We start from the raw sequence: 70,211 nt of genomic DNA, 5'->3' as shown, positions 1-70,211 counted from the left end.
AAGGTTGGTTTAAACTGCCTTTGTCCAGTTGTGGTCTCCCCTCTGCTCTGTAGGGATGTCCAGCAGGAGTGTTGAAAAGGCATTCAGAAAGCAAGAAGCTGATGTTTTCTGGAAGAAGGCAGGCTTGTGATAGAAAGACAGTTTAATTACTTCTGTCCTATCAGTAGGCAATTGAAGAAGGGAAATACGTGTATTTCCAGGGAAATTTTATTCCTTGATGCCAGCTTTCACTGTCAGGGACGCGGTAACAACAGAATGGCTTTTTCCTTAGTAATGAAGTTATTATTTTGAAAGACTGAAGTGCTGGAAGATACACCAGAGCTTACTGCTAGAGCAATATGCAATGTGCTGCCAGATCTTCAGCGTGTGCTCATGTGTGAAAGGGTTGCGTAAGTGGCAAATGTGCAGCTCAGGAACGAGAGGGATTGTTGGGATTCTGAAGGCATTGGATGTGGCTTTTAGGAAAACTTAGAGATTGGGGGTTTTTTTTAATTTACTTTTATGATTAGATTTGCTACCAGAAGGTATTTGTAAGCTCCAGATTGATGTTCCCAGCAGAGAAACCATAGAATCTTTTGAGTTGAAAGTGATCTTAAAGGTCAACTGGCCCAACCTTCCTGCAATGAACAGGGGCACCTACAGCTCCATCAGGTGCTCAAGGCCCCGTCCAGCCTGACCTTGGGTGTCTGCAGGGATGGGGCATCTAACACATCAGAAATGAATGGTTTGGATACTGCATGTAGTCCCTATGACTTCTCAAATGTCCCATCCTGCCCTGCTCATCTGTTCTTTCAGAAGTTGTGTTTAAAGACACAGGGATCCCTGAAAGTGAAGAGAAGCATGGAGTAGGATTTTTGTCTTTTTGGACACTGTGCTCTGGATGTCCCTTGAGCAGGAGATGGACTAGATAGACCCAGAGGTGCCTTGCAGGCTCAGGCAAGCTGTGGTTCTATGAAAAGAACTGGGCAGGTGAAAAGTGTGCATTAAAAACTGAAGAACATCAGCAAAAGGCCAGGGAAGCATAAGCTGCTTATATGTACCTTAAAGGTGGATGATGGAAACACCTGAAGAACCTGCATGGAATCAGTAAGGTTGGAAAAGACCACTAGGGTCATCTAATCTGACTGCAGCCAAAATATACTTTCAATTTGAGCTGCAAAGACGCTTCGAATCAGCACGAAGCCTATGGTTGCTGCTGTGCATTGATTGGCCTCTTCTCGAGTCCCTCTGCTGGTCAACATTAAATTGTGCAAACCGATGCTGCAGAAGGGGGAGATGTTTTACCCACCTTCCAGGCCTTACGCTGCCCTGATGGCAGTGTCTGCTACATGGAAATGAGTACACAGAAAACTTTGAACTGGTATAAAAAAACATGAGCAGGACTAGGGAAGTCATCCTGCCCCTGTACTCGGCATTGGTGAGGCCTCATCTTGAGTAACGTATTCAGTTTTGGGCACCTCAGTACAGAAAGGACATGGATGTGCTGGAGCAGGTCCAGAGAAGGGCAATGAGGCTTGTGAAGGGCTTGGAGAATATGCTCTATGAGGAGAGGCTGAGGGAGCTGGGGCTGTTTATTCAAAGGGCTTTCTTGCCGACTCACCAAAACCACACTCCCCATGTAACAACTGCGCTGTTAAATTCACGCTTAGCAGCACCTGTTCTGTCCTCTGCTTCCCCCAAAATGTGATGCCCCTCTTTGCATGTCTCATCTGATACATGAACTGTCAAGACATAAATGGGCAGCGGTGGCTTCTCCGCTGTCTGCTCTGGAATGATAGCATAATCTGTTAGCTCTGCTCATTTCTTTAATTTACATTTTTATTGCTACAATCTAACCCTCTCTTCCTTTCTTTTTTGGCTCACAAATTACAAAAATAGCCTCATCCATTCATCAGTGGCCTCAAAGCGTGTGCGGTGTGTGACGCGTGCTTCGATCCCATTGTTTGATCTTGTTCACACCACATTCATAACCACACATAAAAGATGGGGAGCAACTCCTGATGATATCTTAACATAAATCATGGCTTCCTCTGTCCCAGGTAAGAGCATAGAATCCTGTGTGTTTCACACAAGTGCTTTTCTGGAGTTCAGCCCCAATGGAAACGTCACAGCAGCATTGCATGGCCTCAAGGTCCGCTCATAGGGAACACTGGGCGCTGGGTCCTACTTCAGCACCTTCACAGCACAGTTTAATACTATTCGTAGAATCATAGAATCACAAGATTGGAAAGGACCTACAGGATCATCTCATCCAACTGTCCTCCCTTTACCTTACCTACAGAAAACAGCTAACCCATATCTCCTAGCTCCCTATCCAGACACCTCTTGAATGCTGCCAGGGATGGCGACTCCATCACCTCCCTGGGCAGCCATTCCAGTGCCTGACCACTCTCTGAGAGAAAAAGTTCCTTCTATGTCCAATCTAAACCTCTTCTGATACAACTTGAGGCCATTTCCTTGGGTTCTGTTTGTTGCTTGGAAGAAGAGGCCAAGCCCCTCCTCATCCCAACCTCCCTTCAGGAAGTTGTAGAGTGCAATCCACCATAGTAGAATAAAAAGGTCTGATTTTACATCAAATCGGTGGAGCCTGTAATAAAAACTGCTGCATAGATAATAAATAAGGTGAGAGGGTGGAGAAATTTGGAACTGGAGGGGTTTTTTTTTCCATCTGGCAACAGGCATATATCAGTTCCAGTCTCAGCTTTGCTGTGCACTTCTGGATAGAAAGGAAAAAAACGCAGCTATGGATGGGAGATTCAACTCCAATTTTCACCCATCTAAACCAATGTGAAGTGTGAAGAGAATGACATGATTAAATTGATATACTCCCAAAGTGATACATTCAGTATCTGGAAAGATGTTTCCCTTCCCGGCTTACTTCTGAACCGTAGAAATTGGTTTTCAGCTTTTCAGCAGAGAATAGCAGAGGAGGATTTGCCAGGTGTTGGTTCTGGGGGGTTGAATATTTCGTGTATCTCTAAAAGCACTTAATCGCTGTCATGCTTATTTGTGTATTAAAGAAGGAACAGCTGGAGCTCTCTTAGCTTCTGCCCCTGATGGCTACTGACTCACCTTCCTGTGCTTTTGCCACAGTTTGCACTGGGTGATTGATCTGTATGGTTGCAGAACGGAGCCTTAAGTGGGCAGACACCTGCCCGAAGCTCTCCTGATGGATGTGGCTCTGGGCAGCCTGGTCTGGTGGTTGCTGACCCTGCACATAGCAGGGGGTTGAAACTGGATGATCATTGTGGTCCTTTTCAACCCAGGCCATTCTATGATTCTGAGCACACAGTGGAAGTGTGCCCAGAGCTGGGTACCCCCATGAAGCCGGTGGGCTTGATGTGAACTCATGAGGTGTTCAGCACTGAATGAGATATCTGACCTCAAGACATTGCAATGTACTTTACCATGATACGTTCTGGCACTGTGTCCCATAAAGGGATGGAGAAGAAATCGATGTAAACCTGAACTAAATTGAATTGCTGGGTAATTTTCCCCTCTCCTTTCTGCAAGCCTCAAGTAGCTTTGTGATTCATCACGCACTACTAATCGAGAGCTGGGGAAAATTCTCCAGGCTTAGGAAAGTTAAATTGTACGTAGGTTTTGACCTGGTCAAATGGTGGGCAGAGCAGTGTGTGACCAGCTCATGATGGATGAGCTGTCCCCCAGCCCACACTGTCCCTTGGAGAAAGGACTCATGGAAGCGTCAACCCTGCCCATGATGGGACAGGATGGGCCTTCAGGTCCCTTCCAACACAAGCCATTCTGTATTTCTGTGTCAGTGGGGAGCTGCTTCAAGTAAACACATTAGGAAAAGCCAATAGAAGTCATAGATACAATTATAAATATGTCTTGAAGAATTTTTTAAAGGCCGTTGTAGAGATACAGTTACCTTAAACATGGATTTCTTTCTGTTGCCCCAGAACCCTGCTGGTTAAATGGCTGCCTTCTGCGGGTGGCTTTTTATGAACAGTGCTCCTGCTACAAATCCTGAAGTACAATTTGCATCAGCAATAAAGCCTTTAACAGTTGCTGAAGGGATAAACCAGCTCACTCGAACATACCCCATCTCAGGCCTAGCCTTAGGAAGTCAACTAGCAAACATGTTATTAACCACTGATGAGGAGCTGCTCAGAAGAGATTATTGCTTAATTAATCTTTGTACTGAGCTAATAAGAGTGTTAAATGGGCTTCTCTGTTGCACTGGGTTGTTAATACAGATTGCAAGTTCCCTCAGGGGGAAATCTGGGACCCGTATGACATTAAACTTAGTCAATCCAGCAAAGAAGATATTTTTGGCATTAAAAATAACAAAGCTGAGCATCTTCATTTATAACGTCACAAGATTCAGTGGCTGTGAGTCTACGAGAGAACATAGCGTGTGTTTATGAATTACCGCTTTCCTTCCCCTCCTGGTAAGGAAGCTCCATCAAAAGTCTGATTTAGATTCAGTGCTTTTCATCACTGTTCTGTTGTGGCATCAATTAAAGCTGTCACACATCTACAGTAAGCAGCATCAGGAAGGCAGGAGCTGAGGCAAATGAATGCCGTCTGCTTATCCGAAAGAGACAGACAAGATCAAAAGTCTCTTCATACTAATGAGTCAAATAAACCTTTTACTCTGTACAACCTGAAGCAATGGTAAAAGGCAGTGAACAGATTGCCTCAGTGTGACGTGGCATTCTTAGTAGAGAGAGCTCAGGATTTAGCCATAAGATAGGGCGTCCATAGCTAATACAAAGCCTTTGTTTTGAAAGGCATTATAATCCCAGTATGAGGGATATGAGAAGCTATCTGCTGTCTTCAACTGCCTTTTAACTCATGCATTACATCTGTCAGGAAAAGAGAAAGATTCCATAAAAAGAAAGGTTAGATGGGGATAATTCACCCTTGAGTGTCTGGTGCTGGTAATTCAGGAGGGATATTGGTCCATGTCTCTCCTTGTTCCCCATGACACCAGCTTCCTTCCTCACACCTGACACAGAGGTTTCTACTCTGTGTATCCCATGGTCTGAATATTATACTCAATTTGCGATGGCATTATTTCATTTTAAATGATCTCAAAAAGACCAAACAAAGCATTTAGTACACATTTAGTACCATTAAGTACATGTTAGGGTTTTATCTTGCCTGAATTCTTGCTGGCTTCATGTTTAGTATACTGCAATCCCCTCCTCTCACCAAAGCTTGGGGCTGTCTCAATGAGGTTAAATCCTTGTGTGCCCGGCTGCCTTGTCACTCGCCTTTGATATCTTACAGGTTTGCTTTTTAGCCTTTTGCCATGCACGCTTGAATACTGATGAAAGTCTTGCACTTAGAGGATGTGGTCATGGTACATACAGATCACCACCACTTGACTGTTGACTGTTTTCTCTGTGTTGTCCACGTTGTCTCTAACACATCACAACAAAGCACCAGGGCAAAACCTTCATGTTTAGCATGCCCTCGGAGACCTCTAAATATCGCCTCACTTCATTACTACTGCACAATGATCAATATGCTTCGCCAAAATTAACAGTACTTTGGACGTCTCCCTCGCCTGATTACTGTGCATTTTTTTATTCCTCAAGGATAATGAAGGTTTGTTCCCAGCCAAGATTTTTATCACCCTTATAGGCACAGCTGTGGAGTCTCTCTGTGCCTGTGGCCTTTTTCAGGATGAGGTCTTAGCTGCTAATCAAAAAAGTCTTTGCACAAGCGCAGGTGATTTGTGTTTGGTGAGTATGAGTTGGAATTCATGAACGGGGAGTGATTGATTAGAATAACATTCTCCTGTGCTTTTACAAACATCAGGATGAGGGCTGGAATACCTCACTTGTGACTGTCTACAGCACACATCCACAAATCAGATGTGTTGTTCTCCCATCCCTCATTTCCTGCTGACCTTTTAATGTACTAGCCGAAGCTAATATTATGGGTACAACAACATATCGACTTGATGTATTTGTTACAGATAATTAATATTGCTCTAGTTGGCCATGTTTTCAATTATTATTTCCAGTTGCTTCGTAGTTATTAAACTGTCACATTTCGTGTGCAGACAAGTGTCCACAGTGATAAATGGAGCCATTTTAAGTGGAAAACTTTCAGGTGTCTTTTTATTACTCAGATATCCAAGGGATGCCACTGTGATCATTCTGTCTTCAAACATGCATTTGACCTATACTTCATACACACTGCTAAAGGTTAGAATAAATATGCATGTTTTCTCTGCTTATTAAGGGAAACTTAAGACATTAAGAGAACACGAGAGGAGGTTCTACTGGTCTCAAAAGTAACACAACAAATTGCTTGCACTGCACACATCTCCCTGTCCTAGCTCTGCTCTGCTCTTCCATGCCTCTACTTTGCCACACATACATGCACTGACATCTGTTTGCATGGATAAAGGACTCTTTGAGGTCCTTTCCAGCCCAGGCCATTCTACAGTTCTATAATTCTAAGAAATGGTCACAAGAAGTTGGGAACCCAGCTGAAGATGATCATCATTAATGCAGTTTGGCTGGCGCGGGGCTCCCCCTTCCCCTCCCTGCTGTAACACCCTGTGTGTCATTTTCTCATGTAGTCCCTCAGAAGACCCTTTTGTTCCCAGCCACCTTCCCCCATCCCCTTCCCTCTTTCCTGTTTAGGTACGTTGCCGCGACCTTCAGAGCTGATATATGGAGCATCCCTGCAGGATTGTTCTCTCTGACATTGAGCATGAGGCTGTGCAATAAAACAAGGAATTAGCAGACATTTACATTCTGAAGTTAATGATGAGGAGTGTGAGCCTTATGAACATCTGTTTCCCCTGTTTTCAAGGGGGCCTTCAATTTACTCCTGGTTCTCATCCATGCAGCTATCACCATTAACCATCAGCTAGTGCTGTCCTGGGTCTGGGGAACAGAGTCTGGGCTGTGGAATAAAAGCCTCTCAATCACCTTAGGATTCAGTTTTGAAGAGTGGGGGGACAATTGTAACAGCCACAGTGTTAGGAAATGTTGGAGAGCTTCTTACAGGCATTGGAATAAGCTTGGGGAAAGCTGTGCTGTCCTCAGGCCTGGAGCTGGACTCAGGGGAACGTCATGAGGAGCTGTTCTGCTAGGGGCTGTGGTCTCTCCCCCAGCACACTTCTGGTCTGCCTCTGCTGCCAGCCCACTTTAGTTAAAGGCTGGCAGGGGAGGAAGGGCCAGAGAGCCCAGAAAGCAGCACCTATTACAAAACTGCTGAGGGTATGGTCCTTCCCATCATTTAGCTAATTTTATAAAGATTTTATCCAGTGCTATAACCTGCCACCAACTGGACTTCACGCCACCAACCACAGCCCTCTAGACCCATCTGTTTATCCAGTTTTCAGTCCACCCTACTACCCTGCTTATACATCCCATACTCCATCAGTTAGTCTATGGGGATATTATGGGAGACAGTGTCTATGACCTTAATGATATTGAGATAAACAACATCTGCTGCTCTGGATTGTGTCAATCAGTCATGATTTCACCTCTCTAATTATATCCATGCTAACTACTTCCAGTTGCCTTTGCTTCCAGGACCAGTTGCTCCATCACGCTCCCAGGGATCAATGTGAGCTGACTGGGATGTAGGTCCCCAGAACTTCCTTAATGCACATCCTGAAGATAGGAGTGACATTTACTCCCTTTTAGCCCTTGGGAAACTCTCCCATTTGCTGTGACATTTCAAAGATCATTGAGAGTGGCCTCAGAAAGCCATTGACCATTTCTTGCAGCACTCACGTATGCAATTTGCTATGGACTTGTTTGTACCCTGTATGTTCAAATGTTCCCTAATCTGAACCTTTCCTGAGAGCAGGTCTTCTTTGATACTGGATCTGCTGATGTCCAGGACCTGAGGTTTCTGAATGAAAATCTTAACAGTAAAGACTTAGGAGAAGGCATAGACTTCAACCTTTTCCATATTCTTTGTCACTGAGGACTCTGTCCCAGTCAGCAACAGACCTATATCTGCCCTAGTCTTCCTTCTGCTGCTCATGTGTCTGGAGAAGCCTTTCTTGTTGCCCTTCACTATTCCTTGCCAGACTGATACCCAAGTGAGTTTTGGTTTTCTTTACCCCATCCCTGCACATTTGGGCATTGTGCTCACATATATATAATATAATCTTGCACCCACCTCTTGCCCCCCTCCTTGTATGGATTAAATATTGACCTCTCTAGTTTTGTCTCATAAAACCCAGGGCGAGGTCTGGAAGTCTCTACTACAGAGCTACAGATCCAGTGTTCCATGCTGTGGTCAGATGGCAAAAAAAGGGCTTTTTGTTGAGAAAAATGTCTATAAAAAGGGATAGAGATGGAATAAAATGCCTGAGTGACTCACAAAGGACAGTGTAAGGATAAATTTTCCTGCTACCTCTGCCTTCATCTGTCAAAGACTTTTAAGAGAGCACCTTATGCAGATGTTGCACCCCTCCCTGATTTAGTGGTGTTGGAAATAGCTCACCTCTAACACTAACACATTGGCCACCAAGAACATGGTCAAGGTTTCAAGGTGCCTTTGAATAGGAGCCCGTGGAGGGTATGGGCTCCCACATCTCAGCTGTGGGGCAGGGTCCTGCTGCTGCAAGACTTGACTTGGAGCCTGGGAGCTGCCCTCGTAATCACTGCCAGCTCCATGACCTTTCCCACATCCTCCTTCCTAGACTCATTCATGACTTTTCAGCAATCCATAGCGAGCCTGTGGAAATTTGGAGCTGAAGCAGTGAGAGGCAGAAATGGAGGGGGTCATCTGAGGGTCGCATTTTAGCTTTCCCCCTAGTCAAAGTCTCAGCATAATAATAGCCTTGGGGTCTTTAAATGCCAGACACCAAAAGCGGCTTTCATTATGTATCACCCCGCTCACAGCCATCAAAAAGGAGCAGTGCCAGTGCATGCCTCAAATTACACATCTGTGATGGCTGGATTCAGCACATAGATGTAGGAAGCTTCCTATCCCAAATAACAGGGAGAGACAGGAAAATCAACATGTCACACGAGTGTCTACTGGTAGTCAGACTGATTTAACAGGCTCTACACTTTTTAGTGCACGTGTTGGAAGAGTTTTGCTTTTGAAAGTAAATGAATTCTCTGGCTACAACCACTTTCAAACCAAGTACTATATGCCACTTCTGTCCCCTTGCTCTTCCAAAATGCTTTTTGGCTGGCATGGGTTGTTTGAAGAAGATTCAGTTCTGAACTGATGTATCCAGTGTTGCAATAGAGAGGTTTCTCCCCCCCCATTTCCTCTTTAAAAAATATAACCAAGAAAATACAGCTTGCACCCAGGAAGGCTGATTGCACTAAGTAGTTTAAGTCCATCAAGTTTCCAGTGACACTTTCTGTCTGTGAGTTTCAGATAAAGACAGGGAGCTAAAGTAGCTTAATGGATTAAAGCAATTGGCTTTGCCATCAAGACACCTCAGTGGGAATCCGATTTCAGTGCACAAGTGAAATTTCTCATTTGCTTCAGAGGACAGATTGCCTCAGTGGCCCCGAGCCCCTGCCCAACAGCCAAGGGATGGCCATGACCTGGGTGATGGGAAGAAGCCCTCAGTCCTGTAGTGTCAAAGCCTGTCACATCTTGTGGTGTTGGCACAGATGGATGGGCTGACTACTGATGGGTTGGTCTACTACAGATCAATCACCTGCCAGATACTCTTCTTATATGGGATTACCTCACTCCTAAAAATGCATCCTTCAATGGCATGGAATAACCGTCCCTTGCAGCAGATGCTCTCCTATTGCCCTGCTGTGGGAGTAATGTGGATGTCCATGGAAATGTCCCACTGTAAGGGCACAAGTACAGATATACACATCAACCACCAAACACATGAAAGAGGAGCAAGAGATGGTGTCCATACAGGCTCTGTCTGAAAATCTGCCATATAGCTCCAAAGAGGAGAGTGTACAGGTAAGCAGGAAACCTGCTCTATCTTCCCGCCCCGCCAGAGGATCATTTCAGCTGCAACAGAACAGAGCTGCCAAAGCAATGTGGAGAAGCCTGTCCTGCTGTTTAATATACCATGACAAGTCCTGTCAGATTCTCATTCACTTGGAAAACAACATTCAGAATTCTCAATTCAGACTGAGAAGGTGCTAAATGGTTAACCTTTCTGTCAGGCCACGGAGAGGCAATGGCTGTGAAAACCCCAGTAATTTACCTTCCATTAGGACTTTGCAGCCTCTCGTCTATTCCAAGGTTGATGGAAACTGTTTTCGAAATAATAAGGCTTCCCCTATTAAAAAAAAACCACAAACAACAAAAAACCACAGGTTATGGAAAGATTAAAACAAAAGTTGATGCGTGACCAATCCATATATTCAATCAAGGCTGAATTACTGAACGCAGTCATTCTCCACTTTCGGACACATACTACTGGGACCACACCAGAAAGCTCAGGAGGATTTCCAGGAATTGCTGCTATTTTAGTTCAGCTTCGAGGTCAAGATGGAAATAATTGAAAGCTGTCCAAATGACAGGAGAGCTGGGTGGAAAATCTTGCAGAGCGCATGCAGCTTTTCACTTGCAATCTTTGGGACTGTTCCTTCCAATATCCAAGGTGGCTGCAGAGAAAAGTGGGCATTTTTAAGAGATTATCTTGTTTCTGCATGTATCTGAGGCCCATCACTCCTCATTTCTCAAGACAATACAAGGCATTTGAGAAAGTACGTTCTGATAGATCCCTCTTCATTACTGCCTTCTCCAAAATGGGACATTGCAGTTTTGTCTGGGTCAGGGATGGCACAGTGCAATTTTCACAAGGAGAAAGTTCCTTCAAGATAGATATCTTTTGATTAGGAAGAAGAAGCCAAGGTGAATCTAGCCAGGATGTGCTCCAGTCTTGCAAACATCTTTTCTCTAGACACACGGTGTCTAGAAAGAAAGGTGTGGAGACTGGAAGGGAAAAGGAATGTTTCCAACCTCTGCAGATGGAGGCTGATCCCACTCTGCTGGCCCCAAAACTCCCATGAAACCTATCAAGGCCAGTACTTCCCAGGAATGATGCATCTGTGCGACAGAGAAAAGAGACAGAAATACCACTTAATGCCAGATTAACTCGACACGATTTAATAGTAAAGAGCAAAGGAACATAGCTGTCATTTGCCATTGGTTTAAAATGCTTTGTGCTAACCGTATTTATTCTTCCATCCGATGTAAGCTCTCCATTTAAGCTCTTTTGACACATTCACTCTCATGGTGTTTCCTGCAGATCTGCATTTTATTGCCTTCTCTTCAAGACTAAACTTGACCCAACTTTGACCTAAATGTGTTGGGAGCAGAAAAAAATGGTCCAAAAGCTGCTGACCTATCTATCTCCTTTATTTTCTGCAAAGAGCCTAGAAGACTTACTTTAATGTAGAGCATTGAGTCATCTCCTGTGCCCAGTGCCACGCAATGTCACCGTTGCTTTTCTCTCATGACAAAGCAGGAAGGAAACTGCTCTGCAGACTTAAACTAAAGGAAAGCTTTCCTTGCCAATAAAGTTAAAGGGCAGGGTGGGAATGTGTTCCTGGGTTCTGTCTGCAGATTCCAGTCAGAGCTGGTGGCAAAACCCTTTTCTCCACAGAATTAGGAGCAATCACAGTCTGTGCTGATGTTGTTAAAGTTCCTCCCTGAGAAACGGAAACATTTTGGAACTCATTGGCAATGAAAGCTTTTTCAGATCTTGAAAAATCGTTGAGAATAGCATGTTCTTCAAAATTTTTATTGAGTGGAAATGCTGTTTTTCAATGGAAAACATCAGGATCAATTTTCTTCTCCACTCTAGCGAGTCAAGCCACACCTGAGCCTGAGCTCCCTTTTTACAGCTTTGTTTCTGTTGGTTTTGTCTGCTTTCCTCTCAGAGGTCCCTCTCCCAGTATGGGTGACAATGCTGCAATGGAACTGTCTGCATCCTTGGAGGCACTCAAGGCTGGTTGGATAGGGGGGTGGCCTGAGCTGGTGGGTGACACTGCTTGTGGTAGGAAAATGGAACCAGGTGGGCTTTAAGATCCCTTCCAACCCAAACCATCCTATGGTTCTGTGATTCAGTGATTCCATATGAGTGCTCAGATAGCTTGTGTGCTTACCACTAAGCCATCCCCACTGCCATTTCCCCCCCTGCATCATCACACAAAGATCTCTGGGATGCTCAGCTGAAATGCCACGGTGCCATGACAGAATGATGAGGATACAGGTGGCTTCCTTGCTTGTGTCTCATTAATTAGGATCCACTAGCTGAAGAAACTGCTATTTGACACAGTCAGCAAAGGACTACTGCCTGTCAAATATACAAAATGCAAATATGCCGGCCGGCAGAGGGTTAAGAGAACTAAGTACTTGTAAATTAATGTAGTGGCCTGAGGGTATCTCTGCTGGTAATAAAGTGCATCTCATAAGCACATCTGACTCTATACTACAGTCCTGCAAAGCAAAGTGGAGTGGATCCATCCCAAATTAACTGTAAATGAGACTGACACTCTAACACAAATCAAACACCCTCAGGGCTCTGCGTACATTAATTACAAAGCCTTAAAAAAACATCTAGAAGGGCTCCCTCTCTTCCAGGAGAAGTTAATCAGAGGGGTCTGCAAACAGTGGAAAAGACCGTGGCATAAGAAGCAAACAACACTGAAGTCCTCTTTGTTCATGCCTCCTCATGAGGTAAATCAGTAATATTAACAATAACTGCTAAATGTGAATTCATCTGGGTGCTGCTTCTCTCCTTTGTTGCTCTCTTCACTATTGCCCTTGTCCTTTGGGATGGCTCTGACACACGAACCCCAGCAGTGAAAAAGAACTGTCTTCTACCCTTATGTCTCATACAGAACCAAACTGAGCACCACGAATCAGCAGAGAAATAACAGCTTGATGCTTCAATTTGTATATACATAGCTGTGCCTACTTACCAGATATCTCCAGTTTGGTTTAACAGCAGCATTTCAGAGAAGCACAGCATTATGGAATATCCCAGGTTGGATGGGACTCCTAAGAATCTTCTAGAGGGACTCATAAGGATCTTCTAGTCCAACCCCTGGCTCCAAAAGACACCACCCAAAAATCAGACCATATGTCCAAGAACTGCCCTTGGAGAATCTCCTCCTCAGCACACATCTGGCAGGAGCACAAATTAGGTGGTAACCTATTAAAGGCACACTGGGGAGCGAATGAGATTTGGAGCCAGAAACTTCAATTCCAATATCAAATCTGCACCTCAGGATGGCAAGCTGTCACCGTTCATAGAGTTGTAGAGTTGTTTGAGTTGGAAGGGACCCTTAAAAGTCCTTTATTGTGATGGACTCCAGAGGAGATGGCTCTTTGCATACTTGGCACCAAGGCACCATTACTACGGCAGTAGGGCTAAAGCTCTGCTCAGTGCCTTTTCCTCTAGCTCTTGCATTTCTAATTCAACTCCAAAACAAAGCATCTATTCTTTATGCTTTGTTAAGTAGCCTGTTAGGATTTTTATGATTCAACTAATATTTGTGCAGGTTTTTTTTCATTGTGAGCATCAATCCAACAGCGACATTAAATAAAAAGAGGAGTCTCTTTATTGATTTTCCTTTAGTTAAAAACAAACATGTCATATATAATCAAGACGTACGCTGCTTGCAGACCATAGAGAGCATATTTATAAAACTATTGAAAGAAATAATTAAATGGAATATATCACAGCCACCTTTCCAAATCATTCGAACAGGGATGTTACACACATAAAATGTCAATAGTCCTGGTAAACTTTTAATACAATCATCTGGTTTGCACTTTAAATGCCTGGCATATTTTAACCCTGGAGATAAATTAATCTCAGTGGGATTGCTGAGTAATTAAGAAAAGTATCTCTGATGGGCTCGCTTCATACAGAGAGGTGAAATAACATGGGGTTATTCGTTTGATGATTTGCTATCTTTACATTAAAAGAAAAAAAAAGGCAAACCCTGAGGCGTGCCATTGTCACACAGAAATTACTTTTAAACAAGTCAGGTTTCCAGTGTTGTCTGTATCGTGGTTTTATAAAATGCCATTTAAAATGTAAAATACCCCAGAATGAAGTCTTTGCAGACCACTCAAATAACCAGTTTTGATGCTTTGTGTTGAGCTTACGGTGTGTGCTCAGTTTACCAAACAACAAAGGCTCAGAATATTTTTGTTAAATTGAAATACTGAGTGCCACCCCCCCACTTCAGTCTTCCCATCCCTGCCCCCATCCCCTCATTAAAAACAAAAACGAGAAGGAAAAAAAAAGAGAGAAATCAAACATTGAATTACTGCCTGACCCTGTGATGGACCATGATTAATAGCACACACATTTTCAGTCCCAGTGCTATTATGTGCACACACCACTCTGGGAACTCTTCCTAAGCTGTTACTGCTGGCAGGGGGATGTTTTCATCGGAAGGCATTTAACTCATTTAAGGCATCTACAGTTGCACTTTCTGATCTTTGTCAAAACAACTTCTCCTCTCCTCTCCTCTCCTCTCCTCTCCTCTCCTCTCCTCTCCTCTCCTCTCCTCTCCTCTCCTCTCCTCTCCTCTCCTCTCCTCTCCTCTCCTCTCCTCTCCTCTCCTCTCCTCTCCTCTCCTCTCCTCTCCTCTCCTCTCCTCTCCTCTCCTCTCCTCTCCTCTCCTCTCCTCTCCTCTCCTCTCCTCTCCTCTCCTTCCCAGATGACGGTATCAGAGCAGAGGAAAGAAACTCCTGTTTATTGCCTATACAGATCAAATAAATTTGATTAAATTCCTGAAGGGAAGAAAAAGCAACAATGCATATTTCTGTGGCTTGCCTCAAAACATTGTCAACACTGTTGCCTAAGAGTGAAATGTTGTCATCTACACTTGCCATTTCAGCTGTCTACACATGCAGCTAGTGTGATTGGAGTACTATGTGCAAGCATGAGAAGAAGATTTGGTGCTTTGGGTGAAATCTTCCTTATTAAACATCCTTCTTGTTCATGCTTGTGGGCAGACAAGACCTTTTGCATTACCGCTGCCCTATGTGGGCTCAACCTTAACTACCTAAGGTTTGAGAAAACACTGCTGGCTTCTGGGATGCCATATTCAGAGGTGAAGGCACATGATCCAGGCAAGCTGGTAGCTGGTGCACACCATAAGGGATGGCTGCTTCTGGAGGTACACTGAGATGTGGTAATCATTATAATGGAACTTGGCACTGTTCACTGCCTCCCGTCCACATCTCTCTCTGTGTCTCCGTGCCATTAGCTAATTGAGTTGCACAGCAGTGCCTCGGCAGCACTGGCATTGTCAGACATGTTTTTCAAATAAGTATAGATTCAGAAAAGCTACATGTCTTGCCTGGATGGTGGTTGTCAGTGGAACCCACAAGCCCTGGGATCACAGGAGCTGGTGAGATTTTCAGGTCATGGAAGGGGCTGTTGAGCTCCCCACAAACTTGTCCTGGAGATTCTTATCTGGAGTGGGCACAAAGGTACTTGCAATGGGATGCACCCACTGTGCCCAGAGTGATTTGGGGTCACCAAGGCTCTGGAGCCTTCTCTAGGGGAAAGCAAGGGGGATGCTCTATTCAATGGTGCCCAGTGCCAGGAGAGGCGACAGGAACAATCTGGAACGTAGGTGGGCTTCATCTCATCTGGTTACACAAGACTGTGGCCTGTGAAGGCTGCAAATGTGCAGTGAGCAGAGGTGATTTGGTAGAGAATCATCCAACCCATTTTATGCATCTGCTTTAACCTGCAATGCCCTGATCAGCTTCTTCCTGGTATTTAATGGAAACACAGCCAGGTAACTCTGACCTTGGCATGTGCCTCTGGTAGCTGGAAAATCCTCAGTGAACTTCTCCTCAGTTTGCCTGGACTAGACTGTGAGGACAGGAAATCCAAGGAGAGGAAAACATGAACATAGGACCTGAAGCTCTGAAGCGAGCCTGAATTATTCATTATTCTCATGACCTGGAAAATGAGAAACACTCCATCTCTCAAAACCTACTCAGAGAGGGTGCATCTGAACAAGCTGCTGCTTATGCAGTCTGCAGGAGAAGGAGCCTCCTCCATCCCTCGCTGCTGCCTGCTGGTGCTTTCTCTCTCCAGTACCAAGCAATGGAGGTGGCTATGGCTCATCTCTCCTCTGTGCTGCCATGGGTGGGAGCACTGTGATCCTCCACTGGGCACTGCACTAGGCTGCCAGTGGAAAGCAATACATCCTTATGGTAATGTGGGCACTAGGCAGCCACTCTGAATGGGAAGTGATGGCAGTTACTTTATCTAATAACAGCATGAAAGTGTAATGTGTCTTTATTGAGCCACTGGCTTGCTGGTGGGAGCTGAAGGATATGCAGCCTCGAGTACAACATTTGCAGAGAGAAGCAGCATGAGATATTGCCACAAGCTCCCCAGTTAATAAGCAAGCAGAGGAAGGGAGAGCATACCAACTGCAGCAGGGTGAAGGAAAAGAATAAGAAAATGGAGGCAGCAGCCTCCTTCCTTAGGCAGCAGATGTACCCCAGGGAGAAATGAAGAGCTCCCCTCTTGACCCAGGGACTAGGAAACTCATGTATGCCTAATCATAAGGACATATTTGAAAGGAATAATAATGATAATAAAAAAGACTCTTGTCCTAATAGTGTCCTCAGTGCCAGAGGGAAGTGTCCAACTCTGCAGGAGGAAGGTTAATGTGGAAGGTTCAGCTGTGTGGTGACCACACTCTTTGGGCAGCCATGAGGTGCAGGAAGGACTTCTACCCTATGATAGATGGGGGACACATGGCCAAGCTTACATGCATCCTCTGCTATTGTATCCAGCTCTGAGGGTGATGACTACATGTGGCTGAGGGGAAAGAAATGTGAAGAACCACGTCTTTGTGAAATTGGTTCCAGTTCACCAACTCCAGCTTCCTCCCTCGTTCAGTAGAATTACCGGTGGCATTTATCATGGGTATTTTAATTGACATGTTATTTAATTGCATTAAAGGCTGCTTCTGATACTTCTTGCCTGACAAAACGTGGCCTTTTGAGAAAATGAAAATTGCTGAGATGTTTAAGATCACATCCTGACTAAATCTTGTCAACCTGCTCTGGGTGTCCCTGCTTGAGCTCAGGGGTTGAACAGATGACCTCCAGGTGTATCTTCCAATCTCAACCATGCTGTGATTCCATGAAGAGATTCATGCGGTTGCAGTGTGGCTACTCTTGATATCTTTGCATGGCATCTAAACACTGAAAATGTATTGGGTAAAATAACAAAGATTTTGGTAGAGACAACAACTTTTGATATTAATTCACTTCGGAAAAGACACCACCACCACCACCAAAACAAATCATTTTATAAAAAGGAAATAGTCTGGTTGATGTTCTCTTCACTGAGTAGATACTGGGGACGGTGATAGGAGGATACTCTTCTGTGCTGCCCCATTCTGGCATTTTGCAGGGGGGTTTGCAGCTGCCTTCAATCCCAGCCAGCAGCTCTGTCTCCCACGTAGTTGTGTTGAAGGTGTGAAAACAAGGGGAGGTACGGCAATGGGGCAGGACATTTTGTGCCTATCAATTACACACCACGAGGCTGTGAGCTGGATGGGCCATTTTACTTCTGCACACATCAGCTAGGAGGAGTGGATCAGGCCCAGGAAGCGGTGATAAGCTGCAGAGAAAATGCATAGAGAAGCTGCAAGAGTGATCTGATCTCAAACTAAAATTGCTTTGCAAGGGAAACACTATCGGTCTGCTTGTTTTGCTGGAGGACAGTTCAGGCAAAGCTGTATCTACACATAGAGAAGGTCTGCAACATCTGAAACCAGCCCAGCAAGAGAAAACACTTTATAGAATGAATTTCGATACACAGAAGCCTATGCAGTAAAATAATTCAAACTAGAAGTATGTTGCAAATTGTTAGTGGCAAAGATGAACAGCCTTAGCATATCCTTCATGGGGAACCTCAAACCCAGGCTGTTCAGAAAGGATGGACATGCAGCAGTTTGCATGCAGGGACAAATGCTTTACTGAGGACAGACTGGAGGGCTATAACACTCCATCCAGCTTCAAAAACTATTGACTTTTCTCTGCTGATATTATGCAGTGCCACAATTGGACAGCAGTGAATACTAGGGGAATACCAGGAGAGTGGATGGCAGGTGCTGACCCTGGCTTATGTGCCATCCCAAAATGCTGCTGTCTCCTGTATTCACTGCTGGGGACAAAGTGCTGAGCTGGAGGGGACGCTGCCTTGAGCCGACAGGACACCTCCTGTGTTCTTACTTAAAATTTCAGGTCAACGTCAGAGGAAAATGTGAACTGGCAGTGCAAATACCTCTCCTTAAACCTGCTGTGAGACCCAAGAGAGCAGACAGAGCTTCATATAGCAATCTTAAATCCAAAGGATGATATCCAAAGCTGCTGCCTGATGCTCCAGCTGGCTCAGGGGAAATACATCCTCAAATGCCCCATTCATCCAAAACTATAAAGGGATCTGGACTGACACACTCAGGTGTAGACACTCACAGGAGAGGTGCCGAGGTGGCTTGAATCCTTTTCCTGCAGCCTCTTACCAGGCAGAAAATGGACTTGGCTAAAAGAGGGGAGGGATTTTTTGAGTGGCCAAACAGCATCCCTCAAAGGTAGGCCTGAGGGTGTAACTGGGGTCTTTCCATCCTCAGGGCACCATGTGGGCTGCCCCTGGTGCCATCTGAACCAGCATGAAGTCATCTCGTGGATGCTGGTGGTGTGAACAGATGTAAGGATGGGAAGGTGTCTGGCTTTACTATGTGAATGGAGCAAGAGTTGTTTATAGGAACATCATTCTCCAAATGTGTCCAGCCAGAAAGACATTAGATTGAAGCCCAGGCCTTCCAATTTGTTGTTCAGTTTTGAGTGAACCAGTCCAGTGGCAGTAATGAGTACAGAGTCTGGGCACCTTTTGCTTATTTAAGGCTTTGATGGAAGAGTCTTCAAATCATAGAATCATGAAGATTGGACATGACCACTAAGACTATCCAGTCATCGTCAACCCTATCCCAACCTTGCCCACTAACTGTGTCCCTCAGTTTCACATCCACACAGTTCTTGAGCACCTCCAGGGATGGTGACTCCACCACCTCCCCATGCAGCCCATTCCACTGTCCAACCACTCTTTCAAATAAGTTTTGCAACACCCAACCTGAGAGTCCTTGCACTGATGTCCTGTAGTGTGAGATTTGCTGTTTTGAAGCATCGGTGCAGCTACCAACTGCAAACTGGCAGTAAATAAATAATGAATAGTTGGATGCCTGCCGTTACTTTGGGAACAGAGAAAAGGAGGCATTTAAGCAAATCAATTCACTCACTTGTCCTTAAGCTTGTCTGAAAATACTCTCCAAATCTCTTTACATGCTGCAAAAATTATCTCCTCATCTGCAAGTGAATGCAAAGAACTGAGAGATACATATTCCTCCCATCTTTGATGTTTTCTGGGTGGGTTGTGTCATCAGCTGTTCCAGTGTTTGCAAAATTCCACTTATTTATCTATTTTTATGCACAGCTCTCTGCAGCCTGGCAGAGCCTGTATTGCAGTATTGATTCAGGAGCTCACAACAGTGACCACCCGGTCCCAGGTTGATGCAGATGCTGTACATGGACTGCTCCATCTCTCACCCCCAGAGCTGAATCGCTTTTAAAATGAGGTAAAAGAAGAAAGAAAAGCTACTTTCATCTGTTTTGAAGGGGGGAAGGATTATGAAGGCTAAACGAGCCATCTGAGTACTTAGCAAGCAATCCTAAAGAGCACCCTGATAGGAAGTTCTGGCAGAGAGCTAATTAAATTAGCCCTCTTTGATTTATTAACAAGCAGAGCAGCACAACACACAGGATCGTCCCGCAGAATGAACGTGCTTTCCTATTCCCTTGGCTGCTTCAGTGCATTTGCCTCCCAGATAACCCGGTGGTGGGAACTCTGCTTTGACGAGCCCCAGTGGCTCAGCAGATCTCCCTGCCCACCAGTACAGATACATGCCAGTAATGATAAACAACAGCATCTTATTTATTTATTTACTTATTTACTTATGCCTCCCTAATTCCTTCTTTTTAATGCCTAAGACAACCTAATGGCTAATTAGTAATTTCCTGCCCACCAATACGCGGATGAATGAGAAGCAAAAGCCTTCAGCGTGTTTAATTATTCTGTTGATTTAGAAGCCACTTTTTTTCCCAGAGCAGTCTCTCCCCGTGCATGTGCTCCCATGCATCACACATTTCATTATTTTCAGGAGCACGCTCTGTACCTTTGCATGCTCTTGCAGCTCCAGCATCCCGCACCTACAGTGTCCTGCATCCAACCCAGACACACTGCTGACTTGAAAAGGAGTTACCCCAAGTTACAGCAGACCCCAAGTCTGCCTATGTCTTGCTGTTTTTTATTTATTAGGTTATTTGTTTGCTGGGGGGAGGGCACGTTATTTGTGAGCTGGGAACGTCTCCCCTGTAAAGAAGCAGAATATAATGTTAACAAAGCATCAGAGAGTGACAAAAACTGAAAGCAAAGCCCACAGCCGCACAGGCGTGAATCTATTTATACAGCGAGCGCTACTTCTGCTTCACCCTGCGAGGAGCTGTAGCTCCCTCTGCATATGTGATTTTCCTCCCAGGCTGCACAATGCAGCCCTGCTTCACCTATTCTTGCCACTTTCCTACAGTTTTGTTGGTGGGCTTCTCTCCTACCCGTTCCATTTATCTCCGGTATTAGGGCGCCCTTTGCTAAATGAAGCCAATTAATAAATGGAGACGTTAAGCAATCAATTGTGCCTGCCCATCTCCCCAGCCCTGCGTACTCCCGGCTGTAATCGCAAGATAAATGTGATGTGCTGATGTATGGTAATGTTCAATAATACATTCTCCGCCAGGCTCGATTCATCAGGGACTTTCTGGAGGGGAGGCATTCGTTATTGGCTGTCTCCGGACCTCAAGGATAACAGTTCTGTCCTTTCCATTGGCCGACCCGCTGCTGCAAGCCTCTTCCCGTCTTATTTTGATGATGAATATGAAGGCATGCTGAGCCGTGCTGGAGCGCAGCGCTCACCGACTGCACTCCCTCCTGGCCTCAAGGACTGCGGGGCTGCCTCGCTGCCTCCCCCGCCCGCCGCTGGCAGCAGCAACCCCCGAAGTTGGGATGCTTTTCTTCACCCAGTGCTTTGGGGCTGTCTTAGATCTCATTCACCTACGATTTCAACACTACAAAGCCAAGAGGGTTTTCTCAGCCGCCGGGCAACTCGTCTGCGTCGTCAACCCAACTCACAGCCTGAAGGTGAGCCAAAGAGATTTACTCTCTCCCCATTTCTCAGCTCCCTTACCCCTTCCTTCCTCCTGCTGGCATTTCTCCCCGGGGAAGCATGATGCTCCGATAGCATAGGGAGAGCGTGGTTACCGCCACGGCAGAGGGATGGATGCTCACAGCACTGCAGGAGCACTTTGGGAATGGAGGAAGGAGAGCATCCCGCAGCCAGAGTGGCTGTGGGCAGTCACCGGTCCCCACATTGCCAAAGTTTCTCATTCATCCATGAGACAATAAGGCATGCTGTGAGCGTCTAAGGGGGGTAAAAAGTTAGTTTGATGAATTAGCATGTTTTCTTTTAAAGGGCTTTGGTGTGGCTAGTGCTGCTGGTGTGTGAGAGTGTGCTGCTGGTGTGTGACAATGTGGTGCTGGGGAGTAGGGTGAGGGGGCTCCCCCACAGCCCAGGGGTCTCTGCCTGTTAACCATTCTTTCTTTTGGGCAGAAAAAAAAGCAGTTTCTGCCTCCCAGGGGGAGCCTGAAGGCCTTCTTTGGGCACCAAAAGCCTCCTTCGCCCTCTGCAAGGTGAAGCTATTTTAAGGAGGGAGAATACATTTGCCTTAATGCAAAACTATTTATAGAGCCCATAAAACACTTCTCTCGTGAATGTGGTTCTGGGTTTACACTGACAAAGTGTCAACAGTTCCATCTACACTAAAGCCCCGATGCTTTCATGCAGAGCCAGAGCAGTGGGTAAGGAGGTGGCTGGGGGGGCTTTAGGGACTATATGGCAGCAGTGAGGGACCACCTTTAACACAGTGACTCCTGTTGTGCTGAAAGCCCCTCACAGACCCGACCTGCAGAGCAGACTCAGAAGGGAATTTAATTCAGGACAACTCATCCAGGCTGGATGTGGCTCTGGGCAACTTGGGCTGGTGGTTGGTGACCCTGCACATAGCAGGGGGGGGTTGAAACTCAATGACCTTTGAGGTCCCTTTCAACACAGGCCAATCTATGATTCTATAATTCTAGTATTTCTGGCTCTGCTTTCCCACAACAAGAGGTCTGCTGGTAGGGTGAGCCCCCCTTCCCCCCCCCACTTAGAGCAGCATCCCCCTGATGAGAACAGCAGCACTCCAAGAAAGAAGATTTCTGGAGCTGGGTTTGCAGTGTGAAGCAGGCAGAGGTGTTTCCCAGCACAGCAGCAGCTCGAGGAGGATTCTCCTGCAGGGCTGCCAGGGGATGTTTTGGGGACAGCTTGCCCCTCGTGTCATTGCATCCTCCACTATTGTTGGCACTGCTCAGACACCCCACAGCCCTCTCTTTCTCTCAAAGGGATCTGCCCATGCAGATGGGCAAAGCACACTGCTGGAAGAAACAGGAGCCTCTGTGAGTGTATGGGGAGATTTGGTAAACGAGTGCTTCTGTTTCTGACCCCTTTTAAATGAGTGCCTCCTGCTACTTTTGTCTGCAATTTGAATTATGGGAAAAAAAAAAAGAAGAAGAAGAAGTAGAAGCCCTTGTCATCAAATAGTTTTTGAAGGTCATGTTACAATGGCACAGTCTGATGAGACACCCCACAGGCACATGGTCCACTTCCCTCCCCTGCGGTAATTGGGACAGAACCTGATTTTGTCAGTTCACCTCCTCCCAAGCTGCAGATTCACTTCACTTGCCTTTAAAAGTGCCAGAAGAAAAGTTAGAATCACAGAATACCCTGATTTGGAAAGGACCCATAAGGATCACAGACTTCAACTCCTGATGCTTCCATTCCTCTCCATTAAACACATGGGGTATTTCAGCACATTAAAATCCCTCATAGCCAAGCTCCCCACTGCTGGAACTCAGAGCCCAGCAGAGAGGTGAGTAATCTCAGTACAGTCTTGCTTGGGCGCAAAGCTCCCTTGGTAACAAGCAGGAGCTTCTAGGAAAGGTGCAAGGTGTAAGTGAAGCACAGTGATCAGGCTGCAATTTCCTGCTCCCCATATATCCCCCTTGTGCCAGCAGGCAAATGGAATCAAGCTGACACAAAAGCAGGGTGGATAGAAACAGAAAAAAGAAGTGGTACACCCCAAGCAGTCAGCTCATCCTCCCTCCTAGCATGCAGAATGGTCACCTCCCATAGGCAGGGCATCTTGTCCAAATGCTAGTGCCAAATACTGGGCAGAGGAACCTGCTTCTGCCCTGGGGCTGAACCTGTTCCTCCGTGGTGGTTTGTGGTATTACAGCTACTTGATGTTTTGGAGTCTATTACTTCCAGCTGGGTCACTGCATCTGTAACATTTTGCTGACAGCCCCCACATCTACCTTAACAATTGACAAACGGAGTGAAAACTGTATTAAGGTTCGCAGTTGATGAATACGAGCCTGCTAGGAAACAAGGGCCGGGAGCAAAGTCATTCCTTCAAAGCTTTAATGATTGTGCTTACCCCACAATTGTAAGCTCTTTGCAAAGGGATTATCTCCTGTATTTCTGCAGCGCTGGTATGTGGGGGGGTTGCTGGCAGACTGCAAATGATGAATGATGGGCATTGTGTTCTGCTGTGATTGTGCACCTTGACATCTCTCACACAGCTCAGGTCCCCCAGCAACATGCATGACTCCACTAAAGTCCAACCTTGGCAAAACCCACAGGAAGCTCAGGGACATGGCTGGTATCCAACCCCCGCTGTGTGCCACTGGTTGTGATGGCAGTTGGCCACCACAGTGTGCACCAGAGATTTGGCACCATGGATCTCAGTGGGAGGCAGAGGACAGGCATCCACCAGGGCCCATCTTGCACAGCATTGAGGTCACAGCACCCGTGTTCAGCCAGGTGCTGTGTATGGCTCTGTTAAACACATCCTCTTCATTCCAGGAGTTATGAGCTTATGAAATTATAGAATGACTTTGGTTGGATCATCAAGTTCTAACCCTCCTGCCTTGGGAAGCAGTTTTAACTCTCCTGAGTGCTGGAAAGAAATGTAACATTCTTGTGAAAAACACTCTCCCCCATCTCTGTAGGACTTAAAGAGCTCATTAAGAGAAGATGCACATGTGAAGGAGGGCATAAATAGTTTAACCTTACATTCAGCAAGGGTCTCAGTGCTGTTTATTGGACCAGTCTGCATCCTAGACTTATTTAAAGCAAGAAGCAAATCTGCACTGCTAGTGAGTGCCTTTGAATACTGTTCTAACTGCTTGGTTCTGTGCAGAGTGGCAGCCAAATGGCTTTGTAATCTGCTTTATCCCCAGCAAGATTTAAATCCTATGGTGCATGATACCTCATGAGACATACTCTTAGAGTCAGTGTAAGCAAGGATATGGGCTCTGCAACATGCAGCTCACAGCCTCTGGCCAGCCCCCACCACCATCTCAGTGCAAGTACCAGTGCAAGGCTGGAGTCTGGGGAACTCAAATGGTGTTTTCCCACCTGAAGCAACAGGACCTCCAACAACCAGGGTAAGAGAGGCTTTGGCAGCCCCCTGCTGCCTGCAAACTCAGGCTCCTGTCCCATGGTGGGGACAAGGCTGCATGAACATCAGGCAGTCCAAGCTCCAAAATCCTTTTGCAGCAAGCAGCTAATGATGGGAACTAGGAGTTCACCCATCCCATAACTCACTGACCTTGCAGACCCTTGCATACGCATCACATGGGTCCACAGTATGGGAGAGCAGAGTAGCATGGAAAAGCAGAGCATCTTTGAGCTCCATTATCAGAAATCACAGCATGCTCTGGGAGGATGGGGAGAGAGGGGAAAAGCCACCATCTCTGAAGTTTCTGTGCTAATATGCTCATTGCCCATGCTGACCAGTGCTATAGCTCTGGATAGAGGGATAGAGGGACAGAGGGACTCAGCTTCATCCCTGCACCTGAATAGAGAGTTTGGTTTGAGGCTAGAACTGCTGGTGTGAATTTTAATATTGAACCCTACCTGAACACAGGATGCATCGGGTCATTTGCCATCCATGGGAGACAGTGCAGTCATGGTAATGTTAGAGAAACCCCTCTCTCCGCCCCATGGGGTGTTTGGCAGCAGGGATTAGGAGCAACTATCAGACACATCATACTGTTCTCTAATCCTCCTGCTCTGAGCTGGCTCAGTATAGACATGCATATACATGAGCCATACATGACAGTCCTGACACCTCCCTCAGGAATAATGCTGCCCCAAAGCTATTGCTGTTGAGGACTCATGGGGTGCAAAAGAAATCAAGATGTTTTAATAAAAGCCTTGATTCTGTGAAATAAGTCGTGAGGTCTCAGCGTGCTTTCGAACAGATCTAAGTTACACCCAGAGATTTCCATCATTAACACAAATCTGCATGATTTGACAGTGCTCTATGGAGAGAAGCCAAGCACTGAGCATGGTCCTGCAAGACCCAGACATCAAAAAGTCCAGGCCCAGGTCCTTGAGCATCATTAAACTCCATTAAACTCCATTAAACACAGATGTTGCTGCACCCTGCTTCCCCAGGGCCTTGGCACTCCCTACACATAGGGAATCCCTCATCCTTGTCCTGCCTGGCTCAGAGCTTAGACTTTGAGTGGCCCTCGCATCCCTCATGTCTTCTTCTGTCAGCATCTCTTGGCTTGGTGCAGAACAGAGAAAATCAGTGAATCCTGCAGAAGTCTTTGTCCAGCTTTACCCAGGAATGAATGAGGCAGTGGGAAACAAAGATGTGCTTTTCTGGTGGTAATGAGGAGTTCTGCTCCCCTGCAATGCCAGCTTGTTTCCTGCCCTCAGCTCTCCTTCTCCTGCTCTCTGAACAGGGGAGTAACTTCTCATCTCTGTATGTATGTGCTTTATTTGGCAGTGAGAAGCAGGGATGTTGGGAAGTTAAACACCTCATCAGGCTGCTTTCTTTTTCTTTTTCTTCATAGCTTGTCTCTTTTCATTAGGTGCCATTTCTTCTGAGCTGTCCTCACGCTGCACACTGCTGCCTATACAAAACCCTTAAGGCAAAATATTCTCCTTGTCTGTCATTCAAGAAGCTAATTTTGCCTTTTTTTCCTCCTTTTTTAATCCTGAGGAAGGAAAGCATCACTAACTTTACTGCAACTTTGGGTCTCTTCTGTGCCTTTAAGCTCCTTCAGAAGAAACCGCAGCCATTCAGACCTCAGTATGTTTGGTGGCACAGATTTCCACATTGACTGTAGAAGTCCTGTTTTAAAACAGTCACCAGCAAGATGTAGAGAGCTTCCGAATTAAGGGAAAGGCTGCTATCACCACCTTCATACTGATAAGGAATCATAGAATCATAGAATCGCCTGGGTTGAAAAGGACCACAATGATCATCCAGTTTCAACCCCCTGCTATGAACAGGGCTGCCAACCACCAGACCAGGCTGCCCAGAGCCACATCCAGCCTGGCCTTGAATGCCTCCAGGGACGGGGCATCCACAACCTCCTTGGGCAACCTGTTCCAGTCCGTCACCACCCTCTGAGTGAAAAATGTCCTCCTAATGTCTAACCTAAATCTCCCCTTGTCTCAGTTTAAAACCATACTTTATATGCTTTCAAAGTGCTGTTGCTCTTAGGCACTGGACACAAGTCCCAGCAACCAGATTCTGCTGGTGAGATCATGGCTACATGTCATCACACAGTGCAAGGGAGCCATGACCACTATTCATTCACCAGTGCTGGTGAACCATTCATAGAGTTATACCACAGGATGATGTACATTAGAAGGGACCTTAAAGCCAATCCAGTTCCAACTCTGGAGTGAACTGCTGCCCACAGCCACCTTCAGCACTGCTCAGCTCTCCCAGTGTTCTCATCTAGGAAGGGAAGAGCACTCAGGAGCAGCAGATGAATTGCCCAGCACATTTGCATGTACAAGTCATAGCGGTTTTATTTATTTAGAAGCATTTCAGAGCATCACATATAACATTAGTAGATTTATCTCTAGTTTGACTTGTTACTCTCAACAATGACCAAAAGAAACATCATAAGAGAATGTCAGGGACCACCAAGTGCTTTGCGTGTTTATTTTGATGTGTGTTTTCCTTCCAGCTTGGCCTATCCAATAGAAAATATATCATGTGCTCAGCTTTGGTGTTGTAACTTGTACTGTACACATGCAAACACTGAGCTCCAGAGTGAATTGCCCATCAACCTCTGGGCACTGCATGGCAGAGATGAGACACAGCTCCTTGTGAGCGTCTCAAACACAAGATCACACAGTGTCTCACATCAAGTGTCAGATGAACTGGAAAGAGAAACAGAGAAATGGAGCACAAATGAGACAGAAAAAGATGAAATCAGTAACCTCCCCTTGTGCAGAAAACAAATAAGCACTTGAGACAAACAAGGAGGCGGCTGCTATGGAGCAGAAAACCACATCAGTAAAGGGTGAAAATGTTCTTCTGCTCTCAGGAATTGTCATGTGGCAAATAAGCCAAGAAGTGAAAGAGATAACAGAGGGAATCGCCATCACATGAGGATCATATAAGGCAGTGACAGTCAGTATCGTCCTCAGCTCAGCAGGAACACCCAGGGTTGCAGGGTGAAACATATGCACAGATTCCAAAATCTATTCTGTAGGGTCACATCAATTATTCAGACACACGTATTCTCATGGCAGTCAAACCGGCCCGTTTCAGGCAAAGCAAGCAAATAAACCATGGATGCTGTCACCATTGCCAGGCAAGTATGGAAAATACCTGAATGAAGATGAGAGGTGAACCTATACAAGAGAGGCACTCAGCAATCCAAGGATCAGTACAAAAGATTGACATTGGTTAAAAAAAGGATGGAGTAATGCTAGTACCAATAGTATCTGATGATTTAAACTTATCAGAAATACAAGTCTTTATGGTAGTCCACAGCCCTAGGTTAGTAGGAGCTAATAAAATGAGTCTGAACTGAAAGACTGTGTTCAGTGAAATATGTCAGAAGAGAGTGAGGTATTTCAAAATATGCTGTGGGATAAGCACCCTCATTGGTGATCACAAGCAATACAAAAAAACAATCTGAAAGGACAGACTGTTTGACATCCATCTGCGAAGACTTTTCACCCCAGGACAACACTGAACATCTTTCTAAAGAGTACTGAGTGACTTCTGTGAAGCAAATAATCCCCATCACTAGCTCTGCCTTTCATGCTCCTTATGGGATAGCTGCCAGCAGAACAAACTTACACTCAGTTTATTCAATTAACTGCTTCTTGATTACATTCCCCCTCCAGCAGGATCCCTAATGCTTCAGAACTGGTTTTCGATGCGTGCGCTGTGTTAATTAGCTATGCATAGAGGTACAAAGCAAAGAGGCGACACTATTAACATCATTTCCCTTCCCTTCCTGGGTTCTGGTTTTGTGCATTGAAATACGGCACAGCTGAGGCTGGCAGGGCCCACTGGGTCCCTCTTCTCCAGCCCCTGCTCCAGTAGGGACACCCAGAGCAGGGTGCCCAGGGCCACGTCCTGGCGGCTCTGGGAGATCTCAGGAGAGGAGATTCCACAGCCCCTGGGCAGCCTGTGCCAGTGCTCTGTCACTGCATAGCATGGAAATGCTCCTGGTCTTCCCAGGCTCAGTGGAGTGTGTTTTCTTCTTGATCAATGAAAGCCATGGATGCTGTCCAGATTCCGGAATTAGGATGAAATGGCATCACTTAAGGTGAAAAACTGATGACTTATTGGACTTTTTTAGGCTAGTTCATGGTTTGTAGATCATGAAGGTGTATGGATGACCTGTGTTTTTCTAGGACATCTTAAAATACTGTCACCTTACATGACTCTAGGCTAGTGAAGAACTGAAATTGATTGCTCAGAGAGGTGGTGGATGTCCCATCCCTGGAGACATTCAAGATCAAACTACACAGAGCTCTGAGAACCTGATCTCTTCCAACTCAAGTAATCCTATGATTCTATGACTTTCTTGGTCCTTAAAAGCTGCCACTGTGCTGGTGCAGGTGCAGCAGAGAGGAACATAACTAACTCTGCTCCTCACTGCACCCCTACCCATTTCACAGGCCTTGGTGGGTTGAATAAAATTGCTGGCACTGGTATGCCAGATTGCAGAGGCAGCTGTAATGAGGACTCGTGTTTCCTTTTCTTGCTGTAGGAAACAAGCTTTCAGTGGTGAAGGCAATGGGATGGGAAATATCTCAGGCCACTGCAGCAAGCTTCATCAAAGGGTATCTGACACAAGCCCAAAGCATCTCTCCTTCAGTCATGCTTTGCTGATTCTTAAGGCTTGTGGCCAAGGGGAAATGTTTGTACTTCACTTCCTCCCTGCAAATTCCTACAGTGTATCCATGCTGTGCCCAGAGGCTTATCTGGCTCATCGAATTTCCTCTCTGCCATCCTTCTGGCAAATACTTTTGGGGGACAGCTCTACTCCCAGTGCATCAAACAGTATCCTATGTAAGTAGCTTTCCTAAGACACATACAGGAATCTTTATTCCAGATGCAGTCCCTCCACTGAATCTCAGGGGTCCAATTCATACAGGAAATGATGAAACTTTAAAAATAAGCAAAACTTTTCCTGGGTTTCTTCTGTCACAGAAAATATTTCAGAAGGGAGACTCAAAAATACTGAGGTCATGCAAGGTTGGGCAAATGTAACCGATGGCTTGTAAATAACTGATTATACAGGCTGAATTTCCTTTCAGGCTGTTGGTAGAAGATGAAAACACTATCAGAAGACAGATCTGAAGCCAGCTTAATCTCTAGTTGCTTCACAAGGCAGCTGGAGATAATTTAGTGTTGCAGGTACACATGAGCTTACTAGGGAGGTCTCCTAATAATTTTTAAACTTTTAATGTTGTGGGTTTTTTTTTTAATAATAAATCAGTGATTAGGAAAAATGATCCCAGTTTACAAACAAATCTGGACTGTAATTTGGGTATTTTGATATTTTTCTGCTTTAATTTAAGCAACTTTAATTTGCCAGAGACCAATCAACAGCCTATAGCAATGAGAACTTGCTCTGATGAAGATGCTGGAGAATGGAAGACCTTTTCTTTGCTCACTCAAAGGGAAAACTGATTGATGCTGAAAGCTGCCTTTCAGCATTTTTTGTGGTAGTAACTTTTGCTCTGCGACTTATGCAGCACAAAAGAAACTTGTAGGTCAAGTAGCTTCTGTGTTGGCTTTCATGCAAAAGGGCAAGGCCCAAATCCAGTCTTGCAGACAAACTGCTTTTACCTCAACCCTAACCCAGATGATGGAGTCACCATCCCTGAATATGATCAAGAACCATGTAGATGTGTCACTGAGGGACATGGATAGTGGGCATGGTTGGGATGAGATGATGATTGGAATAGTTGATCGTAGATCTTTTCCAACCTTAATGGTTCTATGATTCTGATTCTCTTGGTGGGTGTCATTACCTCTTTGGGATGGTCTCATCACCAGACTCCTCCAAGATCCTCCCAGCATTTTCCTGAATACTGGATAAAACCAGGCTCAGCAACCGGGGCTGCCCTCAGCGATGAGTGATCTGGTACTTGGATCCCAGGGCCCAGCTGACAGTGCAGAGGGCATATCCTTTCACTTCTAAGCCAGAAGAAATGCCTTGGGAAGCAATAAATGCCACGCCATGATACGAGACTCCTGATCTTCCAGGATTTTTTATCTAAGCATAATCCATAGATGCTGTTTAATTACCACGAAGCAGCTGCCTTATATATCTGAAATGCTTCTATTTGCCTTAATTTTACAGCATGGTAATTAACTACCAAAAACTTATTTAAAATATATTTACGGAGGGGAATGTCAGAAATGCATCATTTTCTCAAGCTCAGTAAATGCACCCGCAATAACCAATTTGGTATTTAATTAGCTAGTTTATGAGCTCACCTCTGAGAGAAATTACCTCAGAGAATGCTTTAGCTACGGTGCTTTGCAAAGTCTGAGGAAAAGGATGCATCAGCTGCAGGCCAGTAACATTGTTTTGCTTTATTATGTTGAGGCGTTCTGCTATTCATGTAGTCCTAACATAGTCGTGGCCATAACATCGTTTTAAAGTTCAGCTATTAATCAAGTAGCATATCAATATGCAATAGAACAATGTTCGTTAAGTAGACCATAAATCAGCCCTTATGTTGATTCAGTAGATACCAATGACTTTCATAAAGCTCCTGAGTTGTCCTGGCCAAAGAACAGGGCACTGTTATCAGGAGCAACACATTTCCACGCAGCCCAAAATGCATCAGGATGTTGATATGGCAGTAGCAGTTGAGCCTTCCCACCAATATCCCAATACGTTTTGTTGCCATGTGACAGATGGCAACAGAGGGGCTCTCTGACAGAATGGGATCTGACATGGAAGTGTAGATGGAGCAAAGGTGTGTTACTGAATTCCTCCATGATGAATAAATGGCACCCATTGATATTTTTCAACACTTGCTGAACATTTATGGAGACCAGCTAGTGGATATGAGCACAGTGAGGCAGTGGGTGGTGTGTATCAGCAATGGCAACAGCAACATGAAAGACAAGCTGCATTCCAGCCAGCCACACACACACTTCAATATCCCAAAACACTGTGTCTGTCATAGAACCCAAAGTAACTTTGCTAGGATTGGGGGGGAAGCAATGAAATAACCCCAGGGAAGAAAAAGAAAATCAATCACAGCTGATAGGCAGTAGAGGTTTGTATTGATTCCATGAGATTTCCCTTCATTGGGATAACTTGCAACAATCTTATGTTCCCTCTGAGCTCACCACATCAACCTCCTCCCTTCCCAGAGGCTGTCCCTGTGCCCCTCTCCCTTCCAGCTCTGCAGGTGCAGCTACAGCCCATTTCAGCTGCTGGATCAGCACTTCTTGTCCTCTGAGGCTTTGTGAATGTCACCCCTGGCTTGCAAAACCATCATCTTCAGCAGTGCTTAAGCACTCTGCAAAAGGCAGCAAAGTCTGAAAGTCACCCCTTACCCACCCGTACACCAGCATCCCAGTCTTATGCACATTTTGTCACTTTTCCCTCTGGTAGATTCCTGCCTATTTTCTCCAGGCAGAGAGCACGTCTCACTGTAGAATATCAGCTCCTGGAGCATCCTTGGTGCTGCTCCTTGGGACCACCAGTGGGGTTAGCTGTGAGCTCTCTGCTTCCACATCTGGGGGTATCAGCCTGCTGCTAGCCTTAGTACCCCACTTCACATTGAGTATCAGAGCCCTGATCCAGGCCCTGGTTCTCCTTGTGCTTTCATTTTTATTTTATTTTATTTTATTTTACTTTACTTTATTTTATTTTATTTTATTTTATTTTATTTTATTTTATTTTATTTTATTTTATTTTATTTTATTTTATTTTATTTTATTTTTACGTTTAATTCTGCAGAAGGGAGGCCATGGTTCATTGGTCTGGAAAATATCCTGCTTGTCTTTGGTGAACATCCAGGTTTTCATAAAATCTTCATCAAGTAGAAATTCCCAGACCACTTATAAATACTGTTACCTTCCTTTTAGAGATGGGAAATCCAAAGCCTTTCAGAGATTAAAGCAAGGTCTGCTCTGCAGAGAGGAGAAGGTCTTGTTCTCCTCCCTTTTAATGAAGGAAGCGTCCTCAGTAATTCTGTGGAATGAGCCAAGAAAGCTCTTCTGATGTCAAGGAAAGTCTCAGGGGCTCCACGCTTGCAGGTTCACATCTCGTGTGAGCAGAAAGAAGGTTTTTCTTGAGGCTGCTCAAAATAGATTTGATTTTGAAGGAACAGAAACCCATTAATTATGCTGTTTTGTGAGATAATCAGTCCAGACACCTGCTACATACAACAAGCTGAGATGCTGTGCTAAAGTAAATGACAAATAAATGCAAGCTGGTTGTACTGGAAGAAAAACCCTACTCTCTATCCCACATCAAAGTGTACAAACTGTGAGCTGTGTAAGGTCATTTCATGATGGAGAGCTCCTGCCAGACCTAAAAGACCGGAGAATAAATGTGAAAGTAACTTCCATGTCTTTGTGGCACTGCCCCCAGCAGTACATTGAACTTGTGACTCAGCTCATAGAGAAAATAGAGATGCTGTTGTGTCTCCAGGAGCAAAAGTGCAAATTTCATGCAAGATGCCTTCTGTTTGTCCCTGAGGCAAGTGCCTGGGCATCACCTGCAGGATGCTGCCTTACAGCTCTGCCTCTGCTTCTGTCAGCCCTCTTGCATACTGAGCTCCATGCAAAGCGATAGAGTGATGCTCCTACAGGTGGTCAAATCTGCATTATTCTGATCATTCAAATTCACAACAAAACTGACAATAGTGCAGGTCTTGTACTTTTTACCTCTCCCCCCACCCAATAATACAGCAAAGTGCTATTAATGGGCATGTGTTAAACTGCTTGGCACAGCATGTTCAGAGCCAAGAGCAGGAAACGATCATTTCAGGGCCACTGCAAAGCAAACCTGTTGAAGTGTCTTGGGGCAGAGTGAAAACCTAGTACTTGGGGATTAATTTTCTGGAATTTAATGAGGCCAAAAGTCAGGTAGCAATTAAATCTCTGTAGATAGAGAGGGTAGTTTTCATAATAGACTTCAAGTGGTAAGGTTGGCTTAGGAACTCCTACCACTGTGTTGCAGTCTGTTACCAGTACTACCGTGCTGGTGGCTGTGCTGTAAACCAGATTGATGGAATGATTTGCATTGCAAACTCTTTCAGGAGATTATATTTGAGCTGTGGCATTTCAAGAGTAGGCTCAGGTTCCTGCCAAGCTGGAGTGATGAAGCTGTGTATGTGTCGAGTGTGCACGTGTGCATTCATTCACATCTCTGTAGATGCAATGCAGAAGTGATGCTTGCACATAGGAAGTGCAGCGCTGAAGTCCAAGATTCACTGGTTATGCCTGAGAAGCTAATTAAAAGAGGGGCAGGGAGCAATCTCTTGCCTTAAGCTGAATATCACTGACTTTTTCACCTGGTTAGAGATAACTTCTGCTGTAGGAACTTCCTTGAACCACAGATCCATAGGATATCCCAAGCTGGCCCCACACAGGACCACTCAAAATTCAAACCCTATGTCTGAGAGACTCAGTCACATGGATGATCAGGACCCCACGGGTCTTCTTTTGCTGCACATAGACATATAACCCTCTGCACTGAACATGCAGAGCTTTAAGTGCTGGCTTTCGGCCCATAGGTGATATAATCAAGTCAATCAGAAGGGTAGAAGTAGCACTGAGGGACGTTGGTGGTGGACATGGTAGTGATGGGTTGGTGGTTGCACTAGATGATTCCAGTCTTCATGGACTAGATTCTTTTCCAATCTTAATGATTCAATGATTCTAGAATTTGACAGAAATTTTCAGAATATTTTGATTTTGCTTTTGACCTTAATTTCATTGAAATTTATAAATAAATAGGGTGGCGTGTTTTTTTCTGTAGTAAGTTACGCTTTGAATATGCCAACAGTGAAGCCTGATTATAAGCTTTTCCTCATTTATGTTAAAAAATATGTGAGCAGTTCCTATGTAAGAAATCAGTGCTTTTAGGGAAAGAAAAAAACCAGTTGAATGATAAATTTAATTCCTGAGCACAGTATCACCAGCCATACTGTGTCTGTTTTGCAATATCCAAAAACCCTTTCTGCTACTTCAATCCAGTCCAGTTTTTCTGCAGAGTTCATGTTTCTTTCCGAGTACAATAACCATGTCACTTCAGTTATTGCCTGTCATAGCAAGGAGATCAGACACGCTCCCTGGCTTCTCTATACGATATATCAACTGTGGTTATGTAAAATATTACAATAAATTATTGCATTAAGCAGGATGCAGACAACAGGATTAAAACACCAGGGCATGACACATATAATATGAAATCAGAGGCACACTGCCTCAGTATATGTGTATATAGTAGTTTATATAAGGGGCTTAAGAAAATATATGAGAGATGGAAGGTTATTTTGTTTTTTAAATCAAGAATCAGAATATAACTATCCTCAGCCCTTTCTTGACTCCTACAGAAAGTCTGAGGGTTTTCTTACAGCCGTAGACCAGCTTTCCATCACATAGTTTGTTTTCTTTAGAAAGCTATAACAAGATCAGTCATATCTCAGCTTCCCTTACCTCTCTGTGGACGTTGTATCAATGCAGACATTTATGGAGAAGAGATAATGGTTTAAAAGCTCTAATTCTGTTACCCTCTCCATCATCCAAGCTGATCCTAATGTGATTGGGAAAGTCATTTATTACTTAGGCAGGGTCAATTTGTCCCAGAGAAGGCAGGGAAAGGAGGCACTGAGGGTACCAGTGAATGCATGCTCATGGATGCTAACACTGTGGCCAGGGGACTTCTAAGTACAGCCTCCTTCAGTACATCCAAAAGCAGGGGTAACTGAACTAAGTTAGCCATTCCTTCTTGATTTGCAAGCCTGGCAGTTCCAGCTGATGGTGCTCAACACCACTTGCTGCTCATTTCTTTCCTCTGCTGCAGTCCATTGGTGTGCATCAACTCTTCACATTTCCTACTATCTTTTCCCTGTAGGCGTTTCCACTGTAGGTCTGGGATTGGGCTGACTGCACACCTGGTATCATCTCCATGCCATGGTGGTGGATAGAGGGGATTGTCTCATTTGCTGTTTGTCATTTCTGCCTTGTGTCAGTGTTGTATGGTAAGGTCTGTCCCCTCCACTGAGCTGAGTGCAGAAATGGCTTAGCGCTCTCAGCTGTCTCTTCCATAAATGGTTCAAACATGAGTTTGTTTCCAAACATGTCATTCTCAGCATTTCAAAAATGTTCACATTCTTCACTTTTCAGTCTTAGCTTTGGGTCATGTTGCAGCATTGTTTGCCAAATTGCTCTTCCAGTGCACCACAGTCTTGGAGACTCCTACTTTCTTGCCTACTGCTCTTTTCTCATGTGAAATATCTGTTTAAATGGGGTTAAGGTTGGATGGGCCCTGGGCAGCCTGATCCAATGTGTGGCATGTCCTACAGTAGGGAGCTGGAGCTGGGCTTTAAGGATCCTTCCAATCCAAGCAATTTTATGACTCTATGATTCCATTAAACACAGGGTCCCATTTTACCAAGTGGACACACCTTAGTGAAAGCAGATCAGAAGTGACTCCCAGAGGACTGTAATTTCAATTACTCCTATAGGAGTGCCTATACTGACTAGCTCATATGCAGACATCTGTGAACTGGTGATGTTAAGTAAGATGAATCATGCTTTTTCTTTGAGTTGTTTTGGAAACCTTTCTGTGATCTCCTAACTTTGAAACATAAAGCATAAAAATTTAACCAGATCTCTCTTTTTGAGATTGTAGATACTCCAGCTCAGCAGACTGTCACATTCCGCTAACAACATGGTCTAGGTCTTCAAAGGTATTTTACTCTGTGACTCTCTTAGTAAAATCTGAATTTTGCCCTACTTAAAAACTGTCAGCACCAGACTATGCAGCACTTGCCACTTGTGTGCAAACAGAAATACAACCCTAACTGCATTTTGTACCCCTTTGTCTTTGTGGTTAACCCCATACTCCAGCAGTCACAACACAAGTCTTTTCATTGGCTTGAGGGAGGATGAAGAAGGAACCCATGAACAATGCAATTGCATTTTCATCTACTGGTCATGCTGACTTTCTATGCTGGAAAGAAGATGTAACCCTTCTTTTCTAGGTCATCTTTCATGTCTTGCTAGGCATAAAGAGACTCTAAAAGCAGGATGCACAAAACTTTGAAGTATTTACTGGCTAATACAGACAAGAGACAGCAGGGATTTTATGTGCTACCAGACTAAACATTACTATGCTCTGTGTCCCCCAAAAGATGCGTGAAGTGCCCTCACTGTCCAGGCAGTGGGCTATCAGATGAGCCAGGGTTTGTTTCTACTACAGTTGTGAGAGGTCCTGTCAGTGTTGTTGATCTGGCAGCAGCATTCCGTGTTCCCATTCACCACTTACAGAGAAACCTTGAAGCCCCTCTCATGGGAAAAACACCACACCTCCTGCATGTCATAGTAGGGCCTTGAACATGGGAGGGATCATTCCTGTTGAAGAGAGACTAACACACTGCCTAAAACAGAGCCATCCTGAGGCTAGAAGAGATAAGAGTCCATGTCTATGTCTCTTGTAGAAACACTGCGCCTCCACCTGAATTTTTTAGATTCTCACTGTCTCCTGTAAAACACAATCCACAGAAATTACAGCTGGGTCCCAAATTTATCTTCTCTCACATCAGCACCCAAACTGTGAAAGCCTTCATGGTCATGAGCTCATTGCAGCACAGTTAGAGTAGAAGCAATAGTTTCAGAGGTAGCTTTCATTGTTCAGCCAAGAATTTGGGTTTGTGGTGCTTCACCCTTTCTGAACAATCCTTTTACAAGGCATCTCTTCTGCTCAGAGTAATAATAACAGCATTAATGAATGTGGCACAACAGTAGTGCAGCCATGTGAGAAATGTACCACTCCAGTGCTAAGGAGACCTGTTCTGGCTGCTCAGCATCTGCTGTTTTCCCCCAGAGATGCAGCTCCTTCCCCAGCAATGTCTACAAAACCTTGAGGTGCCTCTAGTGAAGTATGACGTCCCCCACATACAACATGTTCAGCTGAATGTGACCCTTCTGCCAGGTGTCTGTAGTTGTCCTGGTGGGATTTGGATGTATAATGAGAAGCCAATTTAACATGAGATACCCTTGCTCCCAAGTGCCAGTATCAGGAAACAAATGACATAAAAGGAAAGTAATGCACTCCTATGCCTGTACTATACACTTAAGATTAATTCCCTGTAACTGAAACTGATCGTTAACACAAATTTCACCCTGCTTTTAAGCTAGGACATAACCTCAGCTTAATTTATGTTCGTGCTTGAAGAGAAGACAAAGAAATCAATTTGGCACATCGAAAGAGCCTCTAGGTTTTTCACAGCGAAATCCTTTCCCTGGTAAATGAGCTTGTCTTTTTATAGGCTCAGGTTTGCGAACACAGAGGATATGCCTCTAACAGTTACACGCATAGCTCTCCTCAGTGGGCATCTGAATACAACCTTACAGTGCTCTCTTTGGTTTTCAGATGATCAAACATATGAAAACCTGCCCAGATAACTCTCATTTTTTCCAACCCATCCAAATATTCCACAGTAAAGTTCCCACATATAGTTATTTATCACTCTATAGTTACTGTGTTTTCATTCTTGTTTTATTATTCTCCCAATACTGCACACCCACTGACATCCTCAGATTAAAGCTAAAATTCATTTCGATGTTAAATCTACAGTATGGGTACATGATCATATGATGCATGAGGAAGTTCAGCCCCATTTCTGCCCAGGTAGAGTTTGTATGGGGTTAGCCACCTACCTTCACAAGCACATCCACCCTTAAAGCTCTGAACCAAGTCAGAGGGTGAGAGAAGAGTCCATGCTGGGTTTTGAAATGAGCTTGTACAGCAGGTTCACCGCATGCTCATCATGCCTTACAACGTGCACTGCCTCCATGTCCTACAATTTATGTGCTAAGTATTTCTAATATAGCAGTTACATTGATTTCAAGGGCAGTTTGCAGAGCAGTGTTCTTCAGCTGACAGGGAAGGTAATGCCTGAGTGCCCTTCTCCAGCTGCAGAAGAGCTGTGGTATGGCTGAGGAGCTGAGACTGTTCCAGAAGAGCTGTTGACATTGTATGCTTAAAGGATGGGATGTTTTTTGCATAGGTTCTTATAAAAACACACATGTATCTGACAAGTAGATGCATCTTGATGTGAGATGCCAAAAGAAATATAGGAAAGGTTTTAATATTTTTCCTTTTCAAATGACCAAGTGCTTAGGAAAGGTGTCAGAATACAACCCTGAATGGCCCTCAAATAGCACATGAACTCTCCTGATATGCTTGTGCAAATCAGAGCCTCCTCTGAGTGCAGGAAATTTGGATATGACAATATGCATCAAACTGGAGCAGGCCATTCCATCATGCACAGTGGTCAGCTAGCCAGTCTCATAAATCAGAGATAAGATCTTAGGTTGAGGTCTGGACCTTAACCCCTACACCACTTGATCATGTTTGGTCTGCTCTGTGTTCCATCAAGGGAAAGGACCTAAGTCAGGATGTGTCACCCAAGCTTGGGAGATCTGTCCCTAGGTCTCTTTTCTTTGGCATTTTAGGCCTTACACATAAGCTCTGAGCCAGCTGTCTACATCTGAGCTCTTAGTCTCACTCAGCACCTATCACGGTCAGTGGAGAGAAATATCCAGGTGATGCCATGCTGAAGTGGGAAGAAGGTTTAACTATGACTCTATCACTTTACAGCTTCCAATGATCTAACTTAATCCTGGTATTATTTCGTTTATCTCTAACTTTCTAGCACACACTAATTACAGTGACCTGTGTAAGGATATATGAAAATGAAACACAGAGCAGTATGGCAGATGAACACAATGTTGAGGTTCTTAGATTACAAGGGTTTTTCCCTCAAACCATTCCCCACTCACAAGGTCATCTATACAACCACTGTACAACCCAGGGCACTACCAGACCCACAACTACTTGACACAAGACTTCTCCTTAACCTACTAATTTGAATGATCTCTGGCCAGTTTGAGTCGCGGCTAGTTCAGATCTTGTACATCCCTGCTGCAGCTCATTGCCATTCTGATAAACAGCAACTGAGCAAAAGGAAAAAACAGCATGGGTTTGTTCCTCATTTACTTAATGTATCCTCAATAGCATTGCCCATTTAATGTATTTGTTATCAGTCAATACATTGTATAATCTCAGTGAATGGTGCTGGAGCTAACCCAAAAACTCAAGCAGATCTTCATGTAAAAATAAATAAATAACTAAATAAAGAGAGAATAAATTAAGAGAAATTGCATGTGGGAAGCAAAATGGAGATGTGACTTGCTAGTCTGATTTTGCAATGCTGACCTCACAGTCTTGAGTCCTCCAGAGAGACAAAGCAGCTCTGGGGAAACAGTGTTTTGTGATGGATGAGCCAAGACTGCAGGGATTGCAAGTAGGGAGTGGGAAGCTTCCTTTTGTAACTGCATCAGCATTTGCTGTGAAATCAGGTTCTCCATTGCCTGCCCTGAAGTTAACTGCTCACGCAAGTGTTGACATGAGTCCAACCAGGTGTGAGGTTAGCAATCTACATCCTAAGCTGGTAACAACTGGGGCTGCTCCAGTTTACAGTGGCAGAGAAGTTGTGTTCCTATGTGCTGGAGTACACTGGCCTAAGAAGCTATGCATGGAGGAAAACAGTGGGGATACAAAGTCCTTAAGGCACTGATCGCTTAATATCCAGATTATGATTAAATCTGAATCTGATCTTGCCACACAACTTCACATTGCAGCCTTTCAGAGTCTCTTGTTTGTGCTTTCCTGAGCCCATGAAGACAGAACAGGAGAAAGGCAAACCAGCGCAAGGTTATAGCACTGGTTTTCTTCCATCACAGTGCTAAGATGAAACCTCAGCAGAGAGAGGAAGGTATAACCCAGCACTACAAAGTAAGGGTAGAATACTGTTCTGAGTGCTGGATATCAGGAAAAGCTCCTTCATCAGAGCGGGGTGGGCATGGGACAGGTTGCCCAGGGTAGTGGGCACAGCCCCAGACACCTTGAATTCAATGAGCTTTTAGACTATGCTTTCAGACATAGGGCATGAATTCTGGGTGGTCCAGTGAGGAGCCAGGGGTTGGACTTGATGATGTGGGTCCTTTCCAATTTGGATGTTATACAATTCTGTGATTCTATGATTGTCCATTGGAGTACTAATGAGACATCTATGAATTAGGGGTATTTGGACAGGTTTTTTGTGTGATGTTAGATTAGAAATAAAACAAATAGCAAATGACTATCTAGTATTTGATTAAGTTGACACTAATTCTGACAATTCTGACAACTTCTTTTTTCTTTGATACAAGGGGCAGTGCCAGGGCACAGTGTTTCACACTGAGAGATGCCTGGTGCGCTGGGCTATGTTGCAGGGAGGAGCGATGCTGCTGGATCAGAGTTGGCCAGCAGGCTGCAGGGTCCGTGGTACAGCTGGAGCCAAGTCTCAGACGATGAGAGCACAAACTATGTGTATGATGTACAGGTATTTCCCTTAAGACTTGAAACAGTTTCCCAGCACTGAGGATACATTTGAAGCAGATCAGCTACCTTACCCGGTAGCAGGAGCCAGTCTGCAATCAGCATCATGCTAAGTGTGCAGGTTCTAGTGAGGCAGCTGGTGTTAGGCCTATCTATTTACCTCCTTTTGATTCAAAATCTCTTTGGTGGGCAATTTAACCGCAGGTAGTGATGGAGGCAAAAGAGCCAAGCAAGGACGTGGTTAACTGCTCCTTTGTCCATATGAACTGTAATTCATGGTGGGTAGATTGCACTTCTAGGTAGTAATGGAAAGAAGACAGTGAAAATGGAACATCCTGCTGGGCTCCTGCAATTCAGACCCGCAGCTCAAGGTCCTGTTACCTCTGAGCTTTTCCCGCAGGTAATTCCAGGCATAGCCTCTGGTAAAGGCTGTGCTCATCTCATTATTGATTCAATTTTCATGACAACTCTGCTAGGGCTCTTAATTTCTTGTGTTAAAACAACAAATGAGATGACCCAACTGTAATCTCTAATAGGTATCATGGGTCAGTAATCATTCATTTGTTATAGTGCCTCTCACCCAGAGGATGGAGATGAAAATTTGTCCTCCTAATGGCAAGAGCTATAAATTAATTTTATTTCACTGTTAAATCTAGAAGCCTGAAAATTAGGATTCTCAGCCTTTAGCCGGGAAGAAAATGTATCTTCTCAAGGGATTTTCTGCATTAGGCAAATAGGCAGCTCGTAATCACCCATTAAACAGTCTCTGTGGCTGTCTCCTGCCACCACTGCAGCTCCTATTCATGGTGTTCCTGCTGTGCTGAGTGTGGCGAAACTTTTTGAGGCTGATGTCCAACTTCATGGCCATGACCCCAGCTCTGCTTCAGGGAAAGGAAAAGAAGTGAGTGCCTTTTATAGGTACCACACAGAAGTTTCATCTTTTCCTGAAGATGGGGGTGTTCGACACAGGGGTGATTAATTACTTCACATTATGCATATACATTTAGGCAAGATAAATCCCATATAAAAATGTATCTTGTTACCATTGTTTCTTCTGCTAAGAAATGCTGTCCTTCTTGAAGGACTTGGAAGTCTGGTGTGTATAAAAGATGCTACACTGAGTTAGCATGGATTTACTGTGAATTTGGGAACTGCAGGATGAGTTATCACTGCATGCCCTTAGGGCAAAAGGAGGGAAATAAAGAGTTTTAAGGACAGATGCAAGCTGTGTAGACAGAGCACAAAGACTTGTTGGTGCACAACAGCCTTCACTAAAGCAAATGAATTCTGCCTGCCCTACTATTTCTCTAACCCAGCCCAGTGCTGTTGTTGGGGCACCTCTGGCCACTCACTGACCAGTGCAACCTCAAATTGTTGAAGACATTAAGTATAGGATGGAGAACCAAAGAGACAAAAGCCAAGAAAGGGAGGGTAGACTGGACATGCTACACCATGGGATTTCCATCAACAAAAATTAAGTAGCCTCCAAGAGCTGTAGCCCTGATGAGTGATGGGTTTCTCACATCTAGGTCATTCACAATTTCCCTGTGAACAACAGAGGCCAGAGCTGAGGTGCTGGTGAATCAAGGGGATACCAGGGGTTTCATTCTTCAAAAAGACAGTGCTTCAGGAGGAGAAACACAAAGCCAGGGGAGAATTTTTGTCTCAGATTTGAGGCATTTTGACAGGGCAAGGTGAAAAGAACCAAGCACAGTTCTTCTCTGCTCTGCTACTTCTGTAGGCAAAGCATTCCAAATCCAAGAGATGTTGAGCTGGTACCTTTTCATTAAGCATGCATGTTATTTTAGAAGGATTTTTTATTATGATTATTTCAAAACCCTTTAAATCGATCTATTAATAGAGATAATTTTCTTTCTGTAGGTGGAACATTGTCTTTTCTGGCTGAGCTGAGCCTCCCTTTCTGTTCTTTCTCTCCACCTGCGTTCTCTCTGTGTAAAGAAAACTTCTAGAACAATTATCTGAGAATTAGAGGGGGAGGAAGAAGAAGGAACAGGCTATGAATTGTGCAAAATTAAAAGAAGTATGTGTGATATAAAACCAAATGTTCCCACAGAAATGTCCCTTTCCTTACTGCAAATGGGAAGAGTCTGAACCCAACCGTGACCAACCTGGTCTAGTCATTTTGTGCACGATCCCATCAACAGTGTGACTTGGTCCATAGAGTAAATCCTCAGCCAGCATATCTCTGTGGATGAGATGGGCTTGGACACATCCCTCCCACCCACCTTCAGAGGCTGCAGGTTTGCTCAGCAACTGCCCTTCATCTCCTTACAGCAGACCAGCAATGTATGTGCCATCCTTTGGTGCTCTTGGCTGTGTTGCTGAGAGGGAATTTAGTGAATTTAAATGTCATATAATTGTGATAGCTGGAGGTTGTCTGATGGAAGGGAAGCATTTTGATTGTCTAGGGGTAGATTTGGTCTAATTATCTAAGATGACAGCAGCAAATCTGCTCTTCTTGGAGACCTGCTGTTACTGTAGTAACTTGTAAATGAATATTGGATGATGAGTTAATAGAGCCAGTCTGAACTGGCAAGTTTATGAGCACAGTGGGCAATCATTTCTTCTTTTTTCTAATACTCTTTTCCATATTAATATCTTTCTCAGTGCAAATGTAAAACAAAAAATCAACAGGTCATATATAGGGCTCCTGTGAACTCTGCTTTCCCTATCAGACACAGCAGATGCAGCCCAGAACTACTTTATCACTCTTCTTTTAATTAAAGCCTTTAATGGTTTTGCACTTTGTTAACAGGCATTATACAAAATGCAAAGTGGATAAAGGATGAATTGAATCTTCAGATATGGTACATTTTGGATTATCTCTTCTTATATATGCAGACCACTCACTACATCACCCACAGACACACACAGCACTGCATTGTGAGAAATCTAGTAATAAGAAGCAGTTACAAGCCACTTTTTTGGAGCAAGAGCTGATAACACCTGCCTTGGCTTCTAATTCTTTTCCTGTCTGGCCAGTGGGATAGTGTTTAGGTGCATCACTTCTACTTTGAACAAGGTATAAAATATTCATCCATTCCAAAGAGAGGAGGGTAGGCAACCCCGTGGCCCAATCCAGCAGCACTGCAATGCATCATCAAGTACTCTGTACTGTGGTTCCATTGTCCCAGCATCGTGTACAAGTGCTAAAATACCACAGTGGTATTTTTGGCTTCCTTGGAGGTGTTCAGGAGCTGTGTGGATGTGACAGTGAGGGACATGGTTAGTGGTCATGGTGGGGATGAGTTGATGGTTGGACTAGATAATCTTAGAAGTCTTCCCCAACTTTGATGATTCTATGATTCCATGAACTGGCCAACCTTCTGGACATCCAAAGCTCAAGATGCTTCTTTTTCATCTCCACGTTTTTCATATATTTTGGTTAGCAAATATCTGTGACAGATACTCCATAGGAATCACTCGTGCCTGATTGTTCTTGTATGTACTGAAGATATTTTATTCCTCAAAGAAAGCACAGAAGATGATCTCAGAGTAGATGCAGAATAAGAACCAACCAGAAAAGGAGCTAAATTGGTATCATTCATCTGGATGGCCACAACCCATTTGCAGCCTGGCTGAGGGCTAGTGAGGTGGTTCATCTCTCTTCACCCTGAAACATGGGAAATTTTGTTATCATCCCACATGAGGGGTTCACCAAAGTTGTTTTTTGAAGCAGGAGAGGTGGAGATCATGACCTCATTCCACCTGGCTCATGTCTATGCTTGGGTGTCCCTAAAAAAGGGTGTACTCAGCTAAGATGCTTATATTTCATTATAATGACACTATCATGACATTTATTTATTTTGCTTACACTTCAAAACTACCAGACAGTTTATTCTGAAAACCTTGATTTTTGAAAAAACAAGGCAACAGTCTGTCTTTACATCCAGGACACATTTAAAATGCTGTAATTCCTTTTTGTACATATATAATGACCACTAAAAGCAATTTATTTTGTTTTATTTTGTTTTATTTTTTTACAAAATACCTCTGCAGATGTGTGACTTTGTCTAAAATTCAGGGTCCTCTGATGCCAGGAATTGTGGTGCTGCAGAGCAGATGTGGACTAAAGCAGCATCTTCTGCATGTTCGGAGGTGTGTCATTAGCATGAGAAGAGCCATTAGCACATACCATTTGCTGTGTCACCAAGTCATGCTTGGTGATGTTGTAAAGTGAGATTAGCAGAGTGAGCTTGAAGTTGTCTTCTCGCTGTCATTTGATAGAGGGGAAAACAGCTATATCCACTGCCAAAGCCGCAACTAATATTCAGCGCTTAAGAAATTCAACTGATGCATTCATAATTAATAGGATTTTATGTAATTAAAATTTTAAATAAATCCTCAACATGAGCCCTGGTTTGGGCTTCTTAATTTCAGATATAGAAGTAGAGCTTTTTACAAAATAGGTTGAGGGGCTTTTTTCCTTCCTTCTCTTTTCTTTCATCTGGGAGATTTACAAAATCTCATTAGCATAATAAAAAAAAATAAAAAAAAAAAAACACACCAGCAAAAGAGAAATTAAATGAAGATGAGGATTAAAGGCTGACTGGTCTCTTCATGTCACCTTTATAGTTCTTTGGAACATCTGTCCTTCGTGGTGGGTGTAAGTAGCATGGAGGTGGATATTAGTGGGTGGCGAAGCTTTTATGAGGCAGAAAGAAGCTGAGAGCTAGGAAATTATTGGAGCATTTTCCATACAGATGAGAAGAAGAGACAGAGCCCCCAGAAGCCACGGAAAAGAAGGAAGATGGTAAGAAAATTGAAGAAATAGTACATTTCGCTACTAATTTGTTGCAAGAGAATCGTGAAGCTCCCACCAAGAGCATTTGCTGTAGTTAAGAGCATGGAGAGCTAGGGGAGCTACATCCCTTTCTTGGACACAATCCACAAAAATCTGCATACCCAAGATGTGAGTTTGAAGCCTGGAGTATTCAGTGGGTAAAGAACTGATTGGATGGTCATAGCCAGAGGGAAGTGGTAAATGGCACTGTGTCCACGTGAAGGCCCCTGATGAGTGGGGTCCCCAGGATTCCATCTTGGGGCTGATGCTCTTCAACATCTTTATCAATGACACGGGCATGCAGACAGTGGCATCGAGAACACCCTCAGCAAAGCTGCTGATGACACCAGCCTGAGCAATACGGTTGACACGACAGAAGGAAAGGATGCCTTCCAAAGGGACCTGGACAGGCTTGAAAAGTGGGCCTGTAAGAACCTAATAAGCTTCAACAAGGCCAGTTTGCCCTTGGGTTGAAGCAATTCCAGACTGGGAGAAGAACTTGAGAACCACTCTGCAGAGAAGGGCTTGGGGGTCCTGGTGGGTGAAAAACTGGACATGAGCCAGCAGTGTGCTTTTGCAGCCCAAAAGGCCAGTTGTATCCTGGGCTGCATCAAAAGGAAAAAAACATACAAATTTGCCCTAAGGATGGATGATCCCACTTTTATGTATAAAGCATTGCTTTAGTCTCTCTCAAGATGAAGTGAATGGCGCTCCTGAGTTCTCCTTGGGTTGTAAAAGGATCTGATGCACTCCAGACTTAGACACCTACTCCTCATATGTCAAAGTTAGAACAGATGAGTCATACCAGGAGCGACTTGTTGAATTTTTAGTAGAAAGTCTATAGAAATGCTGGGACAGGACTCAGAAACACTGTGTCTCAGTTTCAGATTTATGTATTTTCCATGAACAGAAAAGCACCATGTATTTGTAAATTGCTCTTTGCCAAATGTACAGAGAATTACACAGTAATAAGCCACATCATTAAAAAGACATTGTTCTGTAAGTAGCAGAGCCTGCTTTCCTGTGGCTTGCATTTCATGACTGGATTATCTCCTGTCTAATGAAGAGCACTCTGACTAAAGGCTTTTCTCCTGTTCCTAAAGACAATCTCTCATGTGGACTTTCTGGTGCCTGATATTATATTTGGACTCAAACTGCAGTTCTTTAGGTTCTCCTATCTGAAAATGTTACTTGTCCATGTGGCAAAATACTCTTCTATGGGGACGTGAAAGGGTTATACCTCTCAACCTGCCCAGAAAGGTAGTGAAAAATCAGTCCTTGAACTTCATGGTTAAATTTGTCTGGAATTGACCAGGAAGATAAAAGACTATTTATTTACAATGAGATTTTTAAGACGTTTTATGTCTGTTCCACCTTTTAGTTTTAGAGGCTTAATTCACAGCCATATGAAAGACAAACAAGTGCAGAGACACCCCTGCAGTTACAGTTCTATCCCCAAAAATGTACATTAAAAACCAGTTTTTCTGTGAAATATTTTTCACAGACTGGATTTATTTTTTTAAGATTTCCATCAAAATATTACAGAACTCACAAGTTAGAAGCAAGAACGTTGAATAATTCAAAAATCAGATATTGAAGATTCTTCTCAGCGCAGTCAGGGAATAAAAGCAGATCGTGTGGTTGGCACAGGAATTCTAGACTTTTCAACAAACTTGAGCTGAATGAGGCTGGACCAACAAATGAACTGCAGAAACCATTTGTAAGAACTTATCAGGAATGGAACGTGATGAAGGGAATTCTCATTTATTTGCACATCAAGAAATCATAAATGAAGGAAAGGAGCAATATACAATGAATAAATTCCTCACTGAAATGTATTTTTCTTGTTCCTGTGTCATAAAAACCTGACTGCCACAGCATGATTTTGGAGAGACCTCAACTTTCTTACCTTGCATACAGTTTAGACCAATGAGCTACCAATGCACTCCATGCTTATCAAATTAGGAGAATGCATTTCTAAATTCAATTACAGCCTCAGTGGAAATAGTTTCTCTGACTCTGGTAGTCTTTGGAGAGGAATTATACACAGTCTATAAAGCTTCACATTTCAAAACCCAATTTTGAATGTTATTCAAGAGGTTAATTTAAGATTCATCTTCCAAAAGAGGAGTTAAATAAAACTGATAGAAGGCTGGAACTTGTTGAGTGGTTGAGAGGTTTATCAGCATGTGAGTATGAGTTCATTAGTTTTAATTAGTATAATCACTAATGTTGCATTAACAGTTTGGTGAGAGAAAGTAATTGCTCACACCCACTGTATTAGATTGGGAGATTAGAATTCATTTTATGAGGCAATTAGCATTTCAGGGATTTTTTAAAAGGCTCTTACGATCTGCCATTGCAGAGCTTCCTTCACCAAAAGAGTTTAAATTAACCATAACTTTCATCTTAATGGGATGCAAAAATTAATGTAGAATTAAGTGTGAACCAGTCCTCTGCAGCAATCCCAGAGCGATAAGTAGGCAGCTAAAGCCACAAACCTCGATTAGTTTATAATGACCTGCTTTATTTCCCAGACAATGATAGTCATTTATCTGTCCTCAATTCATTATCTTGTTGAAAAGTTTATATTCCTGAATTTTATACAGCAAAACAAATAAAAAATGAGGAAAGAAGAAAGTAGAACAGTGCTATTAAAGTAATAACTCTCCAAAGAAAAAAGCTGGAAAGTTCAATAATAGAATTTAAATAGTACATCATTCTTCATATCAGATGTCAGAGAATGTAGAAACGCCTCGCTGTGATGCTCAGGGTCTCGAGAAGAGCTATGCACTATCCAGACTTGGCCCTGGGTATCCTGCTCTGAGAGTTCCTGCTGTAGCATGGTTTGGAGCAGAGAGACCCAGAGGGCCCTGCCAGCCTCAGATGTATTTCTTTGTATTTCTAAGCTTTCCCTTACCTGTCCCTGTGTAGAAAACCTCTTTAGTTTTTAAAGAAAGATGGTGGCAAAATTACAGAGTTTCAAGCAGCAGAATGTATGCATGGGCAATAGAAAACTTGACTTATCCCACCTAACCACTCTAAGTTATAAGCCCATAGCAGACTGTTGTCACTGTGACTCGAGTATTGGGAATTATAAGAACCTTTAGAAAACATACACTGAAACAAAATTTATGCATTTATATATACACTCTTAATTCTTATGCACCTTACAAGCATCTCCAAAACAGCTCAGGAGACAATCTCCCCTCTACAGGGAAGTATCTAAAATTGAGGTCTGACCAGGCAAACTGGATCTCAGACTTAGTCTCTCTGGCAGCAGCCACTGCCACATTTAAGAGGTGAATTACTCCAGCTAAGGTCTGAGTCAGCTGGTGGAAGGGGCTGCATCCCTCTATTGACTGAAGAGACAGTCTAAGGTAACCAGGTTTCTGTCTCAGATGGATGAAGTAAATGCTTAAAATTAGGCTGGGTGAATCATGATCATCACGCAGATGCCTGAGGGTTTGCCTATGCACGGAGTTATTGCAGCAGAGCCATTACTCTTCCCAAATACCATTACATGTGGACACACTTTTGGTTGGACAAAACTTACTCATTTTTATTCACCAATGTCTGCTTGACAGAAGCAGTGCAGTTTGCTTCCTAGTTGTCACGTGCTGTCATTCTGCTAGAGCCTCTGCCTTCCCAGTTAGCTGTCTTACTTTAATCCAAATTAACTTTAGCATGAAAGTGTTCTAAATTTACCATCTATCCACCCTTGAGAGCCGTTTAGGATTTATGGAGGAAAGTACATCAGTTAAGCACAAATACACTGACCAGAAAAAAAAAATGAAGGAACCGTATACAATAAAAACTGACTTTTATTTCACGAATTATGGGTGTTATAAAGCATATCATTTCAGAAGAAATGCCTGTATTTGCCAGTGTGTTTCATTAAAGCATAATAAAGCCATACATATTTCATTTCCTTGTTCTGGGCTGCAAGAGCTGTAACCATATAAAATGCCCCATGCTGTCCTTGTTTCGTTGGGCTTTTTTTTCTTTTTAATCAGATTTCCCCCCCCCCTGAACTAATGAAATTGCTCTTTAAAAACATACATCACTTTCATTTAAGGTGACTTATCAGGGCTTGAATGGTTTCTCTCTTCTCCTGGAGAACAAGGCATCTGCCAGCATATTTTGCTGTGCAGATCTAGGCTTGTATCACCTCTGATCTCAATCTGGTTTCAGTAGTGTTGAGTTCTTGGGGCTCCCTCTGATGCTGTTTCAGTTGGGATATCAGGTGATTGGTGTTTGTGGGGTCTGCACCTTACATATCTGCAATGGTTCCTTGTCCAACTACTATTGTTTACAATTTATCACTCTCTGCAACTCCTTGAAATGAGGTTGTAATGAGGTTGAAGTCAGTCTCTTTTCCCAGGTGACTACCGATAGGATGATAGTGAATGGCCTTAAGTTGTATGAGGGGAGGCTCAAGTTGGACATTAGGCAAAACTACTTCTCAGAAAGAGTGGTGAGACTGGCACAAGCTACCAAGGGAGGTGGTGGAGTCACTGTCCCTGGAGGTGCTCAAAAAAGCATGTAGATGTGTCACTGAGGGACAGGGGTCAGTGGGCATGGGGTAATGGGTTGATGGTCAAACAAGGTGATCTTAGAGGTCTTTTCCAGTCTTGCTGATTCTATGATTTCTCCCTTTTCATAGTATGCACCAACCCGTTGTGCAGTTGCACAGACATCCACGGAGCAAGGCGGCCTCCCTCCCTGCCAACACCATGAAGCAGTGCACGACCCCCAGCTGGTGCCCTGCACGTGTCCGCTCTTCTCCTGCCCATGGGAAGGGCACCTGGAGGTGGTGGTGTCTCACCTAAGGCAAACTCACCGCATCAACATCCTTCAGGGGGCAGAGATTGTCTTCCTGGCCACGGACATGCACCTGCCCGCACCCACAGACTGGATCATCATGCACTCTTGCCTTGGCCACCAGTTTTTGCTGGTTCTCAGGAAGCAGGAGAAGTACAAAGGCCATCCCCAGTTCTTCGCCACCATGATGCTGATCGGCACGCAAACCCAGGCTGAAAACTTCACCTATCGGCTCGAGCTCAACAGGAACCAGAGGCGCCTCAAGTGGGAGGCTACTCCGAGATCGGTGCTGGAGTGCATTGACTCTGTCATTTCAGATGGGGACTGCCTTGTGCTGAACACTTCCCTGGCTCAGCTCTTTGCTGATAATGGGAGCCTAGCAATAGGAATTGCAATAACCACCAGCAAAGTTCACAACAGCGAAGCTGAAATCTGAGGGCGACGAGGAAGAGAAGGAGGAGGAATAATGGTGCTCTAACTGCTTTGTGAGAGCCAGAACTTGCAGACTTTCTGGGGGGGTCTCAGGTCTTTTATGGTATTTAGTACTGGTCCACAGTGGGCATTATGTAAACATCCCGTGGTTACGGTCTCTGTGTTATGTATTTACTGTTTTGTTAATACAATTTTATGAGAAATTTTAAAGAGGCTGATCAATTTATTGTCGCCTTTCAGCAACACTGGCACCTTTTGGCATGATACTGCTCTCCTGGAAAGTGCACCAGGGATGACTCACAAAATCCTTTGGTTTGAGAATGCCATGAAAACATGCTTTCCCCATTGCTTGCCTGATTACCAGGTATTAAGGAGGCCTGCATGTCTGGTAAAAGTAAAGTATTCTGCTAAGGTACAAGACCACTCAATTTGCAACAGATTCCTTTATCACTGATTCAAGAGCAGCTTCAGAGAAACCGATGGGCTGCAGTGAGCTGGCTGCAAGTGGGCTGGTTTGCAGAAGGCTTCAGACTAACAGAGGAAGCCTGTGCCTTCCCTCCCACCTTTCTTTTGAAATGTTTACTTAACTCTCTGTGTTATTTTCCTCATCAGCAACAGAGATTTAACTTTTATATTGTGGTCACAACCAAACCCCAGGGAGTCTGTGGTTTCATAGCTTCCTTCAGCTCCCAGGGAGGTAAAGCTCAGCAGAAGGACTTTGAACACTGCAGAAGAAAAGTCACTTCCTCTGCTGAGCCAGGGCCTGGGAAGCTTCATCTTGCATTAAATCAATCACAACATTTAGTGAGGGGTTATTGTGAGCATGGTTAAATCTCACTCATTTATCATGATGAGGAATAAAAGACTTGCTAGGTGATCTGCCTCCAGGATGGAGAACCTTAATTTTTTTCTTCTATATGCTTGAGTGTGGAGGTGATTCCCTTTTTCTGCTGATTGTACTTTGCAGACATCAGTGGTCACAGGAGATCCTCCCTTGGATGTCTCCTTGGAGAGCACCAGAGGCAGGTGTTGGCCATCTCCCAGTGCTCAGCCTGGCTGCTGCTGCTGAATGCTTTTCTGAGAAGCAGCTGGTGGGTTGTGTCAACAAGTAGCAGCAGAGACTGAGGCTGATTGCCTCAGTCCCTTGGAAAACCAAGGAATGAGACAAGTGAGCTAAGGACAAGCTTTCAGCATTTCATAAGGCACCTTAGGCAGATAGATAGCTTCAGGTAGGGAAAAGCCCTGGTGCTAATTTCCCCCACCCACTGCTCTCCTGGGAATTTCTGAGAATAGTGCATGAAGTAAAACAAATTGCATATTTCCGATGAATGCTGGTAATGCATCTTCTGAGTCACCTCGTGGCCTCACTTGGGCTTTTCATAGCAGGCTGCTGCTCAGAGTGGAACCAAGACCTCTTCTCTCTCATGACCATAAAGGTGTGGAGGCTGAGTTCTCCAGAAGGCTCAGTCTGGTATATGGCATATATACTAGGTATACGCAGGGGTATACTTACACAGCTCTCCTGTCTCCACATTTTCCAGGACCATTCTGGTTTTCAGCACTTTACTGAAATGCACAGGCTTCAGAGTGGTTTGCTGTTTCCCTGCAATGTTAAATATTCAGAACCAGCAACTGCTGCCCTTTCCCTAAATGATGGTAATAAATAAATCATTGGCACTTTTGTGAACTGAAACTTCTCCAGCTCCTCCGGCAAATATTCTGCTGCTGAACTAAAAGAAAAAGCAATAAAGCTCCAAAAAAGAAAACAACCAACCAGTTCCTCTAGCCTAAACTTCCTGAACTCTTTGTACACTGTGGTAGAGATCTAACATAGCGCTGCTTTTGTTGTCTGATCACAACCAGCTCTGCAGGAGGGATATTCCTCAGGTATATGTTTCAAATTATTTCCCTCCAGCTGGCACATATGGCTTTTTAAATATCTACTGAAATTAAAGGTGCACTGTTGGTATTTTCTAGGTGTGATCTCAGCCAGAGCACCATTACGTTTCTGTCAGGAGGGATGTGACAGCAGCAGTTCTCTGGGATGGGCATCTCCATCTCTCTCAGTTTCTTGATTTTTTTATCCCTACAGTGCTGTAGGCACTGTGGATATCTGACTTCCACATCACAGATCTTCTCACATCACACACGTCCTTCTACAAGAGCCTTCTCATGACCAAACACAGTTCAGCTTTCTCACCGCTTTCCACACCCTCCCCATTTTCTGGTGGAAATCCTTCCAAGTCCTCTCTCAGACCCTCAACCTTGGCTTTCCACTCCAGCCTGCAGGACCTATGGTGCTCCTAGACTCTTCCTGTTCTTCCTTACCGGTGCCCGTTCTCCAAGCTTTCTTATTGTCCTCTATGAGGTAATGGCTTTAAGTTGTGCCAGAGGAGGTTCAGGTTGGGTTTATTCTTAGAATGACTGGTGAGGCATTATAACAGGCTGCCCGGGGAGGTGGTAGAGTCACCGTCCCTGGAGGTGTTCAAGAACTGTGTGGATGTGGCACTGAGGGACATAGTTAGTAGGCATGGTGGGGATGGGCTGACTGGTTGGACTGGATGATCTTAGAGGTCTTTTACAACTTCAATGATTCTATGGGTACCAAAAACCACACTTAATAAACATTTCCACATAAAACTCAAAAGTTTAAGGGTTTGTTTAAGGACTTTCTACTGTGGAAGACATTCTAATTCCCTCATGATAAAAGCCCATGAACAACTCTTTACTGACATAAAGCAAAGGTGAGGCAAATATTCTACATGATGGAACATAAATCCTGAAATGCTGGAGTAGGATCAACAATGAATTGGGTTTACACGCACTATTTCTGTGCTCATAATATAGAGCTTTTTAAAGATCTATATTATTACAGTCATTTTAAATAGACCAAATTGAGTATTTTTAAAGTTTTTACATATCTGAGCTCATGAACAGACTTTCTTGTGCCCAAATTAGTAAACTGCAACAATTTCATCAGGCTGAGCCAGCTGGATTGCCACCAGATCCTATAGAAATCCTGCTTTGGTTCTTCTGCACTGTCCATCACTCACAGCGTGAATGTTAATGTCAAGTCTACAGTAAAATAGGATTAGTGCTCTTAGCTCAATCCCATTATGAATTAAGCCCACATCATATACCCATGGCTCCTTATAAATCAGCTGAAGCATTCCAGTTCTCATCATCTTGAAGATGACAAAGGAACTTGGTGTGTGTGAGGTAATGGTGCCAGCCAGAGGGTGTGCTGAGAAGTAGGGCAGTAGTCCCCTTCCCACTGGACTGTGATTTCATATCACTTTTTCATATCACACTTCAAACTATCTTTTATGAATACAGGCCAGTAAGCTATTAAAGAAAGGAGAGGTGGTAAATTCTGGAAAATGAAAAGGTTATAATAAAACGAATAGGTTACAATAAATTGCTGAGTACTGCTACATGACTCTCTCTTTTGGGTATCAGAGGAATGAAGGCTGATTGACAATACTGTAGTATGGGTGATTTATCTGAGTATTCAGCCCATACTGCACCTGAAAAAGACTTTGATGGGAGAGTCGCAACAGACACAGAGATGCACTTCTGCTCCAGCTGGATCATAGTGCCTTTTCCCACAGAGGAGATGCAACTTGTCAGACACAAGAAAATGGTTCTTTTTTGTTTGTTTTTAAATTTAATTAGTCCTGTGTGCTCACAGCAGCTGAGCAAAGGGCAAAAAACCTTTCACCTCTACCCCCAAGGTAGTCAAATTACCCTAAAAAATCTTTGGCACAACAGCAAATTGCACCAATACCTCATATCCTTGATGAGGACCGTGCTCAAAAAGCCATTCTTTCCAAGGGAGGCAAATGGAAAACACCAATTACAAAGGCTGCTGTCCTTCAAATAGAATGAGCTTTCTATCTTCCAAATACTGAAAATCCTCCAGAGACATTGCCTATCTGAATACATCACTTAATCTTGTAGAAAGCCCCAGGACTGAAGGGTGCGTGCAGTAAGAAATTGCATCAAGTAACCGTACTGAAGATAAATGGCTTTGAACTTTCATGGCAACAATGAAGAACTACTTTAACATCCATGCAGCACAGGCCAAAGAAATCAAGGCTTTTAGACAAAGAAATAAACTTATTCAAACAAAAACTGAAATGTGGTGCAGAGTCTTAAAAGCACTTTCTTTATTGCCACAGACTGGGTGTCTACTTAGCAAGAGTAATTTCAGTGCCAGTCAAGTCTCGCTGGCTTGAGTTCAAGAGAAACGCAGGTATTCTTGCTTTCTCAATTAAGGGAGACTGCTCCAAAAAGCAAAGCTAACGCTGTCATGAATGAAATAACTCTGGAAAGGAGCCTTCTTTTACAACTAGACTGCCTGGACTGCAGGGAGAATGCTGCATCTTCCACTTGTTCAGGGTGAAGCTGAAGTCTCATTTGGCTTGATATAGAGCTGCAAGAATGACTTGGGCAGACATTTCTTTTATGTCCTGATCCCTACTTCAGTTATTGGAGACAACACCTGTCATGCAGCTGACTTGAAGCTTTGGATAATTTTAAAGCTGTTCTCTACAAACCTACTAGTACTGACTTGTAGGTTAAGATGGTTCTAAACCATGAGATACCACAGCTCCATGGAGGCTCTGCTAGTCTCATCAGAGTCTTTGCAAATGGAAGAATGCAGGAAAGCCTTAGGTATTTGCCTCTGCTCTTCACAGCAGGAACACTAGATAGACCCTCAAGGATCTGTTTGGCTCTCTTCTAATAAATGGCAAATGAATGGACCACAGAGCTGGATGTCACAAGTGCTAGTGATGTTTAGTCCAACAGCAGCTGAAATCAATGACAGTCCCTCTCTTAGCTTTAAGAATTAAACAGAATCTTGAACAGAAACCTTAATCTGTTTCAGATTTCTATGTGAGAACTCCTGTTTTGGGATATGAATTCCTCTCTGGCTTCTGACAATGACAGCAGGCTATAAAACTTGGGAGGGGACACTGTATCTCTCCCACAGTGGGGTCCTGATCTGTCTCTGAGAAGAACAGTAATATAAATAAATAGCATGAAATAATAACACAGTGAGACCTATCAGGACTGATAACATCTTTAAAAGTAACAGCTGACACTGAAAAGGAATCATTACTCAAAATGAGCTTCGGGTGATGCCTGTGCTTTTGTTTCATTGAGATGTGGAAGAAGATATGCTGAAGAGTGGCAGTCTCAGGGCTACCCTGATTATTCATAGAAAGGCTGCAATGAAAAGAGAACAAGAAAATGAGCTGGGAGAATCCTGTGTGAAGCAGAAATATAGTGCTGCTGCCTCTGAGCAGTGCTTTTTTGTGATGTGCCTTTGGGGAAGGATTTCCAGCAGCCAGAGAGTGCTGAACTCTGGCACATCATAGCCCCTGCTCAGCCACTTCTGGAGTATTTGCAAAGAAATATTTATCCAGAGCTGCAAAAAAAGAAGATAAATATCCACTGTAAGGTGTGACCAGTGTGAAAGCTGCCAAGGAGATTTATCCAGCAGCTCCCAGCCAGGCCTCTGAGCAGCTGCTCTGACGGATTGGCAGAAGACGGGGACAGCCCCAGGTCTGAGGAGGGCTGGCTGGGTTCCTGACAGCCTGTAAATCGTCGTTGCTATTGTAAGGCAGTTGTGTGCAATACCTCTGGTGTCGAAATAATATGGTAGAGATTGAGCCTCCAGTGCTGTACATCTGTACCAACTGATGTTGTTAGGCCAGGCTGTGGGCAGGATGGCTGCATTTCCCACTCAACTCCAATGCAATCAGATAAGATGGCGTAGACTTTGGGCTTTCAGTTCCTCAGCTCTTAATTCATGTGCTGTGTAGGCACAGCGTAGCTCTCTTCCAGAACTGATGTGTCCCCCCAGATTGATGTTTACTACCAAAAGAAAACAACCAAACAAACAAACAAACAAAAAACCCCACCCACCACATCTACATCAGCCAGGACCCTTCCCCTTCCAACTCAAGAACCATGAAACCATTATGCTCACACTCTCACACTGTGTTGCTGTGATGTATGGGATTCAACTACAGACATGCCACCCCCACAAGCATCAGAAATCATCCTGCCATTACAGTCCCTTCACTTTACTAAGCTCAGTCACTTCCTCAGCCCACTGTGCATCAGCTGCTCATTCTGGAGCTGTTAACCCTGCAGATCACAGCTGCAATCATTTTCTTCTCTTGATTGCCTTGAGCAGACAAAATAGACAGTTCTAGAAACAGGTTGGAACCCTTGTGGCTGAGGTAGAATCTACACTACAGGTGAATGCTAACAGTGGTGCAAAATGTCACCCAAATCCAGCTCAAATACAAAAAGTGATGGAGTTCATCCACAGTTGAAAAGTAGAAGAAATGGGAGAACACTGAGAAGGAATATTACAATACAGTGCCCAAGTGCAAACATGACAAGAATGGACACTTCCAGGCTATAGATACAGAAGTTTTTCTTGATAGCCCTTTAGTTTGGTGATAATGGCCTGGCAGCAAACAGGCACAGCTTGGCTCGTAGACCCATTGGCTGGGCATTAGCCAAGAGCAGCATTTACTCATTATGTGTAAACTGAGCAAATTATCTGGGGAAGAGAGTCAATAAACAAGGGACCTCTCAGAGCCGTTTTCACAGGGTGACCTTTCAGAGTATAATTGCATGTTAAAAGACTCAATGGCAGTCCTCTCTGATCTGAGCATTGCTAACTGAGCTGACTTGGGCTGGAAGAGGGCTATGTAGTTAGAAGCTGCTTTTGTCTCCCATGAGAAGTGATATAGAGGGATTATGGACAGGAGAGGTCCTCCTAACTCCTCTGTTATGCGAACATTTGGTGTCATGTCCTCTAGGGAAGGGCAGTGGGGATGATAAGACACATTTTCACCGTCATCAAAATACCTGTTGCTTACTGCTCTCTTCTCTGTATCCAAAGCTCTTCAACTAGGGGAGATGTTGATTTTGTTCATGGTGATGTGTGAGGGTCAAAGGCCCTCAGTTCGCTTCTTTACCATTTCCTCCCGGATGAGAAAATCTCAATGGCTGTTGACCCCACTGGGACAACATTACCCTTAATTAATTATCACAACATGTATACTAAATACACTTTGTCACTCACTGCTGACAGGGACCGAAGCAATTTCAAGTTATTCAGTTAACCCTGATTTTCACTGCTGTGTCCATGCTGGTTTTCATACTTCACCGCTGCAGGTATGTGGAAATTTCCAGCAGCTCAGGGCAATAATGAACTACAGGACATCTTCCCTCATCTGTCCCTAATGAGAGCAGAGCCTGTTCCAGGCTTTTTTATTGTGCGATGCTTTTAGCCCCTGCTCCACTCTGTGAGACACATTTTTTTTTTAGTGAACTGGTTTCATTTGTCAACATAATTGCACAAGACTGCATACTCCCAAAGGGTTAGGGATCCCGGCTATCTCTTCAGCCTTGTGTTAGATGCCACATGTCATAACACAGTGTCATTTCCCAGGATAGACATATTTAACCCTAAGGCAAATGCGCACAAGGCATTGCAAAGAGTGCAGCAGCCAGAAAATCAGAAAGAGTCTGAGACAGGATTCTGGCTTCAATTAGAAAGAAGCATCAAGGAGTGCAGTAAGGAGTGCTTGGAGGTGGGCAGGTGGGCAGTCCTGCAGCTGATGGGGAAGAAGAGGGATCTTAACAAGAGGATACAGTGATTTAATTACAGTTCAGGTCACCTAATCCAAATGCTTAGCTTAACCTTTGGGACACTGAGATGTGCCCATCAAGGACAGTAGCTTCAAAAGCACATTCTTTCTTTTAAAATCCAGACAGTATCATCACTCTGCTAATAACTCAATAAAGTTAATCCTCTGAGAAACTGAATCTGCTCCTTTTTGCTTGGGCAATATATGGCTATGCCACATGAGACTCTTACGATGGCAGCACTTTTAAGTAGCTCCTTGATTTAAAGTCCAATGCACAGCTTTTTATCAGGATTCAGTCAGGAGACCTATGTGTATGGTTTAACATTTCAGCGAACACAGAAGGACTAAACAAAAAGACAGGTATGAGTAACATGTCTGAACCCAGTTGAGTTATGCAAGATTGGTAAAGAAAGTGATGTAGGATTGAGTAAGAAATTTACTGTACAAATCCTAAGCAGTGTTTTCTTCCATATTCTTTTGATATACACTTTTGGTTTTGGAATTCATTTCCCACAGTCCTTTCTCAAATATTTGACATTAACCTAATATATTACGTTATATGAAGTGCTTGGTTTAATATGCAATGATACTTTAGAAGAAATTGCTTAATCTGAATCAATATATTTAATTTTCTAGAAATTCATATGGTGATGTAATACCTGAAAGAGCAGAAATAAACCCTTCTATCTGTAAAACGCTTCACAATATCTGGCACAGAAAAAATGCCATTAAGTCCTAGTTGGTATTCCCAGCTTGCATCACCCACTTGTGTTGGAGAGCTACTTTTTATGAAGAGAATGATGCACCATGGGAGGGTGGAAATGAAGTATTAGGTAGAAACTAACAATTGTAAAAGTGCACTGCCTTCAAAAGCTTGCCTTACAGTTTGTTGTTTTCTACCTTTCATCTTCTGCAGTTGCAATCAGTCTGAAAAGTTTTGCCATCACCATAACAGATGAAAAAGGCAGAGCCCAGCTTGGACTGCCCCAGCTCTCATGAGCTGGATTCAGCACCCACATCATTTGGTGTCAACAGCCTGAAAAAGTACATGCCTAGCCCAAAGCCGATCTTGGGGGGAAACAAAGAAAGGGATTCTTAGAATTTTCTTTTCTTCTTGTCATTGGAATGAACAGAAACTCCAGGCTGCTCCTCATGCCTTGCAGGCTTTGCGGGTTGTGTTTATTTTCTCTCTTTTGGTACAATTGGCAAAGAATATACATTAGTACTACCCAATAAATTGCCAAGGACCTTCAGAGATTAATTCCTTAATTTCAGGTTGGCTATTTGCAAGATCAGAACTGGGAAGGATCTCTAACCCTATTGCCTGTCAATTCCTTTTAGCATCAATCTTTTTCTTTGCTCTCTTATTGCCAAAACCTATTTCAGGCTCTCACAAAGCTTGATAGAAATTGCCTTGAAAAAAGCTGAGCGATCAAACCTGACCAGATGAGCAAGATGAATATTCATAGCTCATTGGAGCCACCTCCACCCTCCTTCCAGAGCAGGGTACCTCCAGCTGACCTGTTGACTCTCACACAAATTACTGCCTCATTACCACTCATTTGTTCCTCCTGGAGCTTGGCTGCAAGGGACATCAAGCTCACGTTAAATAATTCAGCAAAACGGTGAAAGAAAAATGCATCTGATCCAGGCTGGATAAATCTGAAAATCCCTACCATATGTGCAAATGGAAGCAGATTTCAAAGGTCTACAAGAACCAACTTGTCCCCTTGGACATGAAGTATGGATGCAGTCTCCCGTGATTCCAGGCATCTGGAATGTATCTGCATCTGCACACACCACCCTTAGTTCTCTTTGTAGAGCAGAGGGAGGTCATTTCATGACTCCCTGTAGCTCTTTGGGAGGGAAGGAATAATGTCATTTCATTTCTTGCAGAAACAAAATGAGCTGCTGATGAGGAAGAGCTGACAAGTGATGTCCCCCCACTCCCCATGGACAGCTGGTGGTTGCAGAGCCATCTCTTGTTTGCAAATAGGGATTTTGTACCTAAAAATACAGGCAGGAAGGGTCAGAAGGCTTTCTGTGGACTGAGGACATTTGGGAAAGCTGCATGGGACCTCCTTTAACATAGCTCCACTTTGTGCATAGTGATAACAGGGGCTAAAAATAGGCTGGGATGCTAATGAGGGCCTGGCACATACTATGCGTACAATGAGATGATGATTCTTTTTGAAAATGCAATAATTTCAGGAGTTGTTTAATTTTGTTTCTTTCTGCTGCAGTGAAGTGTTCAGAAACATGGCGCTCTTCAGAAGTTCAGATTTTTTTCCTCTTTAATCTTAGGAAAATGAAATGTAAACAAAGGCAAAGTGGAGAACAACCAAAAGCAAAAGTTGCTTTATTTTTCCTAAGGCTGCTCATGCGTGATCAGCCAACAAAGTGGGTCAGAGAATGCTTTCATAACATTTCAAGCTTTCTATACAGTCCCAGATGGGGAATGGAGTTGTTTCTTACATGGAAGAATGTTGATCTTCCTCAATTTTTAAGTGCAAGAGATGATAGCCTTCACGCTTTCATTCCATCCCAAACCTCAGGCACGTGGCTGATGCAGGTGATTGGAAGTGCTCCAGTTTAGCCCAGGGCACCCACTTTCTTGGGGTATCCAACTTCCCCAGTTACCCATACTGGGGCTTTCACTGAACACAAGGCATTGCATAGAAGAAGGCTGCATAAGCCACCACCCAGATAAAACCAGGCTGAAAATCAGAGCAGGAAGTGTTTATGACACCTATCTTTCTTCTTGTCAGAGACAGCCAACTACTTGCCTGCTAACAGCCTACATTGGTAGACCATAAAACTTACAGTAGATCAGGAGCTGTTTTCTGGCACACACACAGCCATCTATAAATACTGCTCCACGAGGGAGAAAAACAGGTATTGTCTCTTAATGCTCCCATTAAACACAGCCACACAGATGGTAATTAATGCATCATGACGTGCCTAAATTGTAAGAAGAAACTGCTGCAACAAGAAATCTCTGCAAGAACAGCAGGGTTCAGATGGGCATTTGTTTTGAGTTGAACTCCTTTTTTCCTTTGCTTGAAGAGCAAGGGAGCAGCTACTCCACATTATGAAAGATTTATTCATCTGTTTTCCTGAGTTTTGGGTCATAATGGAGCTTTGTTATCTTTAATAGATTCATGTACTCCTTCCCTAGTGCTTTGTAAAATAATAATACTTACAAGGCAATAAAAAGAAAGGGAGGGAAGAAAAAGGAACCACCCCCCGTGTCATAAGTAAGTGAATGCATGTGTGCATTTTTGTGTGCGTGTCTATAGAGGAGAGAGGTAGTTTATTGCACTGCCCAGTGCAGAGTGAAATAATTTATGTACCATCTACATGCAAATATATCTTTCATTTCAGTAATAAACTGCAGCCTTGTGTAATTTAGCCAAACAATGAAGCTGCGAGGACACCGCTACTAATCTTCAAAAAATCAACTGTGCCATTTCAAAAGGGATTTTTGTCTTTCTATGAATTGATCAAACTTGACAAGTAATTTCAGCCTAATGTTCACGGCTATCCTCCTCTCTCCTCACCATCTGCAGGTGAGAAATCCTATTTTCTGGAAGTGACAGGGTAATGCAGCAGGCTGCAGAAATCTGTAAGAAAAGAAGAGGTTTTTTTCCCAAAGCCACAAGCAAAACAAGGGTGAATTCAGGAAGAATATGTGTAGGGTTTCCTTTCAAAGTTTTTCATGCCTGCAACTGTCCACGTGGAGTCAGGACTTTTAAGATACTAAGGTTAATGAAAGTGACTGAGAAATTAAAGCGTCTCTGTAGATAAAATATTATGGTTGAAATGCTCCTGGGGAATAGCCTCATTCTTGTTAACAAATGTAATAAAGACTCTCCAAGAAATTCTTTCCACAAACTTATTGCATCAGTGAAAACTGCATTATAGATGAAGGGACTGAATGTAAATTCAATTTGCTTCCAGATCTGTTTATAAAAATTACAGTTTTGACTGACAGCTGCTTGGTCGTATATCAAACAATATTGGAAAAGTTGGAAAAGGGCTGGACCCAGACAGGATCATTCACATGACTGAGACTGATCGTAAATAACCTGCAGAGCTATGAAGAGTCTTGTACAAATTGCAGTTTTCTCATAGGTTGTACAGTGCCAGCTTCTTTGGACTTTGAAATCAATATAAATATGTGGAATGCTATGGAAGTCATTTTTTTAATCAGAACCTCATATTCAAGTGTTTCCCCCTTTCTGGATCACTGCTGCCCTTGAGAATTTAGCTGGGGCTATTTTCCCTATCAAGCAGGATGTCATCATGTGGGACTCCAGCTGTCCTTCCAGCCATAGTGAAATGTATTTTTTTTCACCATATATTTATCGAGATAACTGAATCCAGCTTCTGGATCCTCCTTCACATCCATGTGTCCTATGTGCAAGAGCCCCAAGCCAATGTCTTTCATATACTTCCCACACCTAGTTCCTGAGTTAAGCCCTCTTCCAGGGCTGCTCATTGTGACTTTTGGGTCAGACCTGCTAAACATAAGCTGAAACATTCATGTCTTGGTGGTATCCTTTCACCAAGGGAAGGTCATGTCTGATGGCTCTCTATGATGGAGTGATAGCATCAGTGGGCAAAGGAAGACGACTACTGTCACCTAGCTGGACTTCTCCAAGGTCTTTGACACAGTTTCCCACCAGATCTTTATATCTAAATTGGAGAGATATGGATTTGAAGAGTGGACTATCTGGTGGATAGGGAATTGGTTCGAAGGTTGCAAATAGAAGGTTACGGTCAATGGTTCTATGTTCAGGTGGAGGCCAGTAATGAGCAACATCCTACAGGGGTCTGTCTTGAGTCTGGTACCCTTTAGCATCTTTGTCAGTAACATAAATGATGGGATTAAGTGCACCCTCAGCAAGTTTGCTGATGATGCCAAGCTGAATGATGCAGTTAATACAGCAGTAGGAAAGGCCACCCAGAGGGTCTTTGATCAACTCAGAAGGAGGGCACTTGTGAAACCAACGAAACTCAACAAAGCAAAATGCAAGGTTTTGCACATGGGTCAAGGTAATCCCAGGTATGTATACAAACTGGGAGAACGTGAGAATATTCTTGATGAGGACTTAGGGGCTGTGGTTGATGAAAAAGGGTGGTAAGGTAAGGCTGACAGGGATGAGTGGTGGCCTGAACCTCCTAGCTGGACAGTGTACAAGAAATTGCTGGAGGGGGGCAGTTCGCTTAGATGTCATGAGAAGTTCTAAAATCCTCTTTAATTTTCCCCTTAGAAGAAATCTCAAAGCTTCTGAGGGATTTTGCAGTTGGGAATTATGTTAAAACAGATTTAAAACACCTTCTGCAAGATTGAAAAGGTGAGGTCTTTCAGGTCACTATGGATTTATCTCCCCAAGCATCCAGCCAAAGTGTCTTCCTGAAACTTCAGTAAACTGTAATGAAAAAATGTGGAGAAAGTTAATATATCACCACAAAATACCTTCCTCTTCTCTCCTCTCCTCTCCTCTCCTCTCCTCTCCTCTCCTCTCCTCTCCTCCCCTCTCCTCTCCTCTCCTCTCCTCTCCTCTCCTCTCCTCTCCTCTCCTCTCCTCTCCTCTCCTCTCCTCTCCTCTCCTCTCCTCTCCTCTCCTCTCCTCTCCTCTCCTCTCCTCTCCTCTCCTCTCCTCTCCTCTCCTCTCCTCTCCTCTCCTCTCCTCTCCTCTCCTCTCCTCTCCTCTCCTCTCCTCTCCTCTCCTCTCCTCTCTTCTCCTCTCCTCTCCTCTCCCTAAATTACTGCCCATTTCCATAAAGTCATACAAGTCCATCAGTATCAATGAGATAGGATCCAGTCTCTGGCTCCTCATTTTACAGAGGGATGGGTGGATACAGAATTTCCAGAGTGACCTGGAGCATGCAACAAACCTTGTCAATGCTCCCCTTATTCATCCTGCAGAACTTACAACCCTGTTCCTAATCACCCCCCGTGGAAAGAAGAGATTAACCTGGGTTCCAGGAGAGATATCTCTATCTATTGCTCAAGTTACACATTAAAATTCAGTCTCCTCCCAAGGGATGGCATGCATGGATATTGTTTTTTTCCTCACCCTAAATATGAAAGTACAAGAGAGTAAACATGGCTGATCGATTGCTAACTGGAATAGCAGAACATATGGCCTTGTTTTTAGTGGTCCTGTATGGAGCCCAGAGTTGGACTCAGTGACCCTTACAGGTCCCTTCCAAACTGAAATATTCTATGATTAAGGATGAATCTTTCTCTGATTCACACAGCAAAAGCTGAGGCAGGTGTGGGAGGCTGCCTTGCATGACCTACAGCACCGTTAAGTGTGGGACCAAACAATGCATCAAGGCATTCTCCAGCTCCACAGTATCCATGTTTTGTCTTCCCATCCTTGGTGGTTCTCTCTCACTTGGCTTCTCAAGACACTTGGTGCACAGTGGAGACTTGGTGTGGTTTCTACACAAAGTCCTGCTTGTCTTCAGCAGGAAAAGGCCAGTTTCAGAGACAAAAGTGATCAGAGAAGCCTTCCTGGTAAGCAGCACTTCATAAAGGAACTCTCAACAGAGGAGCTGGGAGCCAATGACAGAGAAGCAACCTGCATTAATCATCAAATCACAGAATCATAGAATTGCTGAGCTGGAAGGGACCTTTAAAGTTCATCTAGTCCAGTGTTCCAACGAACAGAGAACCTACAGCTCCATCAGGTGATCCGAGCCCCTCAATCCTGACCTTGAATGTCTCCAGGGATGGGGGCATCCACCACCTTTCTGGGCAACCTGTGCTACTGCCTCACCGCCCTGACTGTAAAATAATTCTTCCTTATAACCAGTCTAACTCCCCCCTCCCAGAATAAATGCCATTGATGTGGCACTTTCCTTTTGTCAACAGGGCACTGTGCTCAGATGGAGACAATAATAACTTGGTGTCTTTTCATTTCCAAACCAAACATGAATGAGACCTTTGAGATCAACTGGAAACCCTGCTGATGTCTTTAAAACACATCCATGGGGGGAATGCAAAGCACTATCCATAATATTTATTTTTGACAGCATAACTATCTTTTGGGAGGGGGAAAGGCATGCTCATTAGCAGCACAAATATACCAGCATGTGTTTTCAAGCTATTAATATGGTGGCTAATGTTAATGGAAATGTAATAGAATGAGATTATTTTAAAAGTATGGCATTTAGTACTGCCAGAGAAAAAAAAAGACTTTAATGTAATTTTAATGAGAAAATCAGCTTGCAGTAATTTTACAAGTAATGATTATTTCCTTGATTTGACTAGCACAAATAGCTTTGTCTTTGGTGGGATGCACTTGAGAGATGTGTGCTCGAGGACAATGAACAATGCATCACAATCCGCAGCTGTGATTGTCCTTGAAAAAGAACATGGTTTGGTGTTTTTTCCTTGTTGAGGAGCAAGATCTTGGCTACCTCCTTTCTGCTGAAGAGTGCAGAGGGTTCTTAGATGTGCTTTGGCCACTGGTTGCTAGTCATTCATCACAGACTCGTAGAACCATAAAATCGCTTGAGTTTGAAGGGACATTTAAAGACCTTCCAGTCCAATTCCCCTGCAATGAACAGGAACACCCACAGCTAGATCAGGTGCTCAGAGCCCTGTCCATCATGACCTTGGATGTTTCCAGGTATGAGGTATCCATCACATCTCAGCTTTTTATCTCTCCAACCTACTTCCTTTGAGCTGGAGCTGAGGCTCTTGACTTGGAGTACCTTGTCCTCTAGGAACACGTGGACCTATTTAGACACTCATTATAAACCTATTTATTCATGGAATCTTACTACTATACCCACATGTATACTTGCACACACCTTTCAGGGTTTTTTTCTTTGCTATGAAGGAACCAATGCACCCACTCACCTTTGTGACCATCACAGCTTTCCAGCAATGAAGCTGATCTAGAAAAATGGAATGGTGTTGAATTAAATGGCCAGGCTCTCCCTAAGATCATGAGAGGGTTTTTGTCTCACCAGCTTGGAGTGCCAACAAAGGAGTTGTCTGCACCTGAATGGGCCACACTCAGTTCCCTTTGCTATCTCTAAGAAGAAACGGGCACATTTAACATATAACCCATCTGAAATCTTGTGGACCTCTGCACTAGGAGGTGCTTTGCACCTAGACACATGTCTCATTCACCATCACTGAGAACAATGATGATCATGTCGGGGCTTGTAATCTGTCCTGCAAATATACTATGTGAATTCAAAGATATGGCCAGTCCTCCCCAAAATCCTCCTGAGAATGTTGGTGTATCTACCTACATCATTTTTTCTATGCTGATGGCATCAGGAATAGCCAGAAAAGAGCAAGAAAGTGGCATTTTCAAGGATGGATCAGGACAATTTACATACTGAACACTGCAGTCCCAGGTCAGAAAGCTCGGGTCTGCCTCATCACATTCTACAATAGTCAGAGGGGACACTGAGGCAGGAGGAAATCCCCTTTGTCCAACAGAGGCAGTATTGTTGTGTTCCTCTGCTTAGATCATGTCTCCCTGAATCCCATTTAAATCAATAAGAAACTGTATCCAAGCAGCGAAGTTAAATTTCTAAGTATCTGAAAGGACGCAGCCTCAAAAGAGGCAGTTCTTGCTGTTCCTGACATCCAGAATATCTTCTCACCCTCTCTTTGTCCACCGTGGCAAAATTTCTCCTGGATAAAACTCCTGCAGCTGTTATATGATTAATGTATTTGGGGCCAGAAGGTGTACAATTGTCTAATCTGAGCTCCTTGACAGAGAAGAAGGACGTTTCACTTCCTACACTGAGCTCACAGCTCCTTGCTGAGCTAGTGCACGCATTTTGGGAGGACATCCAAGTGCTTTCTGAGGTTGCCAGTGAGAAAAGAGATGTGAGAGTAATCAGGAGTGGTGCTGCCAAGGTGTCCTCTTTTTATGTACTGATCACGCTTTAAAGAATAAGTAAACTTAAGCCCTATCTGACATAAATTAATTGTTAATTTTGCATGCAGTGCTCTCTTCTCTCTGTCATTGTTTGCTCAGACCAACAGTAAATGAGCCTCAGTGTGAGCTGTGTGCTTTGTCAGGCCAAAGTCCAAAGCTTATACATCACCTGAGCTTCTCTATTTTCATGTTTTTCCATTCTAGATTGAAATAGGTTAAAGTGAAAACAGGAAACCAAACTTTCAAGTCTGAACTGCAGTGATCGTAACACACCAAGATAGCTTCAACCACTTGGAAACTGCAATGCCCATAAAATCAAGTAGGCACCTCTAACATTCAGAAGTCACTGGAGCGACTCTCCATCACTGTATTTTCCCCAGTAGATTTATTCTTTCATTTGCTTTTGTTTGTTTTCATTCTGGTGTACTGTGAAATTTAAAATTAAATCTCTGCTTTGAGGGGAAAGGAGTGCAGGAGCTGTTATAATTTATCTTCGCTGCTAAAGCAGAAGGGAAAAAAAAAAACAGTGAAGATACTGTTTGTCATTGCCCTTTAAGCGAGTGTATATTACTCTGAAAGGTGTTCCACACAGAGCCTTCAATGTCTTCTGCAGGATTGCTTCAAGCTCAGTTGCTTGAAACTTAATTTTTTCCAGCAGCTCCTTCCTAAAAGTAATTCACATATTAGGAAATAACTCTGCAAACACAGATCATGCAGAAAAACTTTCCCACATCAGCAGTAGCATCAGTCACAGAAGCACACAGAAATTGAGGGGTTTTGCAGAACTCTTGCCTCCCAGTGTAGACAGAGCCAAAAGCAATCAAGCAATGTGTCACCAGCTCACTGCAATTTTCTACTACATCTCCCATAAGTTTTATTTTAGTGAAATGTAATCGTGTGGGATTTTATTTTAGTCCTTGTGACAGACCAAGAAATAGGTAAGTTGCTTTTGCTTTTTTTTTCCCCTTTTGTTTTACCAGCTGAATTTCCTTAATGTTTTCTTAAGGTCTGGATTAAGCAGAGTTCCTGAACACACATTTAATACTCAGTAAGATTCTTAGTAAGATTCCAAATGTGTCTGATCAAAATGTCTCTCTTCTACAGCAAGGGGAAACAAATGGAAGCATGGAACCTCTTCCATTTGTTGCTGTCTTTAGCTTTTTTTTAAGCAGACTGCTGGACTTTGCAGCAGCAAAACTCATAACACTAGAAGTGAGAAGTCTCTCCGGCAACCATACAGTTCACAGTGCAGGTGAACTTAATATGCTTTTATCCACAACCAAAGAGAAAACCCCCTGCACCTGCACCCAAATGGGGTCCATGTATCCACCTGGACCCGTAGACCCACAATTTGGTCACTAGTCACCACAGCCTTCCTAAAGGGAGAATGAAACCCCTTTCTTCATTAAGGCTTGAAAAAAACCAAGTTTTCAGCTTTGAGCTCATGCGATTGATTTCTTTCTTTACTGAAAAATTGAAGTGGGTTACTGATAAGGGCAGCATTTCTTCCATCTTAATCCATTTGAAAGAGGCTGGTAGTCAGGTAGTGCTACCGAGCTGTTCTGCTCAGAGGATTTATTTGTGTTTTCAGCACACTCTGAAGCTTCAAAGTGCTGCGCAAGTATTACTGGGGCTGTGTTTTCAGGGCTGTCCATCTTCTTATGGCTGCTTACTTGAGGATATTGTTGTCCGTTGTAAACATCCATGAAGCCCATCTTCTGAGGGGTCATTACCTGTTCATTCCCAGACACTTTTAAAATATCTGGAAAAAATAAGCCTGTGTGATGCTTGAGCTTTGGTTGAACCTGCAGTGTTGCATCCCCAGAATTGGGTCCCATTTCTTTAGAGCTGGGCACACCATGTCGTTTTCTGAAGACCAAGAGGTAATTATCATTTGTGTTGGAAAGAACCTTTGAAGGTCATCTAGTCCAACTTCCCTGTAATGAACAGGGGCACCTACAACTAGATCAGACTGCTCAGAGCCTGGACCAGCATCTCCTGATATTTTGCCTGGCATGGTGAGACCTAAGGTGATATGAGCAAGATTTCAGAATGTTTTTGTATGTATGTGGCTAAATCCCTTTCTTTGATACTCTGCAACTGAAGACATCTTTCATTAAAGCACTATAAGGCAGGTCCTACTAGCACAGCACAGCCCTGTGCCACCATGCACTTCTGCACTACAGCTACATCATGTCCCACCGTGTTGAAGCAATGGATACTGATGGCACCCAGTACTGCAGATTTGCCTCCCATTGCAGGGAACATTTCATACAGGGCAAGGCCTGGCCCTCCCTTTTGTTTGATTACATTTTTCACCTGTGAACTTCACAACTCTGTGTTTGCACTCACAGAACTCTTCTCTGTGTCCCTCTCCTCACTCTCAGCAAAGAACGAGAGGTGGCACTGATTTTATAACAGTTTGCATTTTGATCCCAGGTGGAAAGAGCATC

General features: G+C 43.8%; 1 protein-coding gene across 1 annotated transcript; it reads left to right on the top strand.

Moving 5' to 3' along the window:
- The first annotated feature begins 20,448 nt into the window (after window positions 1–20,448).
- SIAH3 (siah E3 ubiquitin protein ligase family member 3) lies at window positions 20,449–51,365 on the top strand. The gene is made up of 2 exons (XM_015851761.3): window positions 20,449–21,205; window positions 50,566–51,365. Exons 1-2 carry the CDS (start codon window positions 21,071–21,073, stop codon window positions 51,157–51,159), a joined length of 729 nt encoding a protein of 242 aa, XP_015707247.1. The 5' UTR covers window positions 20,449–21,070; the 3' UTR covers window positions 51,160–51,365.
- Window positions 51,366–70,211: the final 18,846 nt, after the last annotated feature.

Source organism: Coturnix japonica, chromosome 1 (genome assembly GCF_054131305.1).
Source record: "Coturnix japonica strain WE chromosome 1, WE-NBRP24, whole genome shotgun sequence".
In the NCBI taxonomy this organism is placed as follows: domain Eukaryota; kingdom Metazoa; phylum Chordata; class Aves; order Galliformes; family Phasianidae; genus Coturnix; species Coturnix japonica.
This window is presented reverse-complemented; position numbering and strand designations above follow the sequence as displayed.

Coding starts and splice junctions, on each gene's coding strand:
- SIAH3 (XM_015851761.3), top strand. CDS start 21,071: ATGCTTTTCTTCACCCAGTGCTTTGGGGCTGTCTTAGATCTCATTCAC. Junction 21,206..50,565: donor ACCCAACTCACAGCCTGAAG/GTGAGCCAAAGA, acceptor CCCTTTTCATAG/TATGCACCAACCCGTTGTGC.